At 36.9% G+C, this 72,089-nt stretch overlaps 6 protein-coding genes across 7 annotated transcripts; 1 reads left to right on the top strand and 5 right to left on the bottom strand.

Moving 5' to 3' along the window:
* Window positions 1–8,463: 8,463 nt before the first annotated feature.
* Window positions 8,464–8,913, top strand: LOC108337930 (rRNA-processing protein CGR1). Its single transcript, XM_017574512.2, has one exon. It carries the CDS (start codon window positions 8,464–8,466, stop codon window positions 8,911–8,913), a length of 450 nt encoding a protein of 149 aa, XP_017430001.1.
* A 2,775-nt stretch (window positions 8,914–11,688) lies between these two features.
* On the bottom strand, window positions 11,689–27,425 carry LOC108323584 (sialyltransferase-like protein 5). The gene is made up of 12 exons (XM_052880830.1): window positions 27,084–27,425; window positions 14,765–15,142; window positions 14,602–14,678; window positions 14,279–14,365; window positions 14,084–14,161; window positions 13,903–13,994; window positions 13,609–13,810; window positions 13,262–13,352; window positions 13,122–13,180; window positions 12,839–12,987; window positions 12,584–12,665; window positions 11,689–12,502 (listed from the first exon to the last, which is right to left on the bottom strand). Exons 2-12 carry the CDS (start codon window positions 14,880–14,882, stop codon window positions 12,110–12,112), a joined length of 1,428 nt encoding a protein of 475 aa, XP_052736790.1. The 5' UTR covers window positions 14,883–15,142; window positions 27,084–27,425; the 3' UTR covers window positions 11,689–12,109.
* LOC128197814 (putative pentatricopeptide repeat-containing protein At2g01510) lies at window positions 14,951–19,510 on the bottom strand. The gene is made up of 2 exons (XM_052880617.1): window positions 16,950–19,510; window positions 14,951–16,813 (listed from the first exon to the last, which is right to left on the bottom strand). Exons 1-2 carry the CDS (start codon window positions 19,508–19,510, stop codon window positions 16,663–16,665), a joined length of 2,712 nt encoding a protein of 903 aa, XP_052736577.1. The 3' UTR covers window positions 14,951–16,662.
* A 1,202-nt stretch (window positions 27,426–28,627) lies between the features above and the next one.
* LOC108338255 (two-on-two hemoglobin-3) lies at window positions 28,628–38,551 on the bottom strand. The gene is made up of 4 exons (XM_017575028.2): window positions 38,359–38,551; window positions 37,891–38,021; window positions 28,951–29,095; window positions 28,628–28,882 (listed from the first exon to the last, which is right to left on the bottom strand). The coding sequence occupies exons 1-4, from the start codon at window positions 38,493–38,495 to the stop codon at window positions 28,789–28,791; spliced, it is 507 nt and encodes a 168-aa protein (XP_017430517.1). The 5' UTR covers window positions 38,496–38,551; the 3' UTR covers window positions 28,628–28,788.
* Window positions 38,552–47,075: 8,524 nt separating this feature from the next.
* LOC108338371 (dihydrofolate synthetase) lies at window positions 47,076–56,562 on the bottom strand. Of its 2 annotated transcripts, none has more exons than XM_017575211.2 (11): window positions 56,428–56,562; window positions 56,079–56,311; window positions 55,471–55,568; window positions 55,189–55,339; window positions 54,752–54,814; window positions 54,357–54,518; window positions 51,254–51,445; window positions 50,577–50,676; window positions 48,598–48,729; window positions 48,158–48,289; window positions 47,076–47,591 (listed from the first exon to the last, which is right to left on the bottom strand). In XM_017575211.2, the coding sequence occupies exons 2-11, from the start codon at window positions 56,304–56,306 to the stop codon at window positions 47,236–47,238; spliced, it is 1,614 nt and encodes a 537-aa protein (XP_017430700.1). In that variant the 5' UTR covers window positions 56,307–56,311; window positions 56,428–56,562; the 3' UTR covers window positions 47,076–47,235. The 2 variants fall into 2 exon arrangements, with proteins under 2 accessions (XP_017430700.1, XP_017430701.1); XM_017575212.2 differs by having other exon boundaries at window positions 56,079–56,283; window positions 56,428–56,561.
* Window positions 56,563–60,341: 3,779 nt separating this feature from the next.
* LOC108336368 (U-box domain-containing protein 52) lies at window positions 60,342–68,592 on the bottom strand. Its single transcript, XM_017572799.2, has 10 exons — window positions 67,984–68,592; window positions 67,557–67,657; window positions 67,127–67,248; window positions 66,570–66,763; window positions 66,405–66,468; window positions 65,961–66,261; window positions 62,622–62,723; window positions 62,116–62,544; window positions 60,779–61,528; window positions 60,342–60,640 (listed from the first exon to the last, which is right to left on the bottom strand). Exons 1-10 carry the CDS (start codon window positions 68,183–68,185, stop codon window positions 60,596–60,598), a joined length of 2,310 nt encoding a protein of 769 aa, XP_017428288.1. The 5' UTR covers window positions 68,186–68,592; the 3' UTR covers window positions 60,342–60,595.
* Window positions 68,593–72,089: the final 3,497 nt, after the last annotated feature.

Below are 72,089 nucleotides of genomic sequence, written 5' to 3' on the forward strand. Positions count from 1 at the left end.
CGGAAAGAATTTTATTAAGAATGGTTCCATGGAATTTACTCCTCCCGTGATTCCAAGATCATAACCAAATATTAGACCACATATGGCTGCTACAAAACATGTGACCAACACGAATATTGTGATCTTACTTTCATATTGGCTTCCATTTTCTAGAGTAGGAATAGCTCCACCTGTCATCTTTAAACATGTTAATTTTTAAATAGAACCTTTATTTGTCTTAACTTTTCTTTCTTTTTCTACGTATAAGATCTTAACAATGAACTTGTTTTATAATTTAAATTATGCTAATAATAACTTCTAACGAATAAAAATGAGTTATAAAAGCTAAATAACTTATTTAACAATTTTATATATACTTCGTAATCAATTTAATTATCAATGTGGTGTTTATATCCTAATTTGTGTGTATTGTTTTTTCAGTTAGAACTAATATATTATTTTAACGACTTATTATACGAACTAATTAATCAAAATGTACATAATCATTATTTTACAAAAACAAGGTATGTGATTAATAGATGATAATAAGTTAAAAATATTTTAATTAAGAATATTTATAAAAAAAAATATGTTCATGTAGTAATATTGTATTCATAAAAATAATTTACAATATTTTAATTTTCAAATGTAAAGTGTGTTTATTTCATAAAAAATATATATTAAAATACTTGCTAATACAATATTATGTTTAATTATAAGGTTGACGTTATAATGGTACTGTGGATTTTAATGATTTATAAAAAAATTATTTACAATTTATTTAAGAGACAAATGAAGAATTTTTTTAATTTATTTCTTGGATAAGCCAAGAGGTGTATTAAACTTTGAGTTAATGACTAACCAATATAAAACATATATAAAAATATATATTTATTATATATATAAATAAATAAGAAATATATATATATATATATTATATATATATCGAAATCCAAGTCAAAATAATAAATATATTTACAAATAATAATATTGTTATAATCTCATGAAAATTAAAAGAATTAAAAATAAATCAGTGAGTGTATTATGACAATATATTTCAACAAAATCAGTTTGTGTATTAAACTTAAAGTTGAACCATAAGAAAAACTAAATAGGAAATTTTAATCCTAGTAAGGGTAGCTGACTTTTCTTTATGTTTGTTTGTGATATACGGTATGTGTAAGTGATGCATGAATGTCTTCATGTTCTCTATTTTGTTTTTATTGGTGCTACACCTAGAAAACTTAACCTGGGTTCTCTATAATAAGTGTTTGTTGTTTTGAATTAGTATAACTATTTTTTGGTTTCTTAGTGATGTTAGGGTTCCTCATAAATTGGATGTGGAATGCTTTGGTCTAGTGGTTGTCGACTTGATTATCACGATTCATGCTCTAATGTTGGAGTGAAGGGCATATACTGTTTTTGATGCATCTTTGATGTTGCGGTAAGAACATGTTTTGTTCATCCTTTGTATGACTTTATCTTCGTTAGTTTGTTGTACTTTGATATTTAATTTGGAGACTATATATAGGTGGCAGTACGCAAAAACTGAATGAGAATGAGAATAGGGTGTAGTCCGTGTGCATTAAAACAAAGAGAGAATTGGAGTCATTGATAATAGAAGTATAATAGGTTGAGGGGTTCACTGAAAATCGTTTGAGAAGTAAAATTCTGATGTAAAAATGGGCATTTGAATCTTGGGGTGGGGTCAGGTGAGTAATTAAAGAACCTTCACTTTGCATGGAAGAGATAAAGTTTGTGTGAGAGAGAGAGAGAGAGTTGTAAGTGGTGGGCCCATGAGTGGTTAAATTAAGTAAGATAAATGTATATAGGTGAGAGGTTTACGTAAGGGTAAGTGAAATTGAGTTGTTTTTATTTTGGTGGATTTGGAGTCCACTTGGATAGCTATATAGGATTTATTTTATTTTAATAACGATTCGGTGCTGTAGATGGTACACATTTTATTTTTCATATAATAAATTTAGCAACTCTTCCAAAAAATAATAATAATGGCAGTCATCGTGGTTTATTTGCTCAAACAGTATTTCTGATTAAAGATGGTCAAATAAGAGGTCGAAATACAAATATTAAATTTTTGATTTAATTGATTCAGAAGTTCTTATTTGTGCAGTTTTGCGTTAAGTAGGTCTATATATTTTGAAGTAGTTCAATTTGATCTCTAATTTTGAAAAATAGAAACAATCAAGTTCGTGTCGTTAAATTTTGTGAATGGCGTTTAATTGTTGCCTGGTGGCTAGGTAGGGTAGCATTTGAAAACACGTGGCACATATATAGTTTACTAGGTGGAGTTAAATTATTTCTTAGTTTCAGAAGCACGTGGGACATAAAGTATGTTTGGATTTCATTAAATCCCTTAAGTGAAACTCAAAATCCCTAATTGAAAAGGGTGCGAAAAGGGTCTTTGTACTCGTTCTTCTTCGAAGGGTGTTGGTTCAGTATTATTTGCGAGAGGGGTGGGTCTGGTGATGATCAAGGTTGTAGTCGTTCTTCTTGGAAGAGGATGTCGAAGGAGTACTCTTGCTCTTCGTCGACATGCAGGCGGAAGGAAAACCCTATAGTTTCTTCACTGATTTGCTACTGAAGAATCGAACTGCCAAAACTATGAAGAATCGAGGCAAGCAATTTTGGGGATGCTCCAAGTATAAGGTATGTTAGATTGAACCTAATTAATTAGTGATAGTGTTTTTTAGAACACAACATTGTAATTGACAGTTGTGTTTGCAGAATGGTGTTGAAGACGCCGGTTGCAACTTCTTTAAATGATGCACAGATGTTGAAAGTGACGAAAGTGGTAGTTACCTGAAGAGCGAAGGGAACAAAGAAACTTTGGTCAATAGTGAAGAAATGGAGAGTACTAGGAAAATGCTAGTTAAGATACATAAATCATTGTTAATTGTTCAAAAGTGGATGAAGTTGTTGATATTGTTGGTTTGTGTTTTATGTGTCATAGAGATGATTTTAGTTTCAATGTTGCTGAGAATGGGATGAAAGTGTATGAGATGAGACAATATGTATTGATAAGAGTAAATGAAAATTGTTCTTTTTAATCTGAAAACTTTGTTGAATGAGAATTTGTCTTTTCTCCAAATATACAACTTGTGAATGAAGTATACATATTAAACTTAATCTAACATATGGCGTCTCTTCCAATGAAGATAATTTAACAACACCCTACCGTTCGGTCCTTCTCTCTCTCCCTTACCGCCTCTGTTCGGTATTATTATAGATACCATTCAGACCCCCATACAAACCGTTCGGACCCCCTCAACTCCTAACAAAGGGTCCACACGAGTAAATATTAAAGTGCTGAAATTGTAAATGGTTCACACGAGTAAGGCTCAAAATACCATTGCATTCAATACAGTAAGTCAAAAGGGTTACAAAAGTCTTCAGAACTGTAAATGGTTCACAAGACAAAATAGTAAAGTGCTGAAATTGTTTAGCAGTACAAAAATATTAAGTAATCCCCTCCTATGCTTCACCCTCATTTGTTGATGCCAGGATTGGTTCATTTGCTGGGTTACTTTGTTGTGTTTGGTTCATCTGGCAAGAAGTCCTATTGTGACCCATTTGCCTACAAATGCCACATCTTTTATGTATACCACCCTTCCTCATTCTTGTATTGTCCCTGATCAACTCCCATTCTGCCAACCTCCTTTTCTTCTTTGGTCTCCCTAGCAATGCTCTCTTTGTTGGACGGAAGACATCATTACTTGGTGTAATCTGCCACATCTCTTTACCATTGATTGGATACACAATTGAAGAGTATATCTCTTAATATGTTTCCTTCCTAAACCAACAAGGTATGAAGTCCTATGCATCTAAATTGAGAAACTTCATAGCAACCAACGCATGACAACATGGAATGTCTGTGATAGCCCATTTCCTGCATGTACATTCATATTTGTCGAGATCAACTACAAACTTGTCCCCAACTCGGGACATAAACCCTAAACCCTAAACATGACGAACTTCAAACAACTTCTCTGTTGACCAGCTGCAAAACCAAAAATTTTATTCAGTAGGTTGAAAATTGAAAACACATGTTACAAATTACAAAATTTAGCATACATAGGAATCCAAAACTTAGTTAACTGGGACTCCTTATTGAGTCTAGTCTTGATTTTAGGACAAATGACCCCCGACAATGATTGACTTTTTGTTCTATTACTTGCCCATCTCTTCATCAAGTAAATCTGGATCTCCTCCATCATGGTTATGATTGGCTTAGACCTTGTATGCACCATAACACTGTTGAATGCCTCTGATATGTTGTTTACCAATGTATCACATTTACATGTGGTGGTAAACCTTGATCTGGACCAGTATCTACATGGTAGATTAATATCAACTTATGAAATATTAGAACTATGCATTGCATCAAACACAACATATATTGCAAAACAAACCTAGGAGGTATTTTAATCAGATATTTATAAGCTTCATTGTTGACCTCTTTTATATTTCTCATTTCGTTTTCTCATGTTTGTGGATGGGTTGTTGTAGCTGCCTTCCACATCAACCGTTTGAGCTGCTTGCCAGGGAATTTTTTTCTGAAATTAGCATATAGGTGCCTAACTCAAAAACGTTGATCAACTCTTGGAACCACTTCTTGAATAACTTGCAATAGGCCCTGTTATTTCAATAACAATGTAAATAACCATATTGGGGAAATAGTCATATGCATTGTTAGAGGTCTTATTTCAATTACCTTTTGTTGATCTGATATGAATGTATATGATGCACATACTGGCTCCCCACCGAGGTCTTCAACCAAAAGTTCCATAAACCATTTTCACATGGCCTTGTTCTCTACTTCCACAAGGGCATATGCAATAGGTAGCATTTGGTCATTTGCGTCTCTTCCAACAGTAGTTAACAATTCACCACCATATTTACCTTTCAAAAATGCACCATCCTGCCCTATAATAGACTTGCAGGACACGAAACTGTCCTTGCAAGCCTTCAGACAAACATAAAACCTCTTGAATATAGGTCCACCCTCATTTGGTTCAACTTCAACCTTTAGAGTAGATCCAGGATTACGAGTTAGGACCTCATTTGCATAATCGTAGATCCTTTTATATTGCTCTTTGAAAGACCCATCAACATGGTCTGAAGCAATGGATTTTGCCCTATAAGCCATGGATCTAAATACACCTACATTCCACTTTCTATTTATCTTGTCAACAATATCCACTCCCTTAACTTTGGGATTTTGTCTAACAGTTTTCTCCAATCTCTTATTCAGCCATTTTGCATTAAGTAATTTCACTTTGTGCTCTCTACTACAAGTGTGGTTGTCAACAATAGTCCTTAATTGCCATGTTTGTATTGCATCCAGGGGCACTTACCTTTAGCACCCATACATTTCGCCCTAATTCTTTTCTTATCATTTTTAACATAACTTATATTTCTACCATTTTCTATTGCATAGGTTTTTATGGCATCCAACAAATCTTGCTTATGAGACAAATATTATATTTCTACCATTTCGCCCAAATTCCACTTGTAGTCCACCATTGATTTAGGCATAGTAAATGTGACAAACTTGCCATAACTCTCTTCTTCATCATCTTCTCCATCACTTTCTGCTCAACTAACTAATTCTTCAGATTCTCATTCATCATCGAACAAACCTCTTTCATCATCAGTATTTATGTCATCATCAACATCACTATCAAACATGTCAGTAGATGATGCTCCATTATATTCCACATCAACTTCTACATCACCCAACCAATTTACATCTAATACATCTTCTTGTATATCACAGTCAACCAGGTCTTCCATATAGTCATCATTAACATGAAGATTGCCATCAACATTGGTATCCTTACCACTTGAACTCCAACTACGAGTAGTAGCACCATCTCCTTCACATTCACCCACATCAAACTGGGTTTCAATTTCACCTTCAACAACACCATCACCCTCACATCTTTGTTCTTCAACAGGAACACTATCTTCACCTACTATTTTAGTCTGCTGTTCACACTCACCAGCCTTTTCACACTCATTATCTTGTTGTTCACACTGACCACCACCTTCCTTTTCACACTCACCATTACCTTGTTCAAACTGACCATAACCTTCCTTTTCAGACTCACCCTCATCAATACCTATTGCCTCACCACTATCAGGCATCACATTTTCAACTTCTACTTCAACATTTTCTAACAAGTGTAAGATATCAGGTTTAGAGACTACATGAACAACAAATAGATGAACCTCACCATTTAGCCTAGCTAAGTTTATCATGTGCATGGCTCCTCTATCATCACACAAAAGCTCTAACATATTATCTAACACAAAACCACCCCCTACAGAATACCATAACTCCTTAAACTCACCATATCCAAGTCCTTTTACTACACTCACAACAAGGAGGTAGCTCCACATGTCTGGGTCAAAAGACAAAGTTGTACTTTCCCCCTCATACTTAAGTGGCCCATCATTCAAGAACTTCCCTCTATGATGGAAAACAACTTCAAAATGATCCTCCATGTTCAACACAATAACAATATTTATCCTATAAAATATAACAGGGCCAATGACAACTAAAATTATTTCAAATTATATCAATATTTATCCTATAAAACCACAATAGAGAAAGTGTATGACTTATATACAGAAAACCTTTAACAGAACATGCTTTAATTATACACACCAACACCAATGACAACAAAACTTAAACATAATTAAAAGCACGAGAAACAAAGATAGGGGACCACATTGCAACACAACTTTATCAGAACATGCTTCAACAACACACTCTGACAGAACTTCAAACATGGGGGACCACATCACCACTTCAAACATGGGGACCACATTAAAAGTAACAACGATATACTAACCATGCAACATTCTCGAAAAACCACAATATACTAACCTCAGTACATGTGCTTCACCTGCACGAACTTCGCCAAAGCTTTCCACGCAAAAACCACCGATAGATGAAGATAATTTCATAAAACGAAACTTTTTCTAAGCCTAATTTCACAGTAAAACCCAATGTTCCCCAATTGCGAACCAGAACAACTAACCCACGAACCCTATTTCCCCAATTTCGCACACACCCAATATCTCAACCTAATACCTTTTAATTTGGTTTCCCCAATTTCCCCTATTTTATAATGTTTACTTTAATTTAAACCGCGTGCTTCTGAAACTAAAAAATAATTTAACTCCACCTAGTAAACTATTTATGTGCCACGTGTTTTCAAATGCCACCTCACCTAGCCACCAAGCAACAATTTAGACGTCGTTCACAGAATTTAACGACACAGACTTTATTGTTTCAATTTTTCAAAATTAGGGACCAAATTGAGCTAGTTCAAAATATAGGGACCTACTTGACGCAAAACTGCACAAATAGGGACCTAATTTTTTTACGTTTTTCTACAACTTTGCAGGAATAGGAAGGGTTGAATTGGGATTTTGGAAAAAGCTTTGTTGTTAATAATTTGCTAGATATTCTATAAGATAATGAATTTGAAAATATTAATAGAAGATATTTTCTAAATATTCTTTTAAAACTAATTAAATCTGTTAAATATTTTAGAGATATTTCATTATCATATAAGAGATTTTATCAATAGAAAAGTCAGAATTCAAGTTCAATCAAGTTCTATATAAAGAGATAAATCATTGTAGAATAATTGTGGCTTATCCTTAAATATATATGATCCAAGTTTAAGGAATCATCCAAATCTGAAATGGTCAAATCAAGAATAACAATTGCAAAATCAGTAACACAAACAACCTTATGTCCCACCTCAAGTAAGACAACAATCTCAACCAGATATCACATTCAAGATTTCATGAAGATAATGGTTGAGAAAAATATGGAAATGAAGAAAGCGATTGAAGAATTGATTCAAAAGATAGACCAAATGGAAGCTAATTTTGCTAAAGAATCAAATCAACTGTCTCACAAATTGTGATCAACTCACAAAATGTAAGTGTTATTACTTTAAGAACGGATAAGCAAGTACAAGGCATAGGGAGAATCTAAGAAGATGAAGAAGACAAGGAGAACTAAGATGTGCCTAAAAGTAGAGGATCAAGTGAACCAATTACTCCAAGTTAGTATCTCTAATTCTTTTTCTAAAAATATTTATTCATCTTATTCTTCAACTCCTTTGTATCTAAAACCGAAAAACAAGAAAATGGAGAGTTAGAAAAGAAATTTGAATATTTTTCTAAAAGATGGAGATCGACATCTCATTAGATACTTAAAACAAATCCCATACGCCTAGATTTTTAAAGAACTTTATACAGAAAGAAAGCGCATTAGGGATAATGAAGTTGTAAACTTGGAAACAAATATGTTATGGTTGATTAAGAAGCATATTGAAATATCACAAATACAAGGATTTTGGCGGCAAAACCTACAAGCGCAATAGGGAGCAGCAGTCCCAAACGGATGACGTCATCACCGGAAAATATGGTGTTTCTCTCATGGACACCGACGAGACCGTCCTGCCTCCGGCAAAGAGATCAGCGCTAACGTCGCCGGAGAATCCGGACAAGCATGTATACGGTCATCCGAGCTACGACGTCGTGATTGCCGGGAAGGTATCTGGTCGGAAGTGGAAACATGTGCGACAGAGGAGGGCTTCGGCTACGCAAGTGAGCCGGAAAGGGACGACTTTCGAGCATAGAGAAAGAGAGAAGATGATTAAGAAGGCATACAAAAAAAGAATGATGGAGCTGAAAAAGGAGATTCGGTTGAACAAGATTGAAAAGAGGAAGAAGAGAGAGGATAGGGAGAAGAAGAAGCAGGAGAATATTCTCAAATCTGGAACCAAGTTCCAGAAGATTACCAACCCTAACACTTTGAAGAAGATTGCCAAATCAAAAAATCGGAAGCAGCTTAGGATGGTTCTTGATGAATTGCTCAAGAAATAAATATATGTATTTGTTTATTGTTTTCAATTTAGTTCTAATATATTGCTTTTTGGCACAAAATATTTAGTATTAAAATTTAAATTAACACGTAGTATGAGGTATATAGTATTTTCATTTGTTATATGTTTTTTTGCTCTTAAGGATTCATTCGGAATGGTCCAATAAGCTCACAAATTAGTCCTTACAAATTGAGGTGTGATGAATTATGAGTGATTAATTATGAATGCAAAGTTTTTGTTTTTATTCTATTGGAATCCCAAAAATAGTCATCTCACTATTTGATATTGGGAAAATTGCGATGGAAACAGTTGATGTGGATAACTGAAGAAAATAGTTTTAATGACCATGGGCATTAATGATGTAGCCTCGCAACATGGTCCCTATTCTAAAAGGATATGGTAATTTATTATCTTTTAAAATATTTAAACAAAGATGCGAAACTTCGGTTGAAATTTTGGGCCATGTTAGTTGTAATGGGAATCTATCCAGTGTGAAATATAGCTTTAATTTTCTATTAAAGATTTGGCATGCAAAACATCACTATGGAACAAAGGATCCAAAGGATGTCTTCAAAGGGCCCAAAGGACTACCCTCAATTCGCACTCATGAACATGGGATAACACTTAAAGTTGGTCAAGAACCGATTGATGCAAGACCTTATTGTTATCCTTATCATCACAAAAATGAGAATGAAAGGCAGGTTCGTGAGTTGATGAAGAATGGACACATTTGGTATAGTTAGAGTGCATATTCTAGCCCGGTGATATAGCAACCAGTGGAGAATGTGTGTGGATTACAAAGCCTTGAATAAAGCCACAATCCTTGATAAATTTCCTATACCGGTTATTGAATAATTCGATGCGCTACACGGAGCAAAGTACTTCTCTAAGCTGGATTTGAAATTTGGGTATCACCAGGTGCATATGAAAGTTGATGATATTCCTAAAACCGCATCTAGAACTCATCAAAGGACATTATGAATGCTCCTTCTACATTTTAATCCCCTGATGAATGAAGTTTTTAGATCTTTTATGCAAAAAAGAGTATTCATGCTCCTTCCAAAATTAGTAGTGTGCTTGATTGGCTGTACGAAAAAATGTGAAAAGAATGTGTGGGTTTTTAGGCCTCACAGGGTACTATTTAATGTTTACAAAAGATTATAGGAAAATTGCAAAGCCCCTCAGGGAATTAACAAAGAAGGATGGTTTCATGTGGAATGAAAATGCCCAGAGAACATTTAAAGAGTTGAAGAAAAAAGTTATAATTGAAATAGTATTAAGGCAACCAGATTTTGAGAAAGGATGTGAATTAGATTGTGAAGCATCCGGGACTAGAATTGGAACATCCTAATGCAAAATCGCCAACCAGTGGCTTACTATAGCGAAGTCTTGGGGTCAAGAAACTTATCTAAGTCTGCCTATGAGAAGGAATTAATGGTAGTGGCTCTAGTCATCCAACATTGGAGGCCTTACTTGTTGGAGGACATTAAAGGTATTTTCCGATCAAAAGAGCTTGAAGCAATTGTTACAACAAAGTAACAAAATTGGGTGGCTAAATTATTGGAGTACAATTTTGAGATTATTTATAAACCAGGACAAGAGAGCAAAGGTGCATATGCTCTCAAAAGAAGGATTGAAATTGAATAATATGATTTATATTCTTGTTTGGTTGGATTATTAGGCTTTAATAGCCGAGGTGCATGACGATGTAAAATGGAAAAAATAAGATACAAGCTTAAATTCAATTTTAATGTTGATGGACAATTTTCTTCCTCTCAAATTTTAATTATAAATTTAATTTTTGATCTTTTAAAGTCATGCAATTTTAATTAGCCAATAATTAAATTGTCCATCTATAATATATATATATAGAAAGAGATTACTCGAATTAACAACTTGTAAAACTAGTTACAATAAATATCTTAAATAGATGGTTAATTAATATTATCATCAATTAGATATATATAATATTTTTATATAACCAAGAAAATGAAAAATTAACCTTCCATTAAAATTGTTTAATTTTACAAAATCTAAAGATTTACCAGATCGTATAAGAAAATGTTGATGTTTGCGTTTAGAAAATCAAATTAATATTGAAGAAATGTTAACAAATTATGTGGAGAACTAAAAGAATGCACAGTAACTGTTTGCTTTTAGAAAATCAAATTAATATTAAAGAAATGTTAACAAATTATGTGGAGAAATAAAAGAATGCCTGTAACTGGAAAGCTCCTTCTATTTTATTTAATTTTAAACCAATGAAGAAGAAAGCCAAAGCTATCAAATTTAGTGTATAATTATTGTAAAATTTATACGAAACTCAAAAGAGTTTATAACTATGTCCAACCAAACACATCGATCACTAGAATTTGATATGAAAAGTTAAGTAGGTATGAAAACATGAAGATTTTGTGTTTGGTCTAATACACATTCTTCTAAAACTCGAGCGGACTCACAGAAAGTTCCTCCAAGATCATCAAAACTGAGAATTGCTTAATAGAACTAGTTAAATGTTAGAGGAATAGGATCAACTTTGAGTAACCCATCCAACAATAGATAACATGTTGCATGAGTCACAAATATTTGAAGAGCTATTGATCTTGAGGCTGACCAATTAGTAAACAAAATGAAAAGGTAAATTCAGCCAAATAATTCGCGCAACAATCTGTGGTAACAAACTCAAGATAAGTAGTGGAAAGAGGAACAAAAGAGAGAAAACATGAATAAAGGGGGAAAAAAGCTTAACAACGAAATAAATACATTGAAAATCTCGTAAAACAAAACAGCTCACCATCCTTTTCTTTATCCATCATCATAAAAAAATGTTTTTTTTTTGCAGATACTTCTTTAGACAATTAATACATTATAGAAGTTAGATACCTATCATGCCACGGACTAAGGACTGTCCATTCCAGAACTGAAAAAAAAAATGGTACAACAAACTTCTGGGGTCAGAATTCCTGTAGTGTGATTTCTAGGCCCTAACATGAATCACTTGGGTTGGTGGAATTATGCATATTCATTCCATTTTTTTCACTTGGAGTTGAGATTGGTGCTACGCTCTGGCTGAATAAGCGAAGAAACAGAACGCTGTTGGGAAGCTATGCCAGCAGCCCTCAGAAAGTAACTTCATCCCAGCTTCTATAGAAGGTTGGGCACGATCAAATAATATCAATAGAAAGCAAAGGCACCATTTACGCCTCAGATTTTAAGGAATGTCTCACACAGACTAGATCATCCAACCTATTGCCGTCCATTTTATATAGAGAGACCCCTTGCATCTGGTTATAATGATCCTGTGCTTCCCTCCTCAAACTCTCAAAAGGCATCACTTCCCATTTACTATAATTTGAATATTTCCTTATATCACTCATGTCTGGTGATCCTGAGACAGGTCCACTGTTCTCTGGATCCACATTGCCCCACACCTTACAATTGCCAAACTGTCCTAAATCACCTCCATGACCGTCTTCATTCCTTTTCAAGTGCAAAGCTGCTGCATGTGCTTGCCTTATCATTTCTCTACTAGGTATATCTGACCAGTCTTCCCTCCTCTTAGATCTCATGGGCGAGTGAATCCTGATTACCTGACAATAAAACAAATCGAAATCATTATAAAATATACACACTAAATATATTGTGTATAGAAATTTATAATTAATGTATACCCCAAGACATTCTAGAAGTTGGTAATACGCTCTTCCTTGAAGTGGATTGTGTCCCTTTCTAGGCTTAGAGAAGTATCTTGTCCTATAAGAAAAAAATGATAAAAAGGGAAGATGAAATGTTCGAAAGTCTTAGTATCACAACCTTACATTTACAAAAATAAATAAACAAATAATTTAAAAATAAAGATTTTGTGTATCAATGGAGGAAAGACCAAGAATTTGAGAAATAATCAATATCAAAATAGATAAACTAACCATTCAGTGTATCCTGGATCAACAGTGAATCCATATATATCAATGATATCACACATGGAGAGCGCTAACTCAATAGATTTCATTCCAGTTCCTTTGGCACCTCGACGTAGTACAATTCCTTGGAAGAGATAGACTGGGTTGGGTATGGTCTGCCATAAAAGGTAGTTTGAAAAAATGTAGATAAACCTATTATAGTAAGTAGCTAGGTATCCAGTTGCTCCCATCCGTACTGATATACACCTAAAAGCATTCAATGAACCGGTTATAAATAACAGATTCTCACCTTTATAACTGCATTGATTTCTCTGTGTGTCAGACTTTTGATTATGAGAACCTCAGTGTCTGCAAAAGAACAAGTTTTAATCCTTTCATTATATAGATACCATGAACTAACAGACAAACGAAAAAATAATCATAACTTACCAGATCCTTTTAGAATAGGGACCATGTTACGCGCAGCACCTCTGACAACTAGACGGAAATCCCTCTTAAGACCAACATATTTGGCATATTCCTACACAATCCATATAGGGACAAAATAAGTATCCGCGACTCTTTTAATAGCCTATCGGATAAATACACTACAAACTCTAATACTATATCACTTTTTGGGATCTTGTTCAGAAGTAATAATATAATTGTTGGATATTGCAGAAGCAGGTTGTTGTTTCATCTATGCTTTGGATAAACTAATAGGATTTCAAGAAAACGGAAATGAAAGAAGAAATTGTTAAAACTTTGTCCCCATTATGATGGGTTGACATGTTTACCTCATTAACAGGGGCCTCATTGTCCCGAATAACAGCATCATGGCTGTCAATTTCTTTCCCGAATGTAGTCTTCAGAAGGTCCCCAGAATTACCAACAACAGCACAAGTTCGGAACTGCCGTGGGTGAAATGGGGGCTTTGCAGGTAATAACACATTGAGGTTCTCTTCACAAAGAGTCTTGTTGGTGCACTTCTTTGTCCCCCTACAAGAAGAAAAGGCATTCGCACACATACACTAACTGATAACACATGCAACCCAATAAACAAAATTGAAATAAAGTTTCAAGATCCATACAACTGTGCTATCCTTTGTGGAGCGTAATCCATCCAACCACCAGGTCGAGAATCAAGATACTCTCTGGTCAACACAGTTGTCATGTTCCGATACTGCAACATCTCAACACATCAGCCCAAGTAAATACTCATTCTAAAACTTCAAATGAAACAGGAACAAAAGGAGTGTCATGACAATGCACCTGTTCCCACAACAGGATTGCCTCACACACATCATATTTGTACTCCAACGGCTCAAAGTGCTTAAACTGTGCGTTGTACTGCAATAATTTAAACATTGAAAAAGAAAAAAGAAACTCAACAGTTTAACCACTAACGAAACATTAAAAAAAATAAGAGTTCTCAGAACTCAGAATTGAGGAGACAGAAAGACATACCCAAGAGCTGTTGGTACCTTCAGGGTATTTAAGGATCAAATTGCAATGGTCAATTATATGAGCAGTGAGTCCTAGCCCCCTCTTATCCTGTTTCAATTTCCAACGTCAGCACATATCTTAACACAACTATATTCTATCCTTTTAAAAAAATAAAAACACAAGACATAGATTATGATGCTTATATGTTTTTTCTGTGCTTCTATCAGAATTGGAAGTGAGTGTAGCCGGAGTTACACATCAATAATATTAAGAAATGATAAGATGAATAAATAACCACATCAGTATTATTCATCAGAGAGAAATGTTTCAGATCGAACAGTTACCACACATTGCTGAACACTGGACTGAAAGTTAGACAAGATGCGGATAATTTTGGATTTGCGAGCCGAAGAAAGGGACCCTGAACATGCGAATTTAAACGGAAATTAAGAAAACAGAAATAGAATGATTGATATTACAAGTGTGATGCGTTTACCGTGAATATACCTGAGAAGAAAGAGGATTGGATGTAGAAGAGGAGGAAGGAGAACAATGCAGCCGCGCACACCAGATAAAGGATGGTGGGTCGTCGGTTAAGGGCTGAAACCTGCTTGTGCTGCCTCATTGGTGTTTGTGTAACGTCCCAACTTTGAGAGTCACTTAAGTGTATCAAAGTCTAATTTTTCGTAAAGGTCACGTTGAAAATTTAAAAATAAAATTAATTTATTCCAATGTACATATCCACAACTCAAGTTCAAATAAAGCGTCAAGTACATTTCATAAAAATTTATTTCTCAAATAAATCTTTAATAATTCTTTAATGCTTCCCGAATGCTAGCCCCTCTCTCGTCAATTACACAACTCCAGAATCATCTGCATTCCTATCTGCTCCCGTATAAAACACATGTTATACGATTATTGCAACAAACACACGGAAATATAGGTGAGCTATTGAATAAACACAAAGCATTAATCAGAATATAATAATTATATGGAATAAACACAAAGCATTAATCAAAATATAACAATTATATTGAATAAATACAAAGAATTAATCAAAATATAACAATTAAAGCAGTACACCCATTAACACTCACTCAGGCTTAGCCTTAGTGATTCCTGTCACAGAGACTATGATTAATTAGAACCAATACCTTTAACGTTCTATCACACAGACCAATTGTTGTCACACAAGACCAATCGTTGTCACACAATTTATATAAATATCCAATTTCCACCAAACAAGTGTTACCCAACCTTAAACCATTTTTCCATAATCCAAAGATGCAACTAGGTAACAAACATTCATTATACTAAACAAATTAATCAAAATTTAATAACGAGAGATGCACTCTAATGAGACCCGTCAAACATACTATAAACTTCCTTAATTCATCCAACTATATTCCGCACTAACATATACATATATATTCCAATCAAAGAAAGTTTACTTGACCAACCATACTGTTTCAGAATCAATGCTTAAACTTAGAAATCGAAATTTAAAAGAGACTCATACTGCATAACTATCCTGGCCTTGTTAAAAACCACCTACATCATCCATCAATCATATAAAACCTTCACAAAGCATACTCTAATAATCATTTCAAATACGTGTATACATTCATAATACCATAATTTCCTACCCCAAAATCCCTTTTCAAATCAACTTGACAGAAACAGTACCTGCATCATACCTTTCTTATTCCATTAATCGTACCTATTCACCATTTTAATAAAACAGAACCCTACATTATAACCTCCTCTTCATTTATATAACACCAATATAACTCAAAAAACATTTAACAAATTCCTTATAAGTCATTTACCAAACTTTATTCTCATTCTTCATAACATACAATTTCTCCTATTATAACAAGACCATTCAAAATCAATCGCGATGAAACCCAATTGAAATTGTACAACCCATGACCCCTCTGATTCAAGTCATGAAATTTCCAGGATATAAAATCTAAAGAGAACGAAATAAAACCTAACAAGAATGCCACTTAACCAAATTCATTAAGCCCAATATGAAGATAATAGTTCCCCATACCTGCAGTGTGTTCGTCGTCTTCAAAAAAAAAGCGTTTCTACCAAACCTCTACGTCTCACACTTCACCCACTGCTTGAATTTCACACTTCTCTTCTCAGAATCTCTCGCTCCCACTCTTGGTTTCTAAAGCTCACTTGCTTTCGTGTCCCCAAACCCTCAATTTCTCGCCATATTTATAGGCTCTCTCCATCACCCCAAAATAAAGTCTCGAACCCTAGAAATGAAACTCCTAATGAAAATTTGCAGACAAATTCAGTCGATGAGACTGTTTTTGGTCTACCCTGTGACGACTTACAATTCTTGACATTGAAGTGGAAGTTTCATCCTGGGATCATTGTTTAAATCCTTGTTAGAAAGCTATGAATAAGATTGTCTTGATCTGTAGATCATTGGTATAAAAAGTTATACAAATAAAAATAGAAAAATGTGTGATATGACAGTGGAAGCAAACTCTGTCAAGGATTTCTTTTTCTTGCTGGGAAGGAATAATATGTTTTCTCCTGACCAGTAGTGTAGAAAATTGGTATTAATAACCAAGGGTATATTTGTCAATGGAGACTAAATCTTTGTCAGGGTTAACGCCTTTTCTTTGTAAGTAAAATTGATGAATTTGTTGATGAAACAAAAGCAAATTACCAGTAGTCCTTACAGGAGCAAGATCCATCTCTGAAATGATGGAATCTACTTGAATCCCTGACTGTGATTTCCCGGTTTACAATCTTGGAGATTATCTTGATGGCAGCGTGGCAATCGTTACAAGCTCGTAGGTTCTTCAGCACCAATATGGGTGACCCTTTTGGGGTGCTAATAAGTGCAAACGCAATGGCAATGCGTTCACTGTGATACTTTAGGGACTCTACCTTGACTTCCTCATCCACATTGTGCAGGGCACAACTTGAGTCAGGTTTATACCCTTGTTTCTCCATTTGCTCTTCCAACTCATGAAGCATCCTTGTTATCTCTTTCATCTGTGGGTGAGACATGTCATTGGCTGAGAAAACATGAGTCTTCTGTTTGATTTCAACCCAACTGTATGCTGGGACCTTTCTGATCCCTCGCTCTCTCATGGCCTTCTTCACCTTTCCTACATTCTCCCATTCACCAGCTGCTGCATAAATATTGGAAAGGCTAACATATGGAGCAGCATCTCTAAGGATCTTCATATTGAATAGTTGATCTGTTGCTCTCTTTGCCATCTCTTGATTCTTATGGATCCTGCATGAGTTGAGAATCGATGTCCACATTACCTCATCTGGTTCAAACGGCATCCGAGCCATCAATATCTCAGCATCATCAAATCGCCCACTGCGACATAGCATATCAACCATTGATGCGTAATGCTCTTTTTTGGGTACAAATTTATACACTTGAGTCATGGAGTTGAAGTATTGTAATCCTTCTTCAACTAGACCACAGTGGCTGCAGGCACACAAAATGCTAAGGAAGCTGACAGAATTTGGTTGCAGACCTGAATGAACCATTTGTTCAAATGATCTAATAGCATGGCCACCGTCTCCGTTTTGTGCATAAGCTGAAATCAGTGCATTCCAGGAAACACAGTTCCTCGTAGGCATCTCTTGAAACATATGAAGTGCTTCTTTTATGGATCCACATTTTGCATACATGTCAACCAGTGCACTCCCAGAAAATACATTTGAAATGCATCCAGACCTGATTATATGTAAGTGTAACTGTTTTCCCAGTGTTAGTGAAGCTAGATTTGCGCAAGCTCTTAAGATACTGGCGTAAGTGGCCGAGTCAGCACGTATTTTGGCTTTTTGCATATCAACAAATAGCTTTAGGCCGTCTTCATGGAGCCCCTTCTGAACATAACCCGAGATCAGGGCTGTCCATGGAACTGAACTTTGATGAGCCAAATCAACAAAAATCCTATTTGCTTCCCCAAATTTGTCACATTTAGCATACATGTCAACCAAAGAATTCCCAACCAGAATTTCTGAAATGGCATCTGTTACAATTGCCTGGGAATGGATTTGCCTACCCATTTCCAGGTTCAAAGCATTTGCGGCAATGCTCAAAAAGGTTGCAAATGGGAATTGCCGCCTGTCAAATCTTGTAAACTGTAATTCCCTGAAAAGTTCAAGCGATTCCTCCACTCTTTCATTCCATGCACAACAAGTGATGATCACATTGTAAGAGATACCATCCACCTCTGGCATTTCATAAAAAAGCTTCCTCACTTCAGCAACACGGTCATGCTTGGAGTAGAAATCAAGCAAAGCATTAGCCACAAACACATTCCACACAAACATACACTTCACCACAAAACTGTGAACTTGTTGCCCAAATTCTATATCATCCAACTGTATGCCTGCAGTTAAAACCGCAGCAAAAGTAAACTCAGTGGGATTGAACCCCAAATTCTGCATCTTGAAAAACAGGTTGATAGCATCATGATTGAAGCCCTCTTTGGAGTACCCCGTCAACAACACATTGAAAGTTACATTATCTCTCTCCGGCATATGCTTGAAGAGGTGACAAGCCAAACCTAGGCTACGCGTCTTACAGTAAGAATCAAGCAACGAGTTGCAAACCGTGAGGGTGGAATCATACCCCAATTTGACAACATGGGTTTGCACTTGTGCGACTTCATTGACACTTTCAAACTCAGTGAACCCAGATAAGAGAGTCGTCAAGGTGACATGATCCGGAACCAAGCCGTGCCTACACATATCAGCGAAGAGACCGAAAGCATCGCGGAACTTATTGTTCTGAGCGTAGCCACCAATGAGCATTGTCCAGGTAACAACCGAGCGTTCAACCATGCCATCAAACAAGCTCCTAGCAGTGGAAAGATTTCCAGAGTTTAAGTAACCCATGATCATAGTGTTGGTGGAGATGATGTTCTTGTGAGGCATTTTGTCAAACAGTTTGCGTGCTGCACCCAAATCCCCATGTAGGAGATGATTCTTTACTTGAAAGTTGAAACGATACGTGTTGGGATCGAAGCCTGTCTTGATGATGGAAGCATCGACCTGAAAGTGTCGTTTTTGCAATGTCAAAATTCCGTTTTTCCTCGAACATGCTTTGATGTAATTAATGGAACATAAACGGAAAATTGAAAATGGAAGACACTCCGAGGAAATGACTGAGTAGACCGGTCGGAGTTGGATTCGAAGCTCCTCGAGGCGTTCTCTAATGAGGCAAACACAGTTGAATGGAAAGGTTATAAGCATTTAAGCCTAATTACCAATTTATTCAAGTCATGAAATTTCCAGGACATAAAATCTAAAGAGAACGAAATAAAACCTAAACAAGAACGCCACTTAACCAAATTCATTAACCCCAACATGAACATAATAGTTCCCCATACCTGTAGTGTGTTCGTCTTCTTCAAAAAAACGTTTCTACCAAACCTCTACACCTCACACATCTCACACTCCACCCACTGCTTGAATTTCGCACTTGTCTTCTCGAAATCTCTCTCTCCCACTCTTGGTTTCTAAAGCTCACTTGCTTTCGTGTCCTCAAACCCTCAATTCCTCGCCATATTTATAGGCTCTCTCCATCATCCCAAAATAAAGTCTCAAACCCTAGAAGTGAAACTCCTAACCTCGGATTCCCTTTCTCCATTAATTATTGAATAAACACAAAGCATTAATCAGAATATAATAATTATATGGAATAAACACAAAGCATTAATCAAAATATAACAATTATATTGAATAAATACAAAGAATTAATCAAAATATAACAATTAAAGCAGTACACCCATTAAGACTCACTCAGGCTTAGCCTTAGTGATCCCTGTCACAGAGACTATGATTAATTAGAACCAATACCTTTAACGTTCTATCACACAGACCAATTGTTGTCACACAAGACCAATCGTTGTCACACAATTTATATAAATATCCAATTTCCACCAAACAAGTGTTACCCAACCTTAAACCATTTTTCCATAATCCAAAGATGCAACTAGGTAACAAACATTCATTATACTAAACAAATTAATCAAAATTTAATAACGAGAGATGCACTCTAATGAGACCCGTCAAACATACTATAAACTTCCTTAATTCATCCAACTATATTCCGCACTAACATATACATATATATTCCAATCAAAGAAAGTTTACTTGACCAACCATACTGTTTCAGAATCAATGCTTAAACTTAGAAATCGAAATTTAAAAGAGACTCATACTGCATAACTATCCTGGCCTTGTTAAAAACCACCTACATCATCCATCAATCATATAAAACCTTCACAAAGCATACTCTAATAATCATTTCAAATACGTGTAATCCATTCATAATACCATAATTTCCAACCCCAAAATCCCTTTTCAAATCAACTTGAAAGAAACAGTACCTGCATCATACCTTTCTTATTCCATTAATTCTACCTATTCACCATTTTAATAAAACAGAACCCTACATTATAACCTCGTCATCATTTATATAACACCAATATAACTCAAACAACATTTAACAAATTCCTTATAAGTAATTTACCAAACTTTATTCTCATTCTTCAGAACATACAATTTCCCCATTTATAATGAGACAATTCAAAATCAATCGCGATGAAACCCAATTAAAATTATACAATCCATGACCCCTCTAATTCAAGTCATGAAATTTCCAGGACATAAAATCTAAAGAGAACGAAATAAAACCTAAACAAGAACGCCACTTAACCAAATTCATTAACCCCAACATGAACATAATAGTTCCCCATACCTGCAGTGTGTTCGTCTTCTTCAAAAAAACGTTTCTACCAAATCTCTACACCTCACACCCCTCAAGCTGGAGCATACAAATTATATGTACCAAGCTTGGAACCAATAAATTCAATTCTAGGTCCTCTTAAGGACTTAGTTAACATATCTGCAAGTTGATCATATGACCCAACAAACTCAGTACAAATTTCTTTGGACAACAATTTTTCCCTAACAAAATGGCAGTCAATTTCTATATGTTTGGTCCTCTCGTGAAACACTGGGTTTGATGCAATGTGGAGAGCAGCTTGATTATCGCAATACATCTTCATGGTTTGAATGTTACAGAAGTTGAGCTCTTGAAGAAATTGTTTCACCCATATAAGTTCACTTGTTAGTGATGCCATAGCCCTATATTCAGCTTCAGCTGTTGATCGGGCTACTACATTTTTTTTCTTACTCTTCCATGAAATGATATTTCCCCCAAGGAAAACACAATATCCAGTAGTAGACCGTCTATCAATAGGTGAGCCTGCCCAATCTGCATCACAGTATCCAGAGACTTGAATGCTTCCTTTATCTTCATATAATAACCCTTGTCCAGGAGCCTTTTTTAGGTATCTTAGAATACGAATGATAGCATTCCAATGGCCAAGACATGGAGCCTGCATGAATTGACTGACCACTCCAACTGCAAAAGATAGATCCGGTCTTGTAATAGTGAGATAAATCAGTTTTCCAACAAGTCTTCTGTACCTTTCTGGGTCGGAGAACAATTCACCTTCGCTTGAAGCTAATTTTTGATTTGGGTCCATAGGACTGTCTATTGGTCTACAATCAATCATTCCTGTCTCATGTAATATATCAAGAGCATATTTCCTCTGAGAGACTACAATTCCATCTTTTGACCGAGCTACTTCAATGCCCAAGAAGTATTTGAGGCTTCCAAGATCTTTGGTTTGGAAATGTTTGCATAAGTGTTTCTTCAGTTGAGATATTCCAACAACATCATTTCCTGTGATGACTATATCATCAACATATACTATTAGATAAACACATTTCCCAAGAGATGTAGTACAATAAAAAACTGAATGATCTGCTTCACTTCGTTTCAAGCCAAATTGTTGAACAATAGAACTGAATTTTCCAAACCAAGCACGTGGTGATTGCTTGAGTCCATATAGAGAGCGATGCAATTTTCATACCATTCCACACTCCCCCTGAGCAACAAACCCTGGAGGTTGCTCCATATAAACTTCGTCCTCAAGATCACCATGAAGGAAGGCATTTTTTATATCGAGTTGATGAAGTGGCCAGTGACGAATGGCTGCCATTGCAAAGAATAAACGAATAGTAGTCATCTTGGCCACAGGAGAGAAAGTCTCACAATAATCAATGCCATAAACTTGAGTGTATCCTTTGGCAACTAAACGAGCTTTGAGACGATCAATGTTGCCGTTTGAATCAACTTTAACTGTATACACCCATCGACAACCAACTGCCTTTTTACCCTGTGGAAGAGGTACTAACTCCCAAGTTTTATTTTGTTCGAGAGCTTGGATTTCTTCAATCATTGCCTCTCGCCAACCAGGATGAGCAAGTGCTTCTTCCATATTTTTAGGTATATCAACTGAAGACACTGAAGATATAAGTGCACAATAGGAAGGAGATAATATGTGATAACTAAGAAAGTTATAGATTGGGTGTGGGTTGCGAGTGGAACGAGTACCTTTCCGAAGAACAATGGGCCAACCTGAATCATCTTCGGGAGTCGTGGGAGTAAGTGACGGTGAGGAAGAATCTGAAGGAGAGGATTCACCATTTTCTGGATGTTCTACCTGTGTAACATTGGGAGATGATGGTTCAGGGGAACTGGGACGCTGAGTTGTAGACACAGGAGGAATATTTGACGCAATCATTGGAAGAGGAAGGACCTGTTGGATACCCTCAATCTCGTGTCCAGATGAAGTGAAGTAGGGAGTTTGTTCATAAAAGGTAACATTTACAGACATAAAGTACTTTTTAGTTTCAAGAGAGTAACACCTATAACCTTTTTGAAGCCGTGAATATCCCAAGAAGACACATTTGATTGCACGAGCAGAAAGCTTATCTAGTCCAGGAGACATGTCATGAACAAAACATACGCAACCAAAGATTCGAGGAGAGGTGTGAAAGAGAGGTTGGTTGGGAAATAAAATGGAAAAAGGAGTTTTATGATTAAGAGAAGAAGAGGGCATCCTATTAATAAGATAACATGCAGTTAAGATGGCATCGCCCTAGTGATGAGTGGGAATATGGGCACTAAGCAAAAGAGTCCGGGCAGTTTCAATGAAGTGTCGGTTTTTTCTTTCTGCTATACCATTTTGTTGTGGTGTATGAGGACAAGTAGACTGATGTAGTATACCATGAGAGCTTAAAACTGCAGAAAAATTGTAAGAGAAGTATTCTTTGGCATTGTCACTTCTTAGAATTTTGATAACTTGGCCAAATTAATTTTTGATTTCATTTAAAAAGGAGGTAAAGATGGATAACAATTCAGAACGATCTTTCATAAGATAAACCCAAATACATCTTAAATATTCATCAATGAAAGTAACAAAATACCGAAAACCAAAGGACGAGACACGACTAGGTCCCCAAATATCAGAATGGATAATGGGAAAACTAGAATCACACGTTGTTTGTGACCTTTTAGGAAAGGAAGACCGAACGTGTTTTCTGAGTTGACATGACTCACATTCTAAACTATTGACATTACCAAGTTCAGGGAACATTTTTTTTTAATTTTAACAAATGAGGATGACCAAACCTATCGTGTAACAGTTTAGGAGTAGGAGCTGCAATACATGACACATGGGGATGAGATCCAAAATGGTATAATCCTCCCGATTCATATCCTTCTCCAATCCGTTTCCCTGTCCCACGCTCCTGTATAACAAAGGAGTTGTTATCAAAGGTTATTGAACAATTTAATGATTTGGTTAATTGACTCAATGAAATCAAATTGAAAGGACAATTAGGAACAAATAAAACAGATTGGAGATTTAAGGAGGGAGACAGGGAGACATGACCAATGCCCTTTGATGAGACTTTTGAACCATTTGCAAGGGTTATTAAATGAGATTTTTCTTGAAAAGAAAGGGTTGAGAACAAAGAGGGATTACCAGAGATATGATCAGAAGCACCTGAATCAATTACCCATGAAGTTTGATCGTTGGGAGATTGAGAAATGCATGCTGTACTTGAAGATGTTTGTGCCATGCTATTGGATTTTAACCGTAGGTACTCCTGATATTCATCTTCAGTAAATTTTGAATATGAAGGGTTAGACTGAGAGATATTGGCGGTTTTTGGAGGAAAACCATGCAATAAGTAGCAATTCTCTTGGGTATGACCCATCCTATTGCAGTATGTGCACGGACCTCGCCCTCGACCTCCACGTCCTCCTCCTCTAGTACCACGTCCTCTTCCGCGTGCGATAATCATGGCAGATTGCTCTACTGCCCCAAAAGTTTCTTGAGGGTGTGGCATTGGAACCCGAAGAAGACGTGTGGTCAAAGATTCCATGGAGGGAACTTCATGACTGGTTAGAAGTTGATCTCGGATATGAGCAAGGTCAGGATGTAGAGCTCGTAGAATCATTACCATATAATACTTGTCTAACCTTGTTTTGATATCTTCAGAAGATCCTACTTCTAAAAACATCTGTAATTCTTCAGTAGCTGATTGGGCTTGAGCCATAAAAGCTACCATATCATGATTCTCCATTTTAAGGGATGCAAGTTTATTCGCTGTGTCATACAGACGTTGAATGTCATTGGCATAAATGCTTTGAGCTTTCTTCCAAAAAGAGTGACATGTCTTGAAAGCTCTAAGGGATATGAAGATTTGTGGTTCTACGGATTGCCACAACAAAGCACACAATTGGAAATCTGCTTGTGTCCATTGATCTGCCTTTTCAGCTGGTACGTGTGTTCCATCTTGCTCAAGATGATCATAACATCCGTGGCCAAGAAACCACATTTCAACAGCAGCGGACCAAGATAAATAATTTTTCCCATTCAATTTTTCAGAAGTGATATTGGGACTTCCTGACAATGAGATAATGCTGTCAGTTGCCATTGCACGTTGTATATGAATCTGAACTCTAAGAAAAAGCGGCAGTGTATTGAGAAACAGGAAATGAAGCCTTCTTAATACCCCAAAATTCAGAAATGGCTGCAATGGCTGCAAGCGTGGGACAGAACAGAGAGAGGAAGGTCCGGCGAGTCGACCACAAGCAGCGCGAAGTGATTCCGACGTCGGAACGGCGGCGCGTGAACAGTACGCGCCCGAGGTCAGCTGGAGAACGGTGGCGCATGGAGGCGCGTGGCGAAGGTTCTTGGACTGATTCCGGCGGGGTTATCTGTCGCTCGGAGAGGCGCTCCAGATCTGTTGGTCGTCGGACAAAGCTGGGTTGACCGGCGGCGGACGGCGGCGGACGGCGGTGGACGGCGACGGACGACAGCGACGGAAGATGGCAATATGTGGTGATGGGTGTGCGTGAATAACGTTTGAAAAACAAAAAAAGCATTGATATATGATTATGGTAGATGATGAGTGATAATGGTGGAGCTATATCTGATAGCTCAACTGAGTAAAAAAACCAGAGCGGGATCGACCCGCTCTGATACCATATTGAAGGAACATAGAAATATATTATTGAATGAGAGGGCTTACCTCTCATTTTACATTAGCATTACATTTATAGGGAAAGAAAGTAACTACCCATTTCCTTTCCAACTCACTTTGGTTGGAACACAACACTCACACACAGAGCTCATACTTGACAGCACACACACAGCTCACACTAATCATTCTAACAATAATTCTAACAATACCCAAACCCCCAATTGACTAAAGCACATTCCATTCTTCTTCGTCAGAACCCAGTTATTCCATTACTATTAATATATATCAACCACCCATAATATTTTTTTAAAGCCTTATTTAACATATACTGATTCTAAACCAGCAAACAATTGGATTTTACATCATTACAGTTTCTATCAACAAGGTGCAAGCACATAATACTTATTATCATTCATTCTAATTCATACAACTAATCAAGGCCAAGTTAAATAATACTTGAATCACCTAACCAACATTCTATAAGCAGGTAATTATCTCATCCACATCGCAGCCCCATGTTTTAAAACTCATTCATACATGACAGAGCATTCTTAATAAACCTTCTTCAGTAATACTTTCTCACAAATAAAGTCAGCACACCACTAGTCCACAACCAATTTACTAGCCTGACATCAATCATGGTCACCCAAGAGTATACCAGGAAAACATATATAGTTAGTCTTACCCCTTAAAACAGAGCAGCAATATTAAACAAAGCATGAATTTCCTCCCCTTTCAAATCACAGTTAGTATAATTCATAATATGCATCCCAACCATCAATCTCATCTTCATTTACTTAACAGATTCGTATTTCAGCCCTAATTTACATATGGACAGTAGTTTAGAATTAAAACAGCCACACATCATCACAAATGATACCCACAATCACCCAAGTTTATTATCACTATTTCTACAAATTTTCCTTCTACTAACATGTTCATTCTAGTGTCCAGATTATTCATTCATTGTAAAAAAAAAATTACTTTACAAAAAAATGGCAGTAGACTAACAAGGTTCACACATGGTTACATTCATTCACTCATCCAATTCAACACACATATATGTGCATTACACGTTGACAACAATGAAAATTCAATTAACATCATCAATATCACCCATTTCCATGTTCAAATCTGATAGCATCATATTCCAAACACCACACAACATCTATTCATCTTTCATGCATAATTCTAACTCCAACATGAAACACATTATGCAAAGGTTATAAGCATTTAAGCCTAATTACCAATTTATTCTCATAATACCCAGAGCGAAAAAAATAATAACCAAACCAATCCATTATGAAAACAACAAACCAATTTCAGATCACAAGTTATCCACCAAGGTCGTATTGCGTCAAGAATCGGGTATTCAAACCGTCAACAACAATACATACAAGTTAGCTCCCTATACCTGGAAAATTAGCTTTTCCTCACTGCTCAACTCTTTCCACCAATTTCCGCAGCCTCATGCGTTCGGCACTCCACTCGAACAACCTCCCCAACTTGCTACCCGTGCCTCGTAAATTCTCTCTCACTCTTAGACTTTCCAGAATATTTGTTTTGGTCCCCCAAACTCTCAACTATTCGCCCAATTTAGAGACTCGCTCACCACTCCAAAATAAATGTCGCGAACCCTAGAAATTTAATCCCTCCAATTCTTCTTCCCCATAAGGCACCTCACTTTCTCTTAATTTCTATACTTTCGTTACTCTCCGAAACATTGGATTTCTTTCATCACGCCGCATAGAAAAAAAAAAAAACAAAACCCCCCTTATACTAAATCCTCTAGCATTGCTTTTCCGAGTACAACATTTTATTTAAATTTATTTTTTCAAAAATAAGATACAAGCTTAAATTCAATTTTAATCTATACAAGTGAATGGATGGACAATTTTGTTCTCCTCAAATTTTAATACAAATTTAATCTTTTAAAGTTATGCAATTTTAATTAACCAATAATTAAATTGTCAATCTATATATATATATATATATATATAGAGAAAGATATTACTAGGATTAACAAATTGTAAAACTAGTTACAATAAATATCCTAAATAGATGAGTAATTAATATTATCATCAATTAGATATATGTAATATTTTTATATAACTAACTAAATGAAAAATTAACCTTCTATTAAAATTGTTTAATTTTACAAAATCTAAAGATTTACCAGATCGTATAAGAAAATGTTGATGTTTGCTTTTAGAAAATCAAATTAATATTAAAAAACTGTTAACAAATTATGTGGAGAAATAAAAGAATGCCGGTAACTGGAAAGCTACTTCTATTTTATTTAATTTTAAACAAATGAAGAAGAGAGAGCCAAAGCTATCAAATTTAGCGTATAATTATTGGTGTATAATTATTGGTGTCAGAATTCCTGTAGTGTGATTTCTAGGCCCTAACATGAATCACTGGATTGGTGGAATTATGCATATTCACTCCATTTTTTCACTAGGAGTTGAGATTGGTGCTAAACTCTGGCTGAATGAGTGAAGAAACAGAACGCTGTTGGGAAGCTATGTAAGCATAATATGTACTTAAAGATTTTCCATACCCTTTTCGTTTAAAACCAATAATTGCCATAAAATATTAAGAATTAAGAATAAAAATAATAATTTATAATTTTAAAGGATGAAAAACATTTTTGCCTAAAACTAAACTTAATACTAAAATAATATAATATTAAGACATTAACATAATACTGATAAAATTTTGCTTTTATTTATGTAAAAGTCTTTAAAGTGACCTTTTAAAACATCAAGAAATATTTGTACAAACCGATTCTGGATCAACTTTTAAGAATTTATATCAGCTTTTCACCATGAAAAATACCAGTTCTTTTTCTAATAGCTAACAGGGTCACCAAACTGATCCAATTCAGTTTTGAAAAAAATTATAGCAACCAATCAAAAACACAAATTTGAAAAGCAAAAAATATACCAGAATAAATTCAAGGAAAAAATCATAAAACTTCTGAGTAAGGATTAGACCTGCCAGAGTTTAGTGAGTACAACTTAAAGGCAATTCAATACTGTTTTTTGTATTCAACTATTTTTTACACAAAGTTTTGGGAAAAATGCAATAAATAAAAAGGAAATTGAAATAAAGATTTATGAATCATCTCTTTTGGCTGCATGTTTGCAGGGAATCTGTTGGTTTTGATTCTTTAGCTCATCTCCAGCGACCAAAAAATATGCAGTGTGCCTGAAAAATAATACGTTAGCAAGGATAATCATTTGCCAGGAAGTGGGACTTTGGTTCAGAACATAAACCTGAAAAAGTTCATCATTTTGGTCTTTGAGTCATCATCTATATCTGGAGTACTGTCTAATGCTTGTTGCATGTGATGTAACCATCTCTCTGCAGCTTGATGCGTTACAGGAAATGGGCGATGTCGACCAATTAGAGCGGGATGTCCTGCCAAATATCAAGAGAAACCAAGATTCAATTTTCAAACTGCAGGAGTTGCTAGGTAAGTCGAAGAATCAATTTCACTCTTCCCCAAGATTAGTGCAGAAAGTATATAGCCTTTTATATATTATGAATTGACCTTATTTGTAGTTGACGTTGAACTTTTAACACACTTTATCACGACAAGGCATATACATTTCTAACATAAGATTAAACATTAATAGATAGTACGATAGTGATCCAATAACAAATGGAATAATAGACCTAATAAACAACAAATTCTACTTAGACTCTAACTCATGACTTTGATACTATGATAAGAAGTGAATTTTAAATATAACTCAACTTTACAATGTGATAGAGAATGGAGAGTTTATAGAAACCTAACACAATGTGAGTAAGGTAAAATTTGTTTCCACTTATATATTGTATATTAGTCATTTCTCTAGTAAATGTGTTAGGGTATAATGTGGGAGGTAATGAGAAGGAGAAGAAAGGTACGAGGGAAGTGAGGCCGAACGGTATTGACCCTAAAGGTCGAAAGGTGGAAGGCATGGAGAGGTATGGTCGAACGGTCGACAAGGCGGAGCGACTAGGCCGAGCGGTAGACAAGAGGGAGCAACCAGGACGAACGATAGAAGAGGGGGAGCAAGTTCGTCGAACGGTAGACAAGGGGGAGCGACCAGGCCGAGCGTGGATGAGAGGGAGCGGTAGACGAGAGGGAGCGACCAGGACGAGCGGTAGAAGAGGGGGAGCGACCAGGCCGAACGGTAGACAAGGGGGAGCGACCAGGCCGAGCGGTAGAAGAGGGGGAGCGACCAGGCCGAACGGTAGAAGGCGGGAAGCGAGTTGGCCGAACGGTAGATGAGGGGGGAGCGACTAGGACGAGCGGTAGACGAGGGGGAGCGACCAGGTCGAACGGTGGAAGCATCCTAATTGCCGCAGCAGTTAGAATGGGCGGGAAATTAATTAGAGTAATAAGAGAGATATTCTGAGAAGATATTCAGCAAAGGATAATTAGAGTAACAAAGTCATATCTTAATATACTATTCCGTATAAGTTAAATATAGTAAATAAGGCTAAATATATTCGTATCTGTGTAAAATAAGACTGATTTATTATTCTTAATCATAAAAAATACATTCTGATACTCTTTATTTGTAATAATCTAATTCTCCTAAAAAGAGAAATAGGGAAACTAGAAAAGTAAAATAAAGGAAAATAGGGATACTAAGAAAGTAAAATAAAGGGAAATAGGGAAACTAGAAAAGTAAAATAAAATAAAAGATTATATATTTATTTCCTCTAATTAGGAAGATTCTAAAGATATTATCTCAAATTACAACACTCCCCCTCAAGCAGGATCATACAAGATTGTATGAACTAAGCTTGGAATAGTCAAACTCAATTGTAGAGAACATCAATAAACCAAATTTGACAACAATGGACGAGGACGAACTAGCACCATGAAACTTCAACTTGGACAGCAATGGACGAGGGCGAACTAGCACCATGAAACTTCAACTTGGACAGCAATGGACGAGGGAGATTTCTATAAAAAATGGATGATGACTTGCAGCAGCAAACAGCAACAAACTATAAGGACTGGATTGTCATCAATAGTGGCGAACAACAACAAAACTTCAAGAACATGATTTCCATGAGTAACATATGGGAGGCCTTCAAAGGCTAACAACCACAAATCTGTAGGGACTTAACCACCCTGAACAATAATGAACCTTTAGGGACTTAATTGCCCTGACAACAACGAACCTTTAGGGACTTAACTGCCCTAACAACAACAAACCTTCAAGGATTTCACTATCCTAACCTTTAGGGACTTAATTGCCCTAACAACAACGAACCTTCAAGGACTTCATTGTCCTAACCTTTAGGGACTTAACTGCCCTAACAACAACAAGCCTTCAAGGACTTTATTGTCTTGAACAGCAACAAACCTTCAGGGACTTGACTGTCCAGAACTGCAAGGATTACACTACCCTGCAGCGGCACTAAACTTTTCTTTCCCTCACGACTGCATATGCACGTCAATGACAGAACGTGAAGCGGGAAGAACTGGTGAGAACTGATCCGTACTTGAGGACAAATATGAAACCCCTAACATCGAACGAGCCAAATCAGCAGCGGGCGATCTCATGGAACAACTCTCAGTGAGCTATTACAACAAGGCATTAGAACAACTCTCAGTGAGCTGTTATAACAAGGCATGGACGATGAAGAGAGCCTTGGTAGGAACCAAAAAAAAACACCAAATATCAAAGACACTATGGAGGTCCAAGAAGAAAGTTATCGGCAGGGGCTGAAAAAATATTTTCCCTCACGGAAAACAGCGAAAACTCTTGATAAAAGAAAATGCGGCAGCAGCGACAAACTGCAGAGGTTGCAACAATTGACTGCGGTAACGACGACTGACTGCGTCGACGGCTGACTTCCCCTACACCGACTGTGGTAGGGGCGGAACGAAGCACTGTTGCTTGAGAACACAAGAGGTATGATCTTTTGAAGGGAAACAACAGAAGAAGCACTTGAGATCTAAAACAGAGAAAAATAGTTCTAAAGGGCTTGAAAGACCCTTCTCAGTTCTATCATTTATATAGATAAAAAACTGATACAATACATAGATGGAAGATGAAGAGATTGTCCTAGACTGCTAGGAACAATCATTATAGATACCCCAACACACAACTGCCTACTTTAGGCCCTGCTATACTAGGTAGACTTAATAATTATTCTAACACTCCCCCTCAAGCTGGAGCATACAGATTGTATGTACCAAGCTTGGAACAAATAAACTCAATCCGAGGTCCCCTTAACGACTTAGTCAACACATCTGCGAGTTGGTCATTTGATCCAACAAACTCAATACATATTTCTTTTGACAATAATTTTTCCCGAACAAAATGACAATCAATTTCTATATGTTTGGTTCTCTCGTGAAACACTGGATTTGATGCAATGTGAAAAGCAGCTTGGTTATCACAATACATCTTCATACTCTAGATGTTACAGAAGTTAAGCTCTTGAAGGAACTGCTTCACCCATATAAGTTCACATGTTAATGAAGCCATTGCCCTATATTCAGCTTCAGCTGTTGATCGAGCCACTACATTTTGTTTCTTACTTTTCCATGAGATAATGTTTCCTCCAAGGAAAACACAATATCCAGTAGTAGATCGTCTATCAATAGGAGAACCTGCCCAATCAGCATCACAATATCCTGATACTTGAAGGCTTCCTTTTTCTTCATATAACAGCCCTTGCCCGGGAGCCTTTTTCACATACCTTAGAATGCGAATGATAGCATTCCAATGGCCAACACATGGAGCTTGCATAAACTGACTAACCACTCCAACTGCAAAAGATAGATCCGGCCTTGTAATAGTGAGATAGATTAGTTTTCCAACTAGCCTCCTATATCTCTCCGGGTCGGAGAATAATTCACCTCCTTCTGTTGTTAATTTCTGATTTGGATCCATAGGGCTATCAACCGGTCTACAATCAATCATGCCTGTTTCTTGCAAAATATCCAGAGCATACTTCCTTTGGGAGATTACAACTCCATCTTTTGACTGAGCTACTTCAATGCCTAGGAAGTATTTGAGGCTCCCAAGATCCTTGGTTTGAAAATGTTTACACAAGTACTCCTTCAATTGAGATATTCCAACAGCATCATTTCCTGTAATAACTATATCATCAACATATACTATCAAGTAAACACATTTCGCGGGAGACGAATGATAATAAAAGACTGAATGATCTGCTTCACTGCGTTTTAACCCAAATTTTTGAATAATGGAGCTAAACTTTCCAAACCAAGCACGTGGTGATTGCTTGAGCCCATATAGAGATCGGTTCAATTTACAAACCATACCAGACTCCCCCTGAGCAACAAACCCCGGAGGTTGCTCCATATACACTTCTTCGTCAAGATCACCATGGAGAAAGGCATTTTTGATATCCAATTGATGAAGTGGCCAATGACGAATGGCGGCCATTGCAAAGAACAATCGAATGGTAGTCATCTTGGCCACGGGAGAAAAGGTGTCACAATAATCAAGACCATAAACCTGAGTGTACCCTTTTGCAACCAGTCGGGCTTTGAGCCTATCAATGTCACCATTAGGGCCAACTTTAATGGCATATACCCATCGACAACCAACAGCCTTTTTGCCCGGGGGAAGTGGCACAAGATCCCAAGTATGACTGTGGTCAAGAGCCTGCATTTCTTCAATCATGGCTTGTCGCCATCCAGGATGATCAAGTGCTTCTTTCACATTTTTAGGAATAACCACAGGAGATATTGAGGATAAAAGGGAATAAAAGGAGGGTGACACTCAGTGATAACTAAGAAAACTATAAATGGGATGAGGGTTGCGAGTGGAACGAGTACCTTTCCTGAGAGCAATGGGCCAACCAGAATCATCTTCACCAGGAGGCGTGACAGGAGATGGTGACGGAGAAGAATCTGAAGGAGGAGATCCACCATTTGCTGGAAGAGGATTACTCACCGGGGTACTGTGTCGAAGGATATCAGTATGGGGAGAGGAAGGTTCGGGAGGACCTTGGGCATGACTTGGACTGACTGAGGGATTGGAGATATTAGACTCAACCACTGGAAGAGGAAGGACCTGGGGGAGGATATGAACATCTTGAACAGAGGGCGAGAAGAAAGGTGTCTGTTCAAAGAAGGTAACATGGGCAGACATGTAGTACTTTTTGGTTTCAGGGGAGTAACACCGGTACCCTTTTTGAAGCCGAGAATAGCCTAAAAAGACACATTTGATCGCACGAGCAGAGAGCTTGTCGAGCCCCGGAGACATGTCGTGAACAAAACAAACACAACCAAAGACGCGAGGAGAGGTGTGAAAGAGAGGATCATTGGGAAAGAGAATGGAGAAAGGGACTTTATTATTGAGGGAGGAGGAGGGCATCCTATTAATAAGAAAACATGCAGTCAAGATGGCATCCCCCAGTGATGAACAGGAATATGAGCACTAAGCAAAAGGGTACGAGCCGTTTCAACCAAGTGTCTATTAATACTCTTTAGCATTATCACTTCTTAAGACTTTAATTACATGACCAAATTGGTTCTTGATTTCATTCAAAAAGGATGTGAAAATGGGTAACAATTCAGAACGATCTTTCATTAGATAAACCCAAGTACATCTAGAATACTCATCAATAAAAGTAACAAAATACCTAAAACCAAAAGAAGAGACGCGACTAGGTCCCCAGACATCAGAATGAATAATAGAGAAACTAGAAGTACACATTGATTGAGACCTTTTGGGAAAGACAGATCTAACATGTTTTCCTAGTTGACAAGACTCACATTCTAAAGTCTGAAGACCACTAAGTTCAGGACACATCTTTTTTAACTTTGACAAGTGAGGATGACCAAACCGATCATGTAACACTTTAGGGGGAAGAGCTGCAACACAAGATACCCGTGGGCGAGATCCAAAATGGTATAAACCTCCAGCTTCATATCCTTCTCCAATTTGTCTCCCCGAGCCACGCTCCTGTATAACAAAAGAATTTGAATCGAAAGTTATTGAACAATGTAACATTTTGGTTAACTGACTTAGGGAAATTAAATTGAATCGACAGTTAGGGACAAAAAGAACAGATTTCAGAGTTAGAGAGGGAGACAGGGAGACTTGACCGACTCCCTTTGAACAAGTTTTAGAGCCATTTGCAAGGGTAATGAAATGGGGTTTTTCTTGGAGGGAAAGGGTTGAGAACAATGAGGTATTACCAGAAATGTGATCCAAAGCACCCGAGTCAATTACCCATGAATTTAGACCTTCCATGGATTGAGACATGCAAGCTGTGGACGTACTTGGGGATTGAGATGATTGCGCCAAACTATTAGACTTTAATCGCAGATACTCTTGATACTCTTCCTCAGTGAACTTGGAGTTGGAAGTGGAAGTTTCAGCCTTAGAGATATTGACGGTTTTTTAAGGAAAGCCATGCAAGGAGTAGCAGTTTTCTTGGGTGTGACCCACCCTCTTACAGTAAGAGCATTGTGGACGTCCCCGACCTCCACGTCCTCCTCCTCTAGTGCCACGTCCTCCTCTTCCTCGCGTGGCAACCATGACAGATGGTTCCATTGTTTCATAAGCTTCCTGAGACTGAGGCACAGGAACACGACAAAGGAGCAAAACGGACAGAGGAGCTTCTGGACACACCAAAGTGAGATTTTGAGAGGCAGAACGGACAGAGGAGCAGAGGGCGACAGCTACGGAGGTGGCGCGGCGACTTTCCGGTGAGCAGAGGGCGGCGCGTGGACAGCACGCGCCTGATCGCAGCGCACAAAGAGGCGGCGCGTGGCGGAGCGTGGAGGAGAATCAGGCGAGCCCACCGGTGGGGTTGGCCGTCGCGTGAAGAGGCGAACCAGATCTGGTGGTCGCCGGACGGAACTGTGACGGCGGACGGCGGCGAACGGAGGAGAACGGCGGCGGACGGCGGCGAACGGTGGTGGACAGCAGCGGACAGATGTTGTATGGCGGACAACCAAGTTGGAGAGCTCCAAACTGCAGTTGACAGTTGCAGATGGTGGTGAGACAGCCGTGGACAACGGCGAACGGCACCGGACAGGTGCAAACAGCAGTGACAGTGCTGGTGGACAGGAAACCAGAGCAAGATGAACCTGCTCTGATACCATGTTAGAAGTGGACTTGAGGCCTAACTCATCCCCACAAAACCGGTTTGTAGGGTGAGGTTTGCACCTCACTTATATATTTTAATTTGGCCTTATCTCTAGTCAATGTGGGACTTCCAACACACCCCCTTCACACCGAGGTATAGACATCTCGTGCGTGATAGTAGAAATTGGGTGGTCTGATAACGGCTCGATAGCAGGTGGAATAGAAGAATAGAATGCCCACTTAGAACTCGCTAGGATAGGCTCTAACCATGGCTCTGATACCAACTTGAGATCTAAAACAGAGAAAAATAGTTCTAAAGGGCTTGAAAGACCCTTCCCAGTTCTATCATTTATATAGATAAAAAACTGATACAATACATAGATGGAAGATGAAGAGATTGTCCTAGACTGCTAGGAACAATCATTATAGATACCCCAACACACAACTGCCTACTTTAGGCCTTGCTATACTAGGTAGACTTAATAATTATTCTAACAGAAGCCATATGACAAACTGCAGGCATTCAAAACATTTCTTCTCCCTAGACTTCATTCTAAAGGAATGAGAACAATTTTTCCTGAAGTGTCTCCACACTCATAACACTTTAGACCTTCTTGATTAGTCTGTTGCAACCTATCATATGGCTTATTCTAGAGTTTCAATTTAGAAGATCATCCATCTTCTATTCTGATCACATAACTTGGATCAACCTTCAGTTGCTCTACAACTTTGGCTTTCTCTATTAGAGTTGGAAACTCTTGAATTCACATAGGAATGGTAACCTTCTTCAGTTGATCCCTCATACCTCTCTCAAACATCCGACATTTCTACACTTCAGTAGCATTCTGAGTACAAAATCTTGCTATATAATCAAACCTAGCCTCATAGTCGTGCATGGAGATTCTTCCTTGTTGCAAGGTTATGAACTTTGCATCCCTTTCAAATTTATCGAGAAAATAATTCTCCTAGAACCTCTCTTTGAGGTTTTCCTAATTTGCATTCTCTCTTTGAGCTTCCATCATTTGTTGTTTGCCAACCCACCAGTACTCAACTTCTTCATTCAAAAGGTAGGATGTGAACCCCAACTTCCTTTCTTCAAGACAAGAGATGGCCATAAAGATCTTCTCTATCTCTTAGATCCAGGAATCAACCTGGTTTGGAGTATCCTTCCTAGTAAACTTAGGGGGATTGTGTCTCATAAACTCGCCTAAGTTAGGCTGATCTTGGGGTCCAGCGGTTGCTTGCTGCTGCTGGATAACATTAGCCATTATTTTGGGATTTTCCATCTCTAGTAGAGAAAGCCAAAACTGTAGAGCAACTGAAGTTGGATCCAAGTCGTGTGGTTAGAACAGAAGAGGGAGGGTCTTCTAAAGGGAAATTGCAGAAAAATCCATATGACAAGTCACAGTAGACTAATGAAGGAGGTCTAAAGTGTTACGAGTGTGGAGACCCACACTTCAAGAGAGATTGTTCTCAATTAATCTTGATGACATGATGTGAAACTGAGGAAACAATTTAATGGTTTTAGCGTATTGGGAGGCCCTTCATGAAGAATACAAAATCCCCTTGGAATAGGTGTTAGAGAAATTATAATTCAGAAGAGCACGGAGAAGGAGAAGGATAAAATGAGAATCTCATTAAGCATTCCCTACTTTATGTTCTCCCTTGCGCATAATAACCACGTAACCCATCCTCCATTTGGGCTCCAACCATTTCCTCATGGATCAAATTATAGAATATGAATAGATGCAAAACTGAAGTTACATACAAACTAATTTCAAGGAGTACTTAAAGTCCACTTTTAAGATAGTAAGAGAGTCTAGTTTAACAAAAATTGTTGACCTTATCACGTTCTATCGGAACACCATCAAATATTCTAAGGGAAATAATGAGTTAACAATTTTTTCAAAGTCTACTGAAAACTGTTCTACTAGCTGGCTACATGAGTCAGTAGATTTCAAATAATCAAATCAAATGCACTTTTTTCCTAAGTAACGTACGAACCAAACTCGATAATTCAGTTCATTTTACAAGAATAATAATAATTTAACATTGCAGGCACAAATATAACTGAAGTTATATTGGAATCAGCAGCAAATGGTAGGTTCCTAGAAAGCAAAACAATACCTCTTCTTTGGGAAAAGAGAGGAGGTCCACCCATTCGTTGCACGAAGAACTCGTATTGGTTTTGAATAGCGTCTTCTTTCTTAGAATTAGCGAATATTGAACGAAACCACTCTTCCTCTTCGGCGTATACCCTGTCCCAAGTCAAACCCCGACAAAAAATACATCATTCAAGAACTGAATAAAACACGGTTTGTTAAAAAGTGAACTTTCTCACCATGAGAACATATCTTGAGCCTAAAACTAGATATTAATAGACAAATAGATAGTAAGATAAGAAATAAAACCAACAAACAATAAATCTTAGTAAGATATACTCTACTTGATAGATAGACTCTACCTGATATTCAGATACTAATTATAATTTTTAAACCTAATTCAACTTTACAAAACCTAATTCAACTCAGGTATACTCTAAAATAGCCTTATCTACGTTACATTCAACATGATTAATTGAAGAAAACGAAGCACCTGTTGTAGAAATTGGTGGAGAGGTTGATGAAGGTTTGAAGGCCGAGCTTGTTAAAGAGGTTGGTGTTGTCGATGGAAAAAGCGTCGTCTATGGCAACCCCACTCCATTCGGAAGCCTTTTCTTGCAGACTCTGCATTTTTTTTTCGATTCAACGACAGTTATTCCCGTGAAAAACACGCATTGGCACTGAGATATTTATACTGAACTAGCGGGGAAATAATTATTGGAGAAAATTTTTAGATTTTTTTTCAATACTTAATATTTGTTTCGTGAAAAAATTATCAAAAAATACTTAATAATCATTTGCTTTTTTGCCTATAAACGTTTTATGATTTTGTTTTCAGTCTGTAATCAAAGTTATAATGATCACAGTTTCAAAAACGTTTTTAGGATAAATAAGGATTTCAGTCTTGGTATTCTTATAACATTTTCAATTTCATTACAATATTTTGAATTTTTTCAATTTGATCCATTTTTTTAAAAATGAAATCAGCATACTCATGACGAATTTCATTTTTTAAAAATTAAATCAATAAAACAATAACATATAATATGAACAATAAATTATCATAATTCAATAGTTAACTTGAAAAAGAATAATATCAACATTAATAGTAAAATTCCTTAACACTGTAATAATATTGTTATTATTATTTAACCGAAAAAATTGTATTATCTTCAATGAGACTAAATTGAGGATTTTATTATTTATTATTAACGAATGATTTTATTAACAAATTTGATACATTCAAGAACATAAAATCATAAAAAGTTATACTTTAATGATAAGTTTTTTTTTTTATTTTTCATATATTTAAATAGACTTATGTTGGATTAATGATGAAAAATCAAGATATAATTTATAAAATAAATTATATACATGAGTTTTTAAAGTTATGAGAATGCTAATGATAAAAAGAACTACAAAGTAAAAATGGAAAATTTCAAAGATTCACTAATTAAAATTTAATTTGGAGGGGAAATAGTTGGCTTTATTTATTTATTTATTTTGTTTAGTTGTGTGTAGAAGAGAGAGTAGGCAACTTGGCACTTTTAAATTCGAGAAAGACAATAGGGTGGGCTTTAGTTTGCTTTTTCTTTACCTTTATAAGACACTTAAGATGTGTTCGTTTGAAAATAATTTCATGTTTTCAACATATAGCGAGGATGGATTTGTGAGAGAAGTGTTGTTTGCTTGTGCTGATTTGTAAAGATAGAAAAGCAACGATTTGTGAGATTTCACTATTTCGACCATCTCGCTATTTTGATACGATTTGCGCTGATTTAGGCGTAAAAGACTTATATGCCATGTACTATTATTAAAATTCCAAGACAATATTCAACCATGCATAATATAAATAAACACAATATTAACGTATGAAACGTTATTCGATTCTTAAGTTTAATAATCGATTCCAAGCAACTGAAAGCATAACATAAAAAAGTCATGCATTATGGTTTCACGCGTAAATATTATTGTCGTTGCCCATGTGATTTTCTAGTTTGCACTGTCATGGCCATGCATTTTTGGCTTTTGCAGCTTGCTTTTGCAACCCATTGCACTGTAAGTAGCTGGCGAGATTCTCTGTTTGACAAAACCATTCACTGGAAAGGAGAGATTCCTGGCAAAAGAGGTTTGAAAATAGAGCTATGTGGTAGATAATTTTGGTGTGTGTATTAACTGATGTGTGTGTTTATATAGAGACAACAAAGTTTGCGTTGTTTACTTTGAGCAGCTTTCCTCGAGGGAGAACTGTGTCTGTGTGTTGAAGTATTGTGTTGACAGTGAGCAGCTGTGGAGTTGAGGTAATATTTCTTTCGATTTTGATGTGGTTGTTGCAGGTTGAAGTTGTGTGATTAAGTTGAAGAGGAAGAGAGGCTAATGGACGAGACAGAACGTGGTTGATGATGAGGAGATGAAGATGACGAAAGCTTGAAGCAGCGATTGAAGAAGAGATGTCCATGGTTGTGTATTCGGTTACACCGAAGAGCGTATCCGATTCCAGCTTTTCGAAGAAGTTGCAAAGGAGGCGTATTCGGTTACAGGCTTGGCGTATCCGGATCCAGGGAATTGTGCGCGTGTTTATTCGGTTCTAATGGCGTCGTATACGGATCTGTGTTTCTCCGGTTGCAGTCAGTGTTTGAGAGAGTGTAAAGCTTCGTGGGTTCATAATTTGGTTCCCCATAGCTGCATTCGTTCCTCCGTCGCATTCATTTGTTAGCAGAAGCATGTTAACCTTCGTGCATGGGCTTATGCGGTTATGATGTTGTTGGCGTCGCTGTCAAATGTGTACATCCCATGGAAGCAATGGTGGCTTTGGGGTTGAGGAGAAGGCCGCAGAGGATGGAGGTGTGTTCCTACAACTACTGTTCAAGGCAAACAAAGACGCAGGTGGAGAAAGGGAGGAAGGAGAGGAGGAAGTTGTATGTGATGGAGAAGAGGATGGAGGTTTGTGCGGTGGAGGATATGTGGTGGTCTTGGCTGCAGCATAAGACTATGGACGAAGCAATAGTAAGGAGAGGTTGATGATATGGAGGTGGAGAGGAGGAAGAGGACGGTTCTGTGGAGGGTGAAGGCCAACGTTTTGCATTGTTTTGGGTCGTAGGCTTGGCCGCAAATGGGTTCCATGAACTTGCAAAATGCAGCAGCAGCCCTAGAGTAACACAAGAAGTTGAAGGATATCGTTTTTAATGGCAGCAGGTGATGAGTGCATATTTATGTCCACATTTATGGTTTAAAATTAAATTTTTGATAGAATAATTGTGCTTAAATAATTGATTTTAAGTGAATTTGTGATGATTGGAATTGTTGGGTTTGAGAATTAAAGAAACGTAAAAAGTGAGTTTTAGCGCATAAAATATTCTTGGATGTTCTTACGTTTATTTGTGCAGCTGAAATTATAAGTTCTATTGGTCCAAATGGCAATTCAAGGCCCAAAATCAGATTTTATTTGGAAAATAATGTACAGATGGGCCAAACAGACAACGTTTACCCTTGCACCTTCCAATTTCCCTACATACACCCCTCTTATCTTAAAGAGGCCCAATACAAAGCTAAACAGTAACCCTATTCTAAATACACCTCCTAAATTTCCCTATCCATATCCCTCCTAAGCTAGACTCTACCAGATCATGCCACGTGTCCAAATCTTCCCCACAAAGATCTAGCCAATTATGTGCCGCCACCTCAGCCCTAACATGAGCATCATCTTCCACCTTCTCCACAGAAACCTTAGCCGCCAATGCCGCAAGCCGCCGTTCCGCTTCCGCCGCTGACGCAACCTCCACGACCACCATTCCCGCTAGTCGCCGCGGATACAGGTCAGGCCGTCACCATCAATCGCGCCGCCGCGTCGCTTCGTCACTGGACAGCTACCACCAAGGCGCGACTTTCTAGCACCATCTGCAACCTTGTCGCGCCGCTCCGCCTCCGTTGTGCATCACCATCGCACCTCCATCTTTGTCTTCTCCTCCGTTGCCACAAGCTCTGCACCGCATCATCTGCAACCTCTGTTCATCTTCTTCGCATCTCCATGGTTGTCCGACACAACGTTTCTCACACGGCACCGTCATCGAGAACTACCACCTACACTCAGAAAAACCAAAGGAAACCCAAGAACCCAGAAATCACCATCACCACGGTCTCGCCATCACCACCATGAACCACGAGTATGCCACCTTCTCGGAACCCAATCGCGCATCTCAACCGCAAAAACTTCTCGCGAGTTCCATCTTCTTCGCATCACCAACATCTTGTCGTCGTCGCACAGAGTCACCGTCCTCTTCTCCATCAAACCAGCAAGCTCCTCCTCCATTCGCGAAAGGGTCGCCGCTTTTGAAACCTCCATATCCAAGCCGCGCCGCAGATCGCAACGTTCAACGCACATCACCATCAATACCATCGCGAGTTCTTCATCGCCCAAGCAATCGCAATCGCGATTCCGCCCTGGACGCCATCAACGAACATTCGCGCCGCCGCGAGGTTTTCATATCGCCTCCGTCACGTACAGTCGCCGTGCTCACCTCCTTGCCGCTGTCATCCATCTTCGAACCTTTAATTCAAAAGAAAAACCCAAACAGACGCAGGCAGACGGCAGAAAGGGGAAGGCCTTTTCCCCAATTCTAAACCCTAATTTTGGGAAGGAAGAGGGCAGCCACGCAGGCAGACGGCAGAAAAGATAAAAAAATAAATTCAGTTGTTGAATTAATTTAAATTGGGAATATCAATAGAAAATATCTTCCAAATAATGTTATAATTATTTAAATCTTTTAGTTATTTGGAAGATATAAGATAAAAGATTTTATCAACTGAATATTCAGAGTCCAAGCCCAATCAAGCCTATTTAAAGAGACCCAGGGGACTTCACTTCATTCATTCTCTCATACTCCTCTCACTTTTCTTTCATCTTGTATTCAACTCCAATCATGGAGAGCTAAGCATCTAGGGCTATTCTACTGTAATTCCAAGACGGATTCTAAGGTTATTTTCAGTTAATGCAATTGTTTACTTTGATTATTGATTTAAGTTGTTCTCTCTATGTCTTTCATCTCTCTATCTTATTAAAAGCAAAGATTTTTGCATCATAATGTGTTTGAATCTACATGCATATTGATTATATGAATTTTAGGGTTTCTAGGTTTAATTGAGAATTTACTTTGATTAAATTTAGGAACTTTCATATAATTAAATGGTTTTTATTATCAATTGAGAATGTACTTTGGTTGGTAGTAATAATTTCAAATATAATCAATTGAGAATTTACTTTGATTGATTAACTTTTAACTTGGTTAGGAGATTTAAGAATAGACATGATTAAACACAATAGAATTTGATTGAGAATGTACTTTGATTGAATTTATTGTGAATAATCTAGAAAGGTTTTGCATTTGATTGAGAATTTACTTTGGTTAAATGCATGATCGCCCTCAAATTAATTGAGAATGTACTTTAATTAATTTGAAACTTAAACAATAATCAATTTAACAATTATCCGTGAATAACCGATGACGAATCTATCTTGGAAAAGCAGTGGAATTAGCCTATTTAATCATAACTGTTTTTAAGTTTATTATTTGTTCTTTAAACATTCTCCAAACGTCATTTTTATTCCTAAACATTGCATAGCATAAGAGTTAGATATTCAAAAGCAATTCTGTGTTCGTTGGGAGACGACTCAGGGTTACTTTAACCCTATCTACTTTATTGAATACTACTTGGCAATACTGAAGTTGTCTTGAAAAGTAGTATTAATTTGATCGCTTCAACAACAACTTATCAGCAGGCTAACCCTTTGTTTGTGTTGCACGTTTTTGGAACGAGAAGGTGCATTTGGTAAGCTAAGAAGGTGATATGAGGGATAAGTACCTTGTCCAGGTTAGGGAGATATCTTCTGTCCATTTCGTTTTTATTTGTATTATTAAAGACAAGCTTGTTCTTCCAGTTACATGTGTAGCTTACTGAAGTTCATTGAAAAAGCATATTGAACTTTCTCTTATACAATCATTAGAGCATCTTTGAGGTTGAAAAAGCTTGGTGGTTGTATGTTAAAAATTTTCATCTATATAACCTAGTTGACCTTCCTAAGTTGATGTGTTGAGGCATTATGTGGAGTTCAGACACATGATGTAGAGTGAATTGAAGGTACATGTTTAACAAAGTTTTATATTTTTTAACCATTATATGATATAAGATATTGATGTATTTTTTTTAACAGGTTTCGTTTGGAATTGTGACTCTTTTATTTCAATATTGACAATTGAAATTACCATCTTATTGGGATCTTACTACGTTCCCAAACCGAGATCCTACGTCGCACCCCGACATTCACATACATAGAGGGCGACATATATGAAATGTTGAGTGGTATGAATATTCTTGATGAAAACTTGCTCAAACAATGTTATGACTTCTTATGTAGAAACCCCACATGTACAAAAAGGTTGATGGGACTTCCACCACACAAGAGGTGGAATAAGTTATGTAAAATGATCTTGGGTGATGACGGTTAAAATGCCATAATTAATTACTTGTATTACTATTATGACTTTAAGATGTACCTGCTTTGTAATTATGACTTAATTGTTTTTGCTTGTTGTTATTATTAATATTGAATAATTTTTTATGACGTAATTTGTTGTTGATATTATTTATGGTTTTGTTGAAATCTTTGTGAAATGACCTTATCATCAACCAAATGGCCTAGAAAAAGTCGTAAGGGAAAAGAAACTACAACTGAGGCAGAAGTTGCTACCTATGTCAGACCATCTGTTGTAGAACAATTAGATCAACGTTGATTCTTCAGTCACAGCCATCAGATGGAAAACTATGCAACTGATTTCTACACAAGGAATATTGTGCATCCAAAAAATTATGAATTTCGAATCATTTGTCGGTTCAACCTTATATTTTCAACATCATCTTCTATTTCAAGGAGTGGTTGAATTTTTTACATTACAAGGACCCTTCTATCCGGATTTGATAAAAGTTTTTTTATTCAAATCTGAAGATTTCTGGAAATGGATATTTGCTTAGTAAGGTCAACAAGAGAAGAATTAGATCAAAACCTGCTAATTGGTTGAATGTTGCTAATATGAAGTATGAGGGTCAAAAATTATGTTATTCAAATATCCTAGATGACTTTCCCTATGATCGGGAGATGGCGTTAGCTACTATGGTTAGACTAGAAATGCATGGTCACCATGTTAAAACGGTTGGTTGTTTGAATATTAATGATAGACTTCTGCATTATGTTATTGTGCACATGTTGACTCCACGACCTGCAAATTTTGCAAAGTGATTGCAGGAAGATATCTTTATGTTATGGGTGCTTAAAAATAATATAGCTATCAATTGGCCTAATCACATCATGCATCATATGCTTAAATGCAAGGTCGGTGACACACCCCTACCATACGGTGTCCTTATCACCCAAATCATGCAATATTGTGGAGTACATGTTGATGTCGATGCTAGCACTCATATTGGAACCAGACATCATTTTTCAATAAATTCTTGTAAAATGTTGAATATTGTTAGTGTCAAACGGTGTTTGACAACACGACGTCGGTGATGATGACGACGAAAAACAACCACACCATCATGACAACCCTGTGCAATCTCCTTCACATCTTTCAAATACTAATATGATGACTCAAATGTGGAAGGGGGTACAAGACTTGCAACAGAGAATGCAGGGTATGGAACAAATGCATGTACGGGTTCAGCGGATTGAAGATAACTTGACAAACCTATCCCTCAACATGAACCAACAATTTGCTCACCTGTATTAAAATGTGAACTTAATTCTTCATCATTTAGATGATTAAGTTGTTGACTATTGAGTGAATGTATTACACGACTTTTTTGCTTATATTGACTTATATGTTTCATAACTTACATTACCTATTTTTGAATGTTATTATGTTTGACATTAGTTTTCATACTTGTATTTATCCTTTAATTATTTGTTTCTTCAAAATTAATCAATCTCACTTCCATGACAAATAAATTCATATTACTTGGTATAAAATTATATTACAAAGAAATACTACATTTAAAAATAAATTCATTTTACTAACTTATAATTTTGTTTCTTTTTAAAAATTATTTTTAATTTTTTACTCTTTATAAACATTTTTTCAATTAAATATAACATTAAAAAGTAACATTTTATATTACTTTAATAACTAGGGGCATTTTGATAATCTTTAATTTTTACCAATTAAACAAATTTTTTAAATATGTCACATCAATCAAATCCTACACTAATTCTCATAAACTTTACTTCCAAATTCACTCTCAATTACCTCCAAATCCACTAAAACAAACACAAACAAAATTTACCCTTAAATTCATTCAATCACTCTCCCCAAATCATCTCCCACAAATCCTCATTTTGAAAAAAGTATTAGTTATTCTTTTCACATAGAGAATAAAATGTTCTCTTACTCTATCATTATTATTTAGTAACTTTTATGCATTACAACTAAATTTCACTTTGTCAAAATAAGGATGCTTTTAAATCATTCTCTATTTAGAGAAAATAAATCATTTTTAATTAGAATTTGTCTAATTTATCATCATTAAAAATGTGATCAAAAAATTCTTGTAATATATGATTGGTGCACTTTTCCATATATTTTAAAAAATGATTAGAACAATTTAATTCCACATGCTAGTAATCTGTTATGGGATTTCTTAAAAACTAAAATAAATATATTTTATCCGAAGTCTATTTCTCAAATTAAGGTATCCATGGCATGCATGCATCAATTTGAGTTGATATTAAAGCATAGAATTGTAGAAACTTGAAACCAAAAATTAAACTATACCAAATAAATTAACAACTAGTCTAAAATTGTTCATTCATATATTTCTTGTCTTTTCAATCTTAAAATGTACTATACAATTAACGACAGAAATGGAATTTGTTTAGCAATTAATTATCATGTATTCGATAAGTAGTTAAACTAATATTATTGCTAGCTTTCGTACTAGTATTATTAAGTTATTACAAATTCAACACAATTAGAAGGTTATAATTATAAATTATTGTTCTAAACAGAATGGTTTTACCTTCTAAGTTGACTAATCCAGCAATCACTAAAACCCAAATGTAAATTTAAATTCTAAAGGTTCAGAAAATTACATTCGAAACACAATCACATCTAAATATGAAACCCATGAAATTTCAGATGTTCTATACACCCAATAGTCTTCAGGAGCTGACAGCACTAGGACTATAAACCATTTAATGGATGCTGAAAACAGTGATGGGAAATATTAAATATAAGGGCATCTATGATTCCATCTTATCTTGACTTTTGTGTTGTTATAGCAGGAAACTTCTGCTTCAGTAGCTTCACTATAAAACCCATTAACCAGCAAGAGAGGCTAAGACTGAAGCTGTAATATGCAGAGATCCAGTGAAGACAATAACACCCTTCTCCTCTTCCCCTCTTCTGGTTAGAATCTTATTTGCAGCTCCCAAACAACTCTTTAAAGATGACTCGGTAGACAATATGGTCATACCATCAACCAAATTGCTTTCAGATCCTACTTGCTCTTCATTTATTAATTCATCATATTCTGCCATTCCATCAGGAAATATCTCAATGCCAAGCTCATCAGAAGCTTTAATCCAAGAATCTTTCAATAAAGATGCTGGTGTTGTTCTAGTTCCACCTCCAGCAATAGCAGCTTCTGTCAAAAGGACAGTCTCCACATGCCCACCTAAACAAATACCATAGCATATTTAGATCTGTAGTCTCGCACTAGCTATTGCAGGCTTTAAACACATGTACCATTTGTTTAATTTAGCACTTGTAAATCAAAGGGTACAACTGAAGAGAAAAATACAGGAATATAACCACAAATTGGAGAAGCAATAAAGTGAATTTTAAGCATTTCATGAATTTTTACATAGATGCAAGTATTTATCACAATCTTGATTCAATATATGAAACTCTTATTTTAGAAGAATTAAAAACATTCAGAATATTATCCAAGATTCCATATCAACAACTTAAAACGTCATCAATAAGCAGCAATAGAAAGAAACGATATGTCCAAGAAACCTCTTGGTTATTGGGTCAAATCATTTATTTAGTGAAAATGGCATTATGAACTTGCAGAAAAGTTTAGTGGTCTGAAGGAACCAAACCAACTTGAAATTCAATGCCCTCGTTAAATCAATAAACTTTCTCATAGCTGGCTTTCACTTTCTTTTGATCCCACTTTATCAACTGCTATTTATCATGATATTTTAATTGAATTAAATATCGAATTAACAATTTTACCTGAGAGAATCTCTCGAGCAAAACCCACATGGTCTTTGTCACTTGCCATTGCAACAACAAAAACCAATCGAGCCTTGGGAAATGCTGTCTTAATTGTATTCATCAGAGCTTTGGCGGATTCTTTGGTATGAGCTACAGCATATACCAGCACAACATCACAACTTTGTTCTCAAGTATTTGAGGCACTGAGCCAGAAATTTCGGAGCTCTTCCCACAATACAAATAAAAAATTGTAATAAAACATAAAGATTCAATCAGAACCGCATGATATGTTAAAGATGTGTCCAGTCCGGAATTATCGATATTTAACAATTTTTTCTTTCTCAAAATTTCAAAGGATTTCTAGAAAATTTTCCAGAACAAGTGAAGCCTAATTTTTTTAAGACGGGATTTTCCCCAGTTAATATCATGGTAATAAAAGAAAAGTCAGAGCACTAAACCTCCATCAAGTAATACTGTTGCTCCAGTAAGTCCTAATACCTCTGCTTCTTCAGATGATAGAAATTGACTCCTTCCAAGGAGGTGTGTATGCTCTAAACCAGACCTAATAGATTCTTCAGAAATACTCCATCCTAATCATCCAATAAACAAGGAGAAAGTCAAGGTCATATAACCAATAAAAATTATAAAACAATGCAAATTCTTTGATTTGCTTTATCACAGGGAAAAACTATAAATAACTAAACTAAAACATGCAAAAACCTTGATGCGATGTCTGAACAAATGCAAAAGGTTATAGCATATGCAATACTAGAATATGTAGTTAACGAGTTTAATAGATATAAAGGACAGTAGTTACCACAAAAACTTATTTATGTGATGAATACACAAATCTGAGTTTCAAGTACCTTCAGAACTATGCTCAATTTAAATATAAAAAGTTTTAGAAAATTTTGGAACTATTTGATGATATTTACTTCATATTTCAGAGTATCCTAGATGATCTTTTAGGATTTATTCTTCTTTTATACTTATGATCTGTATCTATATTTAATCAGGACTAGAATTTACTGAGTTGCCCTTTTATAGGCACCTTAAAGATGACCGTGGATCTTGCATGTAGCTTATGTGCCAAATCCTTTTGGATGCTTTTACAGAAAGCCAGCAACACTGCAGAGATCCAGGTCTGAACACACGCAAAAGCATACTTAGTAAGCTTTTGCTTGAGATGAAGCGTTAGAAAATACGAAAAAATATTATATCTTTTTTTATCTTGGTGTAGAGAGAAACGGTGATTGTTCATACTATACAATCCTCTAATGTCTATGAGCACAGCTGAGGAACATATTTACATGTCATACAAAGCATTATATAGGGCTGAGCCCACACGCCCACATAAAAAAAAATAATATATCTAAAACCCCATAAAGGACCATATAAATCATATACTCTAAGGTTGTTACATATATATTAAATCGTAGGGCCACACAATAGTTTGGTGAAAATGTTTATCAATTGATCATTGGAATTAACAAACTGTGCGGCAGTAATGTCTCTTGATAAAATCCTTTTTCAGATAATGTGGCAATCTATCTCAACATGTTTGGTTCTCTAATGAAATATTAGATTTGAGACAATACAAAGAGCAGTTTGGTTATCACAAATGAGAGTCATATGTGTAACTCCCCAAATATAAGTTCTTTAGGCATTTGTTTGAGGCAAATTTGCTCACAAGAGTCGGAAGTCGTTGCTCTACACTCTGCTTCTGCACTAGATATTGCCACTACATTTTGCTTCTTGTTTTTCTAGGAGATCAACCTACACTAATATGCTTGCATTGATGTGCGTATGTGTGTGTGTGTGTAAGTTATATGTGTAACTTCCCCAAATATAAGTTCTTTAGGCAATTGTTTGAGCCAAATTTGCTCACAAGAGTCAGAAGTCATTGCTCTATACTCCTTTCTGCACTAGATATTGCCACCACATTTTGCTTCTTGTTTTTCTAGGAGATCAACCTACACTAATATGCTTGTATTGATGTATGTAAGTTACAAAACAAAGCCTTAACCATAACCCTAAAGTGGGGTACATACAAAAAGAAATAATCATAAAACAACATTTCATTTTAACGTCTATTATAAGTTCTTTAGGCATTTGTTTGAGCCAAATTTGCTCACAAGAGTCAGAAGTCATTGCTCTATACTCCTTTCTGCACTAGATATTGCCACCACATTTTGCTTCTTGTTTTTCTAGGAGATCAACCTACACTAATATGCTTGTATTGATGTATGTAAGTTACAAAACAAAGCCTTAACCATAACCCTAAAGTGGGGTACATACAAAAAGAAATAATCATAAAACAACATTTCATTTTAACGTCTATTATCTTCTTTCTTCTTCCCTACATAAACTCTTCAAATTCAACAAAGAAAAGCCACACGTGTAGAGAGGGGCCAGGCAAAAGGTAGAAAAATTATACCTAAATTACGAAGACAAAGAGCCACACAAGTAGCAGTAGCTGCATTTTGAAGTTGGTGATCTCCAAGCATTTTCAACTTCACATCATGTAACTTACAAGACTACATTAATAGATATATTCATAAGTTGCGAATAAAAGTTTTCCATGATCAATATGAAGAAAAAGAAAACTGAAAACCTGCTTAAATTACATATTGAAGTAGGGGGAAAATGTGGTGCAAAATTTCTTTAAACATTCAGATTTTCTGTACAGCATAAGATAAGGATATACCATGAGATGGAAAGCAATATAGCAAACATGTGGAGGCAAAAGAACCACAGTGATCTTGCAGAGTGGGAAACAATGATAATGTACAGTACGACAATTACAGTTCAAAATCAAGTGTGTTTAAATTAGGTTATACTTTTAGAATCCCTATTTTTGTATTTGAAAATCAAATTCTTGTCAACTACTATTCCAATGCGAGGTTTTATGCTAAACCAAACCAATATATCATGCTAACATCATGCTTGTGTGTCAGGTTTAAAAAATGTTAACCAACATAGCAAAGCATGTCTCTACAATATGCACCCTAAGCAATCAATCCCCCAGATCTTCTAAAGCAACCACACCTGAGATATGTCCCCGTATACTGCATTGTTTAAATAGATTTAAAGCTAAAGAACAAAAGTGCATACCATCTTCAAGTCTTGCCCAACTTGTATCACTATATCACAAATTTGACAAGGCCTTCCATTGAGTATGCTGCAACTTTTCACAGTAAACCTATTCCTAGTATCATATGCTGACACAACAGGTGATTCCATGGTTGCTGCTTTATCTCGAATAATGCGCTCAATATGAGGAACAAATGGCCCACCCAACACCAACTGAAATGGTATTTATTTAGTCATAAAAAATAAAGGAATCAGAAGAAGGGTAAAATCACAAAATTCTGGCAGAACGAAACTATGTTTGATTATACAATAAAAATCAATCAATCAGTTACAAAAATAGAACATGCTCTACATATAGTTGATAGCACCTAACCAACTAATTGTAAGAAAACTCAAAGAGATAGCATTCTAATTAACTAACCATAAGAAAACAGAAAACGTTACTAACTAACTAGAGATAGTAACTAACTAAACAGAAAAGAAAATATTACATTCCACTTATGGTGTAAGACCACTCTAATACACCTGCCCCCAAAGCTCATGGTAGGTGAGGCCGAAGCAAGGTAAAGCAGTCATACTGTAAGCTTGGATCTCAAAAGTTAAATTTGTAGGTGAGATATTTTGTGAGAATGTCAACATACTGAGCTGAAGCAGGAACATGAACCAATGTTAGTTGTTTGCAAGGCACTTTTTCTCGAAGAAAGAATAGAACAAGCTCCATGTATTTGGTTTAAGCATGAAGCAATAGTTTATGAGCTAGAGAGACACAACTCATATTGCCAAAGTAAATGACAGAAACGATGTGCTTCACTTGAAGGTCAGGGAGAAGAGATTAAAGCCAGTACAGCTCAATAATCACCAAAACAAGACGTTGATACTTAGCTTCTGTCCTGAAACAAACTCCAACTGTTTGTTTCCTGGACCACCAAGAGACACAAGATCGATTCCAAAAAACACACAAACACCAAAGTTAACCTTCTATCATCTTGATCAGATGCCAAGCTAGCATTCACAAAAGGTAGTGTTGGAAATCAGGTCTGAGGCAATGATTCTTTAATACACCCCAGCTATCATCTATCAATGAAAGTGAATTGCAATCTTAACTCAATCCCATAAAATCAGTTTGGAAGGTGAAATTTGCACGAACTTTCTTCTATAATTTAGTTATGTTTCTAATTGATGAAATCTCTAACCATCTAGATCAAACACCCAATTAGCAAGTTTTCAAGTGTAAGCTCCAAGCAAGTATGCCTTAGAGATATATAAGAATCTTTTCATTGTTGTTCGACGAGCTTCACAAGAATGAACCATGAATTGACAGACCTTGTTAATAGAAAGGACTATTTCTAGTCTAGTAATCGTAGCATATTAGAGGGCACCCCCCACTTACCTATATATGTATCGGAGGTTAAGAATGTATTAGTCATTTTGCAACCACTTACCTAAGACATACTAGTTTTAACTAGCAAATCCCTGATGTATTTCTCTTCAGGAAGGAGAACTCAAGGTAGTCAAAATCATGCTCTGGAGTGTAAAAGCGTATACATCTACTATCACCTCCACCCACTCCAATTTCACGTCACCTCAAGGTTGTGACTTTGGCAGATCGCATTGGATCACAGTTGAAGATCACGACTCATGTGTGAGCAGCATTTCTCATGGTCTTGGAGCAGCATTTGTTGCAGGTTGTTTCTAGATCATTTTCGTTTGTTGGGTCACATGACCTAGTTTAATAACCTAAAGCTTCGCCCCAAATTTTAATTCCTTCAAAACCCAATGACTTCCATGTAAACCACACATACCGCCGTTGCCTAAAAATTGTCATGACTACTTCTCTTCCTTGGCCAAAAAAGAGAGACCTTTGATCTCTCTTTGACTATTTAATATCATTTCCACTCTGATTCCATCCATTTTTCTCCTTCTTTGTTTATTGCTGTTGCACTGCACTGCTCTTCCTTTACAATAAACAGAAATTACCACCACACCGTCAATTACTTATCTCTTTCAACTTTTTGTTAAGACATAGACAGCTGACTTGATGATCTACCATAGACAGTTAAATCCTCATCAATCAATAAGGTCTGGTAAAGAGTACCCATGCTTTTGATCATAGCAAATAATCCTATGTTTTAGTGATTTAATCATCTCTCTCTAAGTGTGTATTAGGAAAAGTTTAAAGAAAATCAAAACCAGCCTACAAAAGATCATTAGACCCTTCAGATAAAAATTGTCTAGACCACATTAAGCGACTAGCCAACAACCATTAGAAGATGTCAACAATAAAGAAGACGTTGAAGACACATTTATAACACAAAACACAATTAATTTGCTACACCATCTACTTGTCATCAGACTTTACTTGCAGATTCCCACAATTATTCTACTAAGTAGACCAACCCTTCTTAAGATTGTATGTTCAATTTGGTGATGTAAGTAAAATGAAGGGATGTTTACAGAAAAAGCGGTCTTCTGTATAGCCAGTTGAGAGCAATAGAAAAGGTGGCAACTTAAAGGCTACCAACATCTGATAAAAAATTTACCTAAGGACATAAGATCTACACACAAGCTCCAATGGTCTTATTCAAGGCATCTATATATAGAAGCTATCCCATGTAGAAAAAGACTAATGAATGACTCAAGTTAAATAAAGCTCTCTACATGCACTGATATCATAAAGGTTCTCTTAGTGCAAGATCTTTAGGGCGTCTAACAAAGAGTGATTTTGAGTGTCTCTACATAAAATAAATCCCCTTCCCAGGATTTCCCCTTTCACAAAGAGCTAAAGCTCAATCTACAAAAATGAACATCCTTTTCTCATATCCTTCTTCCCCTATTTATTCCTAGCTACCTCTCTAACTACTAACAAACTAACCATTAATATCCTAACTATCATAACTAAGTTATCCTTCTCCTTATATCCTAAGACCAGACTTTTTGATCTTCGTGATGTAGCTAACTAATTTCAGCAATAATAACCCAAGTTTTACTTTTCATTCGTTTTTTATCTTCTTTTTTTTTTTGCATTTATAAAATGCACTCATGTCTACAAGAAAGGGTTACATATTGTCACTTCAGTGCGTCACATTACTATGCAAAATGAGATCTATGGAGAGAAACACCTAACTGGGCAGCCTTGTTTTATGATTCCTGCTTTTGCCATTGCAATTGTTTCCAAAGAACCCCCAAGAGCTGCCAAATGTTCCTCATCTACAGTAGTTATGACTGCTGCAGCTAGTCCAGAGCTGGATATGATATTTGTTGCATCTCGTGCACCCCCTAACCCAGCCTGTAGAATTTAATTATAAAAGAAATAGCATAATTTAGATTTTTTGGATTTAATTGTAAAAAGAAGAGGCCAAAATTAACAAGCACAAACCCCAACAAACCATACATAAAAGTGATATTCAACCCAACATTCTTCTGATGGGAAGAGGTAACAACAATATAAATAGAAGAATCACCCGATAAGATATTGATATAAAGCACGCAGTTGAAGATGTAGGGAAAAAGATATTTAACCTCAATAACAGCAATGTCAACATTCTCATCAGCAAATAAGATATATGCCATTGCGGTGAAAACCTGAGACATTTCCATAAGTGGCTTAAGTTATTAAATAAAGAAGTTGGCAATGTTAATGATTTCTTCTATTGTATTAAATACTCATATAAACTGCAGGGTAAATAAAGCCGCAAACAAAAAGTATTTTACTTGTATTTAGATATAATGCTAATTTGTGAACCAAGTAAGCAGAAATATCCAAATAATGAACATTAACTTCAGCAATGTTATAATGTATAAATGCAGACCAATAAGAAAGAAAGATAAGAGTTCAAAAAGAACAAATACTAACTGTGAGACACTCAATTGGACCCACGGAATTCCATCAACATAACTCCTTAAGCTACCCACAACAATTTATTTACAACGCTCATTGACAATTCAACATTCCATACCTCGAAGTGGCTTATGCAACCATTTTCCTCTTTCATTGCCTGCTCAAGTTCCTGCTTGATCCTGTGAAAGAGATCATTCAACAACTTTGCCGACACTGGATGGCCAGATCTTCCAAGCAAAATACGCTCCCTGATGGTCAGGATATGTGGACTGCTTGAGAAAAATAAAGCCTGTCATCAATGATGTACAAAATTGTAAAAAAGATATAGTTAAAGATGAAATGACGAGCAGCCTAAGGTTATATTAAAAAGTAAAACATTTAAATCATATAGAAACTTCACCTAGTGTAACAACCAACAGAATAACCTTCCGTCCTCAGAATATTAGATATAAACGCAGCTGTTGATCCCTTTCCCTTAGTCCCAGCAATATGAACCGCCTAAAATTGGAATAAGCACTTCCATCAACTGCATAAAATAAAAGTACAAAAATGTCCCTAAATCCCAGACATAATAAAATGGCCATTTTATGTTATGGATGATTAGTTGGTATCCTGATGTCCTCTTCAAAGTACAGGTATATAACTAATAGAACTTTAAAATAAGTTTCAGAAGGGCAAAACATCATTCAAGTTTCACAGAGTGTATAACGTGGTTCCATTATTCTATAAGTATAAGAAAACTCAAAAAATACCCTGCAAGTGCAATCTGTCAATCATCTTGATCAAAAATTCAGAAATAATGTAAGATAATATTATTAACCCATGTTTAAGAACTAGAGTGCTAGAAAATGGCTAAACTAAGGACCTACATGACATCTAGGAACTTCTTTTGAATTTGCTTACTTTCATGAATTAGTACGACAGCACTATATCATTTCAGAGACCAAGATGGTACCTCAACCGTTTTAAAAAAAATGAATGAAAAAGTGGCAGGGAGGGGAATGAAACCTTGAACTTGGTGTGAGGATTACCGAAACGCTCCATGAGGCGTCTCATTCTACCCAGATCGAAACCCTTGTCTGAATCGGTGCCGGCACCTCTGGGCACTCCTGATTTCTCGAAATTTTTTAGCGAATCTAAGTAATCCAAAAACTCTTTCATTTCAGCGTTTGAAGAGAGCGTTCGAATGGGCCACACTCCCCTTGCGAATTTTCTGCGTATTGAGGACAGAAGCATTTTGCCTGACCAATGTTCATAAGCTCGTTGAATGAACATAGTAATGGTTGCAAACAATCATATGGAGAAATGGGTATTATGCAGAGCTCAGTGCGAATGTAAGGGAGTTAGCTTTCAGTACCTAATCCGAACTGTTGAGGAGGAACGTCGGAAGAAATGGTGCGCGGTGGCGGACAGTTGCTACCGGCGATGGGGTGTGTGCGCACGGCGGCTGTGCGTAGCGAGTGTCCAGGGAAAGTGTTGCCTATTTTTAATACATTTTACTATTATTTGCAAACTACAAAAGATTATAAATGCCATTTATTATTATTATTATTATTATTATTATTATTATTATTATTATTATTATTATTATTCATGTGTAAGTAAGTTCTAATTTGACTTGAAGGAAGAAATTTCATATTTAATGCTTAAATATGTAAAGGTTGAGGTAATTATAGGATTAAGCTTTTTTTTAAATTGTTTGTTAGTAAATTAAGATTAATTTGAAACCAAATTGTATATAAATATCAATTTAAGATTAGATTATAAAATTTCAAAATGATTATAAATCACTTTATGAGCTAGAATCCTAAAAGGAGAATCGTAATTCATTTCGATTAATGCAATATTAATATTAAAAGTAAGTGTTTATTGTTAGTTTCTATTATATATTTGTGTTGACTTTCATATCCTAGCACATGTTGATGTGAAAACATTTCAAAATGTTCTAAAAGTTAATTGATATGGTTTTTAAATAGTATAATCATATTTTACCATATGCAACATTTTTGCTACACTAAGGCTGATTCCACTGAATAAATTTCTCTACAATGATAAAATCTGCAACTTTATCTTCTACCAAATATGGCACATGACACTTACATTCATTTTATTTGTAAGGACCGTATATTAAAAAAGAAAATGTGGTGGAGGTGGGCCTCATGTGGGTAGCTGAGCATGTGAAGTGGTGGGGGCTTCCTAGAATGATTGGTGTGGTAGGGAATGGCTTCACGGGGAGGCAGCTGTTGAAGGGGTAGGGGAGTGCACGGGTTCTACTTCTTAAAGGGCAAGAGTTTGGGAGGTTAAAAGGGGGAGCTATGGGTTCTGCCGGGAGGGGAAATTCTTGCTGCCAAATTTGAGAGGGGAGAAGTGGGAGCTGCTGTTGACGCTGCAAGGAGGCTTTGGTGGTGCATTTGGAAGAGTTGAAGAGTGGCTGGCAGTTCTGGGAAAGAGGAGAAGTGAAGAACTTTTGAAGTTGGAAGGAGATCAAACTCTATGGAAGTAATTCAAGGAAGTCTTCAAGAGGTAAGGGGAACTAGATCTTTTGTGTGATTAATTGTATATGCTTTGTATGATGCAAATCTGGGTTTGAGGGGTTGAATTTTGGGTTTCTGTTTCCTGGGTTTCTGGGTTGCGATTCTGCAGAATTTCTGCAGAAACGCGCGTTCGTCCACTTCAAAGTGGACGTTCGTCCAAAATTGATTTAGCCAAATGAACGTTTGTCCTAGGTAAGTTCCGGAACGTTCGTCTTTAATTTCTGAACGTTCGTTAACTTTGGGAACGTTCGTCCTAGTAAGATAGGACGTTCGTCCAATATGTTCGGTAGTCGTTGGAGAGCGTTCGTTTGTGGACGCTCGTTCAAAGTTGGTAAAGTGAAAAGTGGACGTTCGTCCCATTCGCTATGCGCGTCCGTACTTAAATCCAAGTGTTCGACATTGAGTGATTCGTTCTGTACGTGTGAGCGTCCGTCCGCAAAGGCTCGTCGCGCGTTCGTCCAAGTTGTAGTCGAGCGTTCGTTCGTCTTAGTACGGGACGCTCGTCCAAACAGTGTTTGTCGAGCGTTCGTCATCACGCTGAGTGAGCGTTCGTCCTTCCCAGAGAGCGTTCGTCCTTCCCATAGAGCGTTCGTCCCAGTGAGCGTTCGTCCTTCCCAGTGAGCGTTCGTCCTAGTGAGCATTCGTCCTTAAGTTATATGTTGAGCGTTCGTCCAAATAGTGGAGCGTTCGTCCAAATTGTTGAGCGTTCGGTTACATGTTGAGCGTTCGTCCAAATAGTGAGCGTTCGTCCTTCCCCGCGAGCGTTCGTCCCAGTGAACGTTCGTCCAAATAGTTGGCGTTCGTCCAAATAGTTGGCGTTCGTCCAAATAGTTGAGCGTTCGTCCAAATTGTTGAGCGTTCGTTCTAGTGAGTGTAGTGTTCGGTTTTAATCTTTCAGCGTTCGTCCTGGATATAGAAGTGTAGCGTTCGTCCTTCAGTTTGAGTGAGCGTTCGTCCAATAGTGTCCAGTGAATAGTGATCGTCCAAATAGGGTTCGGTAAACAGGGTTCAGTTTCATGGTTATTTTTGCTCTTATTTTAAGTGTGCAATGTGTTTTATATATATATATATATATATATATATATATATATATATATATATATATATATATATATATATATATATATATATATATATATATATATATATATACTCTGAGGTAAATTCATGTGAAACAAAAATATGTGAATGCATGAGATGTGATAAAGTTACTGTGATAAATGTATTTTATTATGTTGATATGAAATTGTGCATTTGATCACGAAATGATTATTACGGGGAGAGTTACATAGAGGTGTAATGTGAGTTGAGGAATATGAGTATGGCATGAATCTCATGGAGAGATTCTATAAAATTATAGTATTAGTGTGTATGTTGATGTTGAGGGTCCCGTAGTTGGAGGTTATCCTGATACTCTAATAATCATCCAGTCTCATGTAGAGAAGGATGAATTATGTGGTGAGAGGAGCAGGAGGTCCTGGTCTATGTTCCGGTGTGGACATAGTGAGGGGACTAACCTTGTGAATGGTATGAAGTATTTTGGAAGTGTATTTGTAAGGAAAAATAGAAGTCATCACAAGTGCATAACCTCCCGTGACCGCTCATCAACGTATCATCCGGATGAGTGTCTAGTAGGAATTGTGGTATGATGAGTAACAAGTCTTTAGATGTCAATTTACCATGTTTGGATGACTTTTGCATGTTGTATGAGTGAGTGGAATTATGGTTTAATGAACATGCTATAATTGCTCTTTTATACGAATCTAAGTATGATAACATTGAATTAACTGTGCTATCTGTATAACATGCTTTTTATATCTAGCTCACCCTTGTATTGCTTTTGTTATGTGCTGTTTGGGTATGTTTCTTTGGCGATGATGATCCACTTGGATGGGAGCAGACGTTGTCGAGGAAATTTCCCTTGGAGCAAGAGCTGGAGGTTGTTAATTTTGCAAAATAGTCTTCTTAGGGTTTCCTGATTGAACACTTGTAGTGTTTAATCCTTTCAACTGTTTTTAAGTTTAAATTATTACTCCTTTTATTTGGATGACTGTAATTTGTACTTAAATTACACGTCGTATTCTGACTGTTCTCTATATTTTAAATGATGACGTCTTTATTATGTAATAATTGTTATTATATAATCGGGATGTTACAGTATTAATATAAATTTGTGTATATAAATGATCATAAAGGGAACACTAATAATAATAATTATATGGTGATGCAGGTAAAAATAATGGATTACAAGAAGAATATAACCAAAATAAGCCTTATTCGAAAATACCCATTCCATTGAGTCTTTTCTAATAAGGATTGGGACATTTCCACAAAAACAACAGATTTAATTACCCATGAAATGAATTTCAACACCTAAATATAAGAAAAATTATCTAACTTTATTACTAGTTAAAAAAGTTACTTGACACTTAATGCTTGACATTATGTAATCATACCAATTACAGTTAAAAATATATATTTCTTTTCTAAAATGCTTGACACTTTATGAATAAAAAAAGTTTATTAGAAATACAATTTATATATTAATTAAAATATTTTTGACATGGCGTAATTAAATAGGTGAAAATGTTAAAATTTACGTAAACCTTTTTTGTGTTGTTTGTGATTGATTTTGGAAAGAGCAAATAAATGAATAAATTATATTAATTAATGAATAATAATATGTAAATGAATAGTAGAAAAAGCAATTAAATAGTAAATAATAAACAGAATAATTTTGACTAGAATTCATGAGTCCCCATAGAGACTAGATGAAGTAATTTGGATTCATGACTCTTCTACTTATACAACCTAAATTGAAATGAGAACGAATCTCATGCTCAAATTGAAAGATTCATGGAAGCTATTACATCAATTTACCTATGAAATTTACACTTTATCCTTGGGATCATTTCCACCGAACTCACTATCTATTTTGCTGAAAAGGGAAGATCTTGTTTTGAAGGAATGTCAAACAGGACTTGATGCGTTTCATGAACTCTCCCCAGAATGAGGAAGTGAAGAACTGGCTTCATCCTGCAAAAAGGAACATGCAAAATAAGCAAGATCAAGTTTGGTTAAACGGATTAACTAATGAGACATTCAACACGGAATAATCACAAAAAGTCCATAAAAACACATGTAAAGATCCTTAATAATTGGAACATGAACTACCAGAGAAACTTGGCTCTGATTGGAAGGGCTAGCATAGCCACTAAACATTGAATAGTGATCATGGCTCTCAGCATGTTCTCTTAGCCTGTTTAGTTCAGGCAGCACTTCCTTGCCAAGATCAGGCCTGTCTCTCCTCCTCAGTTCAGCACACCTGACAGCAATCTTTGCAAAGACCAAGGCATCCTCTGTTGGCCAGTCAGGCACTTTTGGATCCAACATATCAATAAATGTTCCCTTCTCAATGGCTCTCTGAACATTATGAGTCAAACCCATTGGAGGTTTTGCTGTCAAAATTTGCAAGAAAATGATCCCAAGAGAGTATATGTCAGACTTCACTCCCAGCATTCCTGTCTGCTGGTACTCAGGGTCTATGTAACAGAATGTTCCGGCAGCCGATGTCATCCTATACTGTGTCACATTGTCTGCCACTGACGGTGGAACCAGCCTGGCCAAACCTACATCACTGATCTTGGCCACATAGTTTCTGTCCAGCAAGATGTTGGCTGGTTTAAGGTCTCTGTGCACAAGAGGCTCAGGTTTGGTCTGATGGAGGAACAACAAGCCTGTGCCAATTTCAGCTGCAATTTTGAACCTGAGCTGCCATGGAATTGGGGGCCTGTTTCCTCGGCAGAAGAGGCAGTCATCTAAGCTTCCATTGGCCATGTACTCATAGACAAGGCAACCATACTCAGGGCAGGCACCTATGAGGAGAACCATGTTTGGATGCCGAATGCAACTCAGTACCTCAACCTGTATGTTCATGCAAAAGTATAGACTTAAATTGTGGATGTGATCATGATAGCATTTGGTTGTGAGTATTACAAGTGCAGAAAAATCTAGGCCAATGTGGATAATTATGCTTTTAGAGGGTTTTCAAACCACAATTTTGGAACCATAATTAGAGTCACCAACCAAAATTTTAAGGATATAACTCTCAAAAGTCTTTAACCTTCAGCAGTAAGGCTGAGTAGCACAAGCTGAAGAAGCATTTCAATTTAAATCAGTTGTAGCTGCACACTCACTTTTACATTTAAGAAGCATTATAAGTACTTTAGAGAAGATAAATTTCTCCAATTCAAAACCCTGCAAGAAAGTCAACTAGACATACAAACTTCACGTTTTTAACCAAGTCTTACATCACCAAAATAGACAGGTCCAAGAGATGTTACTCCCCTGCCACATATCTTAACCATTTCTTCCCTGCTTAAGTACACTCCTAAGATCCCAGAATTTTCTTTTCTTTGTTTTAGTTAGGCTGAAAACCTTTTTCATTTATTGGTACTGCATATGAAGTGTTGCATAAAGGGGCAAGGAAGTTTGTCTGTCTGCTTAATTACCTCTCTTTGAAACTGTGACCTTCCTTGTGCTGCGTCAGGCCGTAGAACCTTCACTGCCACAGGTGTATGGTCCAGAAGGCAATTATAAACTGGACCATAACCCCCTTCTCCGATCTTCTGTGACTCAGTAAAAAAATTTGTGGCAGCTTCAATCTCCTCAATTGCGTACCTTCTATACCTCAAACCAGTGCCTGATAAAGCATTCACTGCTTTTCTTTTCTCTTCTGTTTCCATCAATGCTTTCATTTCAGCACTGATTCTCTTCTGTGATTCCAGTTCTGCAATCCTCTTCTGTGCTTCAGCTGTCTCGATGGCTGCTTTTGATCTTGCCTTCTCCTTTTCTGCAATCGCCAATGCAGCTTCTTCAGCAAGCCTTGCCTCCTCCAATCTCCTCTCTTCCTCTAATTTCCAGCGTTGGAGTTCCACAGCCTGTGATGCATTGCATAGCATTCAGAGTCAGACCATCTTGTGCTTTCAAGATGCAGAAGCAGATGCATGATATGTACCTTTTGCTGTGCGGTGAGTGCTTCTTTGCAGGCATTGCTATACATTTCCATTGTTTGCTTGAGCTCCAATTTTAGTCTTCTCATTTCAGCCTCCACATCATCCTACAATTGCAAGACATGTTTATACACAACGTAGTAGCAACAAGGAATCAAAATACTTTACCCATATAAAAAAACGTTGTAAGTAACTGAAATATTTGACTATTTGATCATTTGTTTCTATGACAAACTACATTCTACCCCTTTGGTTTAGTACTAGAGCAACTTATCCCCTTAAATTTGTCTTTTTGTCACTAAACCATCAGTTAAACTAAAAATTAGTAAATCCATTAACTTTGCTTAATCAATAGTTTAGGCAATATCAACCATAGGCTTAACCAAGGTTATGACATTTTTCTCTTAATGTTGCACTATTTATTAGTTTTATGAAACATTTTGGATTACGGTAAACAATAATAACGTAAAATGTTACTTCAAATGGACTCATGTTAGGCTCACTATAAACTTTGGCATCTCAACTATGCTGACACTTTAAAGTCCATCTATCATTTGCTATCACTATGTAACTATAATGTTACATGGTTTGTTAGGATATGGGGTGGCAGGGTATAATGGGTAATGGATTTAGGATAGAAGTAAAGAGCGGGAAAGTTTGTTAGGCTGTTAGGGGGAGAGAGAGAGTATAAATAAGCCTTTTGGTAATTCTGTGGGGGGAGAGTCATTTTCTTAGTACAGACAGGTCTTGAACCTTGTGAGGGGGATTAGGCCTCCATTAGCGCTATCTGTGTACTTTCTTTGAATATCAATACAGATACCCATTCTTTTTACAGTGTTAATTCTTGTTTGTGTGTGTGATTGGGTTGTCTTAGTTAGGTTTCCAACTCAGGAACCTAACAAATTGGTCCGACCTACCGGATCGAGAAGTAGAGCGCTGCCGTATCAACAGGAGAATTGCCGGATCGAGAAGCTGCCAGATCCAAATCGGAGGGAGAGCAAGATGGAAGGGAAGTTACATGCATTGGAGAACCGAATTGAAGGAAGGATGAGCGCGTTGGAGATTGCGGGAGAAGAATTAAAGGCGGACAATATGGGCATTCACCAAGACTTGAAAGAGCTGACACGAGTGGTAGAGGGGTTGGCACGAAATCTGGAACGGAATTCGGAAGGAAGTCAGGGGTCCAATAATAACAATAGGCGGAGGAGAAGAGAGAGTTCGGAGAGGAAAAGAGAGAGCTCGGAGGAAGAATTGGAGGACCCCAGGAGACGCACCACCTAATTGGGTGAAACGGGTAGAATTACCCACTTTCGAAGGGCTCGACCCGATGGGATGGATTGCTCGAGCGGAGAAATTCTTCGAGATTCAGAGGGTAGCGGAAGAGGAGAAGGTATGATTGGCGTATGTGAGCATGGAGGGGAGTGCTGGCTACTGGTTCAGAGCTTGGAAGGAGAAAGCCAAGAATCGTTCATGGGATGGTTTGAAGGAAGCCCTGGTGATAAGGTTTGGAACCATTGTTGAGCGGTTGACGACATTGAGACAGACGGGGACGGTGGATGAGTATGTACAATACTTTAAGATATTGGCGGGTCGAACGAAGAGGGTGCCAGACGAGCAGCTGTTAGGATATTTTCTTGCGGGATTGAAAGAGGACATCCGAAATCAAGTCTGACAACATGAACCGCAGGAATGGATGGTGGCGATGCGGATCGCAAGGGATGTTGAGGAGTTCCAGAGAGTCGCCAAACGGTCTGAGGACATTCGCTATAACCCAGGCCGAGCGAGTGTTGTCGAGCGTTCCGAGGCCAATAGCTATAACCCAGCCCGATCGAGAGTAGCCGAGCGGTGCGAATTCAATCAACCAGGCCGATCGGAAGCCGCCGAGAGTGTGGGGTCAGTATGGAACACCCGGAATCTGCCTTACTCAGAATTCCTGAAATGGAGAAAGGAGGGAACGTGTTTCAAGTGTTGGGGACCGTCCGGTCCAGGCCCCTATTGGCCAGAAAGGAGTCGACGGATGGTTAGGTTGGCGGAGGATGAAGAGGAGGAGAGTGAAGGAGCTGAGACTGAATTAGACCTGGCTGGAGGCCCTATTCAGCCAAAAATGATGAAGCTGCACGGTCTGATAGGGGACCGAACGGTTTTGACCATTATAGGACGAACGGTAGCAGAACGAAGAGGAGAAGTAACTCTAGACTGGGGAAAATTAACTATGGTGAGCGTCCTCTACCTTTCGGTGCATCAGTACTCGGTCGTTCGGTGCAGAGGTCCTCGGTTGTTCGGTTCAAGCTTCCTTTACCGTTCGGTGAAACTGTCTCTTTCACTGTTCCATCTGTTACAATACCCTCCCCATGATGAAGAATGGAAATCATTGGAGGAGGATTTGCCATCACCCAAGCCTCCCGATTTGAATTGGAGGGCATAGCCAGTAGGTTTCCTCCATAGGGTAACACGATGATGAAGAGGAGTCATGAGATCAAGCCTCCCGTTTCCAACCTTGAGGACAAGGTTGTTCTACAGTGGGGTGTAATGTTAGGATATGGGGTGGCAGGGTATAATGGGTAATGGATTTAGGATAGAAGTAAAGAGCGGGAAAGTTTGTTAGGCTGTTAGGGGGAGAGAGAGAGAATATAAATAAGTCTTTTGGTAATTCTGTGGGGGAGAGTCATTTTCTTAGTACAGACAAGTCTTGAACCTTGTGAGGGGGTTTAGGCCTCCGTTAGGGCTAAGAGGGGGATTAGGCCTCCATTAGCGCTATCTGTGTACTTTCTTTGAATATCAATACAGATACTCCTTCTTTTTACAGTGTTAATTCTTGTTTGTGTGTGTGATTGGGTTGTCTTAGTTAGGTTTCCAACTCAGGAACCTAACATGGTTTCTTAATTTACCGTTATTTCTACTCATTCCTTGAGTGGGCTGAAACATCTTCCAAAAGGAAGTTAATATTTGAAAGAAATGTCGCCTAGAACCTATATTGATGTCTTTATCTTCAGGATAACTATCTTGAAATCCCCTTTTCTATAAGAAAATACATGCAAATTGCTACACATACATTTGTTACAGCTCCCATATAATTGGAAGGGTGTACCAGGACACACTGTTGATTATTTTTAGTAAGTGGAAACAAACTAAAAACTTCATATTTTGTTGAATATGTATATATATAATTTTTTATCACAATCTCAGTCATTAACTACTTGATCAAAGGCTATAAGTAACTGTAATTTATTCTACGAAGTGATCCTCGACCACTTCAGACTTTAGACGAGCTAAACTTATCTAAATCATAATATCATTTGGCCTATTATATGATGAAATAAATGCACATTGGCTGCATGTCTTACCATGCCCTGTGATGCAGAGGATGGCAAGCCATCACTGTCTTGTGAGAAGGATGAGAAATCAGAGCAGATATCCATAGACCTTCTTCCAAACGGAATTGACTCAAAGCTATAATTATTTCCATCTATGTCAGAGCTATATGATAGCCGGGGATTGGACTCTAGGTAGTGGTTGCTGTTGTTATACAATGGGAATAAGCGATCTGTACTTGATCTTCTAGAGCTTACAAAACTTATGTCAGTCTCTGGCCCTGGTATATCCCCATACCTGTCATTATTCACTCCTTTCCTAGTGAATGGTGACCTGATTCCAGTAGCATTTTGCTTTTAGACCATGGAGAATTTGTTACTTGTTAATCATGCAAAGTGAAAGTTATTAAATCATGCATGAAAAAGGAAAAAAGAAGACACAAAATTTGCGATGCATTATCCAATAAATGTCATTACCTGAAGGGCTCTGGTTCATCATGTGATATACGGCGTGGTGCTTCAAAAGACCTCCTTTCAAGCCCTAAAAGAAACCGAATATCTCATTCAGCAACATCATGGCAATTTAAACAGGCTTACATTTACAAATGTGCCTTTTTCAGAAGAGATAAAGTTAAATGTTACCTTTGACTACACGTGGTTCTGGTAGGTCTAATCTGCCACTGTGTTGAGAAAGTTGGTTTTGAAGAGGGGAAAAGGTTGGAGCAGCACGAGAAGCAGATCGCATGGATTGAATCTTCCCTTTAGTAACAACATATACTGTGCAGAAATCTGGTGCCCCTTTTGAGACTGTTCCTGGAATATCTGCTATCTTGAATCTTCTGATGCAAAAAATCATCCCTTCGTAAATGGCACACATTAACTAACCCAACATAGAAATTCAAGCAACTTGCTCTATGAGTGCACTTGCACTTCAAGGTACATAGACATTAGTTCAAATGACAACATGAAGGGTTGCCATTTGGACTACTTCAAAGATAAAACAAAATAAATTACTTTTTTCATAAGATTATTTTAACTTGTATCAGTTTTCTCTCTCAAAAGTTCTTATAGAATACAGAAAGTTTGTTCAAATAGAACCTAAGTTATTTATGTTTTGGTATATAAAATGTGATAGAATGGGAGAGACAACCAAATAACAAGACGCGAACAGATCTTAGGATTGTCTATCAGAAACATACCTAAGAAAACCACCTTTGTTTGAAGAGCCTATGACTAAGTGCTCAATTGCATATTGAGAAGCATATTCAATTAAAGCTTTGGCTACGTCTACATCTTCTATTACAACGTCCTTGCAGTGTATCTATAGACCAAAACAAAAAACAAAAAATGATAAGATACACAAATTAATGTCAATTGTTGTAAAATGAAAACCATTACAAACTTTTATTTTCTCCTCAATTATGTCTGGTTCAGAAACATCTTTACTTTATCGTCACAACTTTTGAAAGTGAAACGAATTTGTGATGCAAAATGAAAGCATATTGAGAAAACAGTTGAATCTTGTAGAAGAAAATGGAGCAAGAGAAGAGACTAAAGCTAACTGAAACTTTTGAGTTCTTTTCCACCTCTTTTGGCTTTTCTTTCCAAGAAAAAGAGAATAAAACTTACATCTTTCCGTGCACAGAATACACGGTATGGATGGAAAACTTCTTTGGTTTGTTCATCAGGGTCCTTGCAAACAAGTGCATGCTCAGCAATACCATTTGCCCCTGCAACCTAGAAAGTCACTAAACAATCTAGGACCTAGTATGCATGGCTACAAATGTTACTTTTTCTCCTCCTTCTGTAACTTTCTTTTTAATCTAAAAATCAACAATTCATATGCTATTATATTTTGTGCTCCATTATTCTTATTTCGGTCAAACTCAGATCAGTTTTTCAAAACCCATTTTCAGAAGAAGAAAATAAAGGGATAGATAGGTTTACCTCAGCTTTTAAGAAACTATCTCATCTAATGTAAGATATGCATTTTCATTGCAAGTTTCATACAATGTGCTGACAAAAACATGGATGAGACATCATAACGAATACTTACTAGGGTTCACAAGAGAAACTGATGGATAAAGAGAAGAGGGCTTAGTCTTGACATGAATGAGAACTACATTTGACCCTTTGGGGAGGAGATGATCAATGGTCCATTTTAGTGCATTCTGGCTCCCCTTGTCTGAATCAATTGCCACTGCCACTATTCCATGCACCCCATCCTTCTTGTCGCAATTATTCTTCTGTAGCCACATCACTCGCCCTTAACTTTTCTTTTCCAAAACACTCTTCACCTTTTTGTGCTCTTCCAATTCAAAACAACCTCACAAAATATACCCAGAAACCAAAATGTCTTTCCAAGGGGTCCTCTAAACTTTCTTCCTTTAACTATCTACCTCTGTTGTTAAATCTTTTACCTTTCTTCTCTAATGTTTTCTATTTTCAAAAGGGTTTTATGATAAAGCAAAGGCCATGCCACTCTTTGTAAAAGGGGAAACTTTTCTGAAGAACAACAATGAAGGGTTGCTATTGCTTCTGCTTTCTCTGAATCTCCTTTGTCCCCCTTCAATGCCGATCAAGAGACAAAAGGAACTTGATGTGTTGTATTTTCTTTACTTTGTTTCTTCTTCTTTTTTGTGATTGAAACAATAAGGCATTGAACAACAACGAAGAAGGAAATACAAGTTCCTCTAACTAGAATTTGCAGCCATATTTGGCTTTGGCTTCCCTTTTAGCTTAATGGAGTTTTTCGCGGACATAACAATTAACCACACGGATTGTGCTCTTTCTTCTCTCTTCCAATGAGAGAATAACCAAATTTTGCGGATTTCCTTTGACTTTTTGAAAGTAATGTTGCATCTCATTATTCCTTGCAAAACGAAATGGCGCTTCCATTTATTTATGAATGCATTATTTCCTCCTAAACTCCATAATAAAAAGATTTATAGTAACTATTTTTAAAATTTGATTTCATAAAAAAATTATTCACATAATGTTCTTCAATATAAGTCATGCCTAAAAAAACGTACAACATACTACTTCAAGTAAAGTATTGAAAGACATGTCTGCTCTGACAAGTTGACTTATCTGGCACGAATATCAAGGCCAAAGTTCAAGTTTATCGAACATATATCCATGAAACCTTTAAATAGAAGATCTTTCAAAAGAAAAATCAAGAGGATAACTTAAGGGGATTAGTCGAGTGAAAAGCTTACAACGATACATATATCCTACAAGCATTCAAAAGAGAGGATAAGAAAAAGCTCGAGAAAAATAATATATCTGAGTTGTAAAAGAGAAAACTAGAAGAGAAGAGAAGAGCAAAAAGAAAAAAAAAATACTCTTGAGCTTCATTGTTGTATTGCTTACTATTGTAAGAGAGAAGATTGAAACACATGCGAGTCTTTAGATTGCTTTATACTGTATTTACATCTTTTTTGTGAGAGTTATAGTCTGAACGACATGTAAGAAATCGTTGATTACAATTCTGAAGAGAATCAAAACACTAACTGAACTCAGTTTAAGTTGAGAAATCTAGGCGCGGTAGTCTAGTACCAAGTGGTGTGAATACTCAAAAGAAATCTAGGTGTGGTAGTCTAGTACGAGGAGTGGTGCAAATACTCAAAGAAAATTTAGGCGTGGTAGTCTAGTACCAAGAATGGTGTGAATACTCAAGAGAAATCTAGGCGCGGTAGTCTAGTACCAGGAGTTATGTGAATACTCAGACCAGGAGTGGTGAGAATACTCAATTATAATCTTATGAAGACTATAGTGGAACCCTTTACGGAGGAGACTAAATGTAACCCTGTTGGAGTGAACTGGTATAAAAATACTTGTGCAATTATCTTTTCTCTTATCTAAACGACCGTCCTAGAAAAACCTGCAGTTGCGTTTTATTTACAAATACAAGAATCTTCCAAGCTAAACGATTATTTTCATAAAGAAAGTTCTTACAAAACGTTATAGTATACATTCTGAATAATATGATAAAAACAACTCTCGTTTTCCAATATTTATCGAGAGTCTAAACATTTAAAAGAAAATTCTCAAGCTCGATAACGTGCTATATCAGAAGGATTGCAAAAAGTTTTTCATTAACACTATTCAACCCCCTTTTAGTGTTTTTCACGTACTTCATTTTTATCAGAGCCTTTTTTGTCATATCTTTCTTTCATCCTGACTTGCTTTATGAAATCTCGCATCTCCTCAACTTGCATGAACTTTGCCGCTCTCTCCCTCACTTCATCCATATCTACAATCGGTTGCATGCATAGGTTATCAACAAACGATCCAGGTCTTAGGGCGGTGACCATGCGGTGGATGGCCACTTCAAGACTCAAATTTACGATTTGAAGGACCTCTTTCCCAGATCAATCTATAAAGGTCCAAAGAGATTTCCTCTTTTCTTGCCTGATGTTGATTAGCGCACAATCGGGGTGAACCATTCTAGCATTGCTCCCTTCAACAACACGGGGAACACCTTACATCAAATGGCATGATTGGTCATATAAAACGCCATATGTTCTACAAACATACTAATGTGTTCATCTGGATTTGTTGTCCCAGCATACTTATTAAACGTTGAAATCTTCCAATAATTCGACAACGAGGCCTCTATGATAGTCAGGGTGAAAGGGTACATTCCAGTGGTATTGACGATTGTTGGGTTATAATCCTTATTGCCTTCTTCATTTTGTCATTGGATCATCAATTCATGTTCCGTACGAGTTTGCTTAACCGACCCTACTTGGGTTAGAGTTGATTGAGTGAGACCTTTATGTTAGGCGATTTCGGCAAGCGTACCGAATCGTTCAAGTAATAAATCGTGGTAAGACCAGGTATCGTTTTTCCAAAAGCGAGAAAATTGTGTGATTAACAACTCATCTAGACTCAAGAACAACTCAACATTTAAGAATATGTGCAAAAAGATAAATTCACAAGTAATTACAAGGTTGGACTTTGGTATTGAAGGCACTTGAAAATGAAAAAGACTAGAAATGGTATGAAATGATATTGTTAAGGTTAGTTTTCACCAATGCACTCTTGTGTATAACCAATTTCATCTCCTCTCTATCAATTTACTAAAGTCAATCCACTAAAACACTCTAGCCCTAATTCCTTAGGTGAAAAAACCTAGGTTTTCCTTATCAAACTCCAATCCCTTGGACAATCTAACAAGCAAACCCGCATTAAGAACTAGGATCTAAGACAACATGTGAATCATCTTCCATCCCTATAATCAATGAACCACAAGGAATCCTTTTTCAGTTCTAGGTTCCATCTTACGTCCCCATTACATGCAAGCTTTAAGATTGGAAACAAGAATACTAGCAATTGATAGAAAATGCATATATATATTCAAATCATTCAACAATTACACAAGATTCAAAGGCTACAACTAATCCCAACAAAATGGGTTTGGCTCTCCATTTCCATGGAGAGCCTTTAAGCTTACAAGATGGCCATGGAAGAAGATGAAGAACCCAAGAGGAAGAAGGGAGTGTTCCCACGAGCCCTAACAGCCCTCCAAGCTCTCCTCTAAGTGAGATGCACCTTCAAAGAACCAAAGACCCCAAATGCTTCGAGACAACTTGTATAAATAGGCAATTTTGACACATCAGCAGCGTCACCGCTCAGCTACACCCCAGCGGCAGCATTCCAGAGAGTTGGCGCTCAGCTGCACAAAAATTGTGCCGCTCAGCTACAGCAAGTCTAATCAGGTGGCGCTCAGCTGCACTCCAGCTGCACCCCAGCGGCAGCAAGTCGCGATCAGGTGGCGCTTAGCTGCACGCCAGCTGCATCCCAGCCACAACATTCCAAAATTCTCTCTTTTTGTTTTACTTGCTTTTGTGGCTGGTTAAGCTCTATACATTGGTGGAGGTTCTTCTAAGCATAATATTAGCTACAAAATAAGGGGATTAGTGATGATAATACATCAATATAGCCTAAAACACATTTATTTAGAAAACAAGACAAAAGAAGAGGATTAAACGAGTTACAAGTTAGAAAGGAGTTGATTTTGCTACTAAAATGATGCTTAGATAATGGTAAGAATTAGCATTATCACATTATTATTATTATGCATGTTGTTTTATTAAGGCGTTTTCCTTGCATAGAGCTTGCGACTCTTTGCATTCTTCTTCATGTTTTTTTCTTAAT

This window comes from Vigna angularis, chromosome 7 (assembly GCF_016808095.1).
Source record: "Vigna angularis cultivar LongXiaoDou No.4 chromosome 7, ASM1680809v1, whole genome shotgun sequence".
Lineage (NCBI taxonomy): Eukaryota > Viridiplantae > Streptophyta > Magnoliopsida > Fabales > Fabaceae > Vigna > Vigna angularis.

Excerpts from the sequence above, each read along its gene's own strand:
- LOC108337930 (XM_017574512.2), top strand. The coding sequence starts at position 8,464 with ATGGACACCGACGAGACCGTCCTGCCTCCGGCAAAGAGATCAGCGCTA.
- LOC108323584 (XM_052880830.1), bottom strand. The coding sequence starts at position 14,882 with ATGAGGCAGCACAAGCAGGTTTCAGCCCTTAACCGACGACCCACCATC. Across the intron at positions 13,181-13,261 it reads CCCTATTCTAAAAGGATCTG|ACACTGAGGTTCTCATAATC; the intron begins GTAAGTTATGAT and ends GTTCTTTTGCAG. Across the intron at positions 12,988-13,121 it reads AAATCAATGCAGTTATAAAG|ACCATACCCAACCCAGTCTA; the intron begins GTGAGAATCTGT and ends CTTTTATGGCAG.
- LOC108338255 (XM_017575028.2), bottom strand. The coding sequence starts at position 38,495 with ATGCAGAGTCTGCAAGAAAAGGCTTCCGAATGGAGTGGGGTTGCCATA. Across the intron at positions 38,022-38,358 it reads TCCACCAATTTCTACAACAG|GGTATACGCCGAAGAGGAAG; the intron begins GTGCTTCGTTTT and ends GACTTGGGACAG. Across the intron at positions 28,883-28,950 it reads AAAATGATGAACTTTTTCAG|GCACACTGCATATTTTTTGG; the intron begins GTTTATGTTCTG and ends ATTATTTTTCAG.
- LOC108336368 (XM_017572799.2), bottom strand. The coding sequence starts at position 68,185 with ATGTGGCTACAGAAGAATAATTGCGACAAGAAGGATGGGGTGCATGGA. Across the intron at positions 67,658-67,983 it reads AGTTTCTCTTGTGAACCCTA|GGGCAAATGGTATTGCTGAG; the intron begins GTAAGTATTCGT and ends TCTAGGTTGCAG. Across the intron at positions 62,724-65,960 it reads CCTCTGCATCACAGGGCATG|GATGATGTGGAGGCTGAAAT; the intron begins GTAAGACATGCA and ends TTGCAATTGTAG.
- LOC128197814 (XM_052880617.1), bottom strand. The coding sequence starts at position 19,510 with ATGCTTATAACCTTTCCATTCAACTGTGTTTGCCTCATTAGAGAACGC. Across the intron at positions 16,814-16,949 it reads TGCTCCTGTAAGGACTACTG|GAGAAAACATATTATTCCTT; the intron begins GTAATTTGCTTT and ends ACTACTGGTCAG.
- LOC108338371 (XM_017575211.2), bottom strand. The coding sequence starts at position 56,306 with ATGCTTCTGTCCTCAATACGCAGAAAATTCGCAAGGGGAGTGTGGCCC. Across the intron at positions 55,569-56,078 it reads ATCCTCACACCAAGTTCAAG|GCGGTTCATATTGCTGGGAC; the intron begins GTTTCATTCCCC and ends TTCCAATTTTAG. Across the intron at positions 50,677-51,253 it reads TTGGGCAAGACTTGAAGATG|TCTTGTAAGTTACATGATGT; the intron begins GTATGCACTTTT and ends CTATTAATGTAG.